Source organism: Watersipora subatra, chromosome 2 (genome assembly GCF_963576615.1).
Source record: "Watersipora subatra chromosome 2, tzWatSuba1.1, whole genome shotgun sequence".
NCBI classification, from domain to species: Eukaryota; Metazoa; Bryozoa; class Gymnolaemata; order Cheilostomatida; family Watersiporidae; genus Watersipora; species Watersipora subatra.
Genome location: NC_088709.1, coordinates 8,145,206 through 8,217,294, shown reverse-complemented (window position 1 = coordinate 8,217,294; position 72,089 = coordinate 8,145,206). Strand labels below are relative to the sequence as shown.

At 36.7% G+C, this 72,089-nt stretch overlaps 3 protein-coding genes across 3 annotated transcripts in view; all 3 read left to right on the top strand.

The window, feature by feature from the left end:
* The window catches only part of LOC137387916 (zinc finger protein OZF-like), a 4,859-nt gene extending 4,459 nt beyond the window's left edge, over positions 1-400 (top strand). The window contains exon 6 of the mRNA XM_068074429.1: positions 1-400. This exon is cut by the window's left edge and continues 541 nt beyond it. Coding sequence (XP_067930530.1) covers positions 1-400 — 400 coding nt within the window.
* Positions 401-26,859: 26,459 nt separating this feature from the next.
* LOC137387915 (zinc finger protein 271-like) lies at positions 26,860-55,881 on the top strand. Its single transcript, XM_068074428.1, has 12 exons — positions 26,860-27,203; positions 27,876-28,113; positions 32,798-32,893; positions 33,334-33,390; positions 33,497-33,556; positions 33,885-33,941; positions 35,096-35,727; positions 48,536-48,614; positions 49,944-50,000; positions 50,107-50,166; positions 52,121-52,177; positions 54,825-55,881. Exons 1-12 carry the CDS (start codon positions 26,892-26,894, stop codon positions 55,745-55,747), a joined length of 2,628 nt encoding a protein of 875 aa, XP_067930529.1. The 5' UTR covers positions 26,860-26,891; the 3' UTR covers positions 55,748-55,881.
* A 9,791-nt stretch (positions 55,882-65,672) lies between these two features.
* LOC137387914 (uncharacterized) lies at positions 65,673-68,830 on the top strand. Its single transcript, XM_068074427.1, has 3 exons — positions 65,673-67,098; positions 67,806-68,030; positions 68,427-68,830. The coding sequence occupies exons 1-3, from the start codon at positions 65,673-65,675 to the stop codon at positions 68,828-68,830; spliced, it is 2,055 nt and encodes a 684-aa protein (XP_067930528.1).
* The last annotated feature ends 3,259 nt before the right edge of the window (positions 68,831-72,089 follow it).

Sequence of the window (72,089 nt, the reverse complement as noted above, 5' to 3'; positions counted from 1 at the left end):
TGCTTGCCGCAGCAATCTAACTAAACACATGAGAACTCATACTAAGGAAAAACCGTTCCATTGTAAGATTTGCAGTAGTAAGTTTGCTTATCGAGGTAGTCTCGTGGACCACATGAGGAAACACAATGGAGAGAAGCCATATCAGTGTAAAATATGCAGTCGCAGTTTCACTCAGCGTGGTAATCTAACTAGACACACGAGAATTCATACTAAGGAAAAACCATTCCAATGCAATATTTGCTGTAGTAGCTTTGCTCAACAACACAATTTAACCAGACACATGAGGATTCATACCAGAGAGAAGCCACTTCAAAGTAAGATATGCAGTAGCAGTTTTTCATTTCAAACTTATCTAACAAGTCACCTAAAGAAGCACACTGGTGAAAAGTCATTTAATTGAGAGATTTGCAGTAGAAACTTTGCTCGACGGTCCAATTTAGATAGTCACATGAGTAGTCACACTTGGGAAACACCATACTAATCTAAGATTTGCAATATTAGCTTTGCAATATTAGTTTTGCTCAATGGTCACAAGACATAGACTCTTACCTTAGAGAATTCCTTTTATTGTAAGATGTTATGTTTCTGCATAGAAGCAATTAAATAGAGTATTAAATTAGAGAAATGGTTTATTGCACACTCCAGAGACAACTGATTTGATAACAGAAAACCCAAGTATTTATATGTTTGGTCATAGAAAAGCTTTGTAAAAAGCTACAAGCATTATTAATAGCTATAATGAGACAGTACTATATAATATTAGCTTGTATAAAGCTTTAGCTAAAAAGCATAATGTTTGTTGGCAAAGTACCAGTAATACTTGGCACTTGCATGACACCTCCTCACTAAGCTAAAGGTTCTTTCTGGTTCTCTTAGACCTTCGGGGTTTGTCTCTGCTATACTCATCTCCATCAGGTAGACGAGGGTTGCGTGGTCTTCTTCTAGACGGAGGTTGCTCTGTTACAGTTGTAGGGGCTGGTAGTTGCAGTTTTGTCTCCTCTGTTATATCAGGTTTATCTCCAGGGTCTTGATCTTCTTCTGTTGAGTATCTTGGTCTGAGTTGTTCAACATGTCTTCTCCAAGTAGGTCCCTTTGGTACCACTTTGACATTGAGACTACGAGTTCCATATATCTTAGTAACAATGGCTGGAACCCATCTAGGTTGTCTGTTGCGTCTAGGTCCATGATACAAGGCATAGCATGGTGCTCCAAGATTGTAGCTGTGTATCTTGCTAACTGTCTTTTCTGCCGATCGGTTGACTTCTCTGGATTGATGAAACTGTGCTATGTGTGCGGGTGATGGCAATAGGGTGTCAATCTTGCATCTCATCTGTCTTCCATTCAGCAGCTGACTGGGAGAGTATCCTGTAGGAAGTGGTGTCCTTCTATAGTGCATCAGGAACTGTTGTAGTGCAGATTTAGGTGAGAGTGACGATTTCTTCATGGCTTGTTTGAAGGATTGTACTAGTCTTTCAGCTGCGCCATTTGTAGCTGGATGGTAGGGTGCTCCAGTGAGGTGAACAATGCTTCTCTCTTGACACCACTGCTGAAACTCTCCTGAGGTGAAGCTGGTAGCATTGTCAGTGACTATGGTGTGAGGGTATCCAAAGTGTGCGAATATCTCCTCTAAGATGTCTGTGGTAGCTCTGGTAGAAGTAGATGACGTCCTGTGTATGCATGGATACTTTGAGTAGGCATCTATCATCACTAGCCATTGGCTGCCCATGAAGTTCACTGCATGATCTAAGTGAAGACGACTCCATGGCTTCTCAGGTAGCATCCAGGGATGTATAGGATACTTCTGTGGAAGCTTCTGGTGTTCAGCACAGGCAGTGCACTGTCGGCTTGTCTCCTCTATATCAGAGTCAATGCGAGGCCAATAGACAGCAGTTCGAGCTAGCTTCTTCATTCTTTCCATTCCAAAGTGTCCAAGGTGAAGGATCTTTAATACTTCCTGTTGTAACTTGACAGGAATGACTACTCTGTTGCCATATAGAAGACAACCTTCAGTGATAGAAAGTGAATCTGAGATCTTGTGGAAGAGTGACAGCTGAGTCTCCTTCATCTCTTTGTTACCAGGCCATCCTTCTGCTGTGTAGCGCATTACTGTGGCTAGTGTTGGGTCTTTCTTTGTCTCCTTTGCTAGAACATTGTAGTCTGTAGAGTTGAGCTGTTGTCCAATAGTGTGAATAGTGCATACTGTATCAACATCATCCTCATCTTCTCTTGCATCAAACTCTTTATCAGGTCCAACTGGCAGTCTTGAGAGGACATCTGCATTTTGATGCTGCTGGGTAGATCTGTATTCTATGGTGTAGTCATACTGATTTAGTACCAGTGCCCATCTTGCTAGTCTGTTGGCTGCTAGAGCTGGAACTCCTTTGGTAGGTCCTAGAAGTGTGAGAAGAGGTCTGTGGTCAGTTACCAAGATAAACCGTCGACCATACAGGTACTGGTGATACTTCTTTAGAGCAAATATGATTGAGAGAGCTTCTTTTTGTATTTGTCCATATTTCCTCTGTGTGCTGGTCAGTGTTTTTGAAACATTGGCTATTGGTCTCTCACTTCCATCAGGATAACGATGAAATAGTACAGCTCCCAGTCCAGTTTCTGAAGCATCACATGAGATTCCAATGTCAAGATCTGGGTTGAAGTGTGCTAAGACACTATCAGTTGATAGCATATCTTTCAGTTTGTTGAAGCTCTTTTCTTGTTCAGTGCCCCACTTCCAGGTCTCTCCTTTGCGTGTCAGTTTGTGCAATGGTCCTGTGAGTTGTGACAGATTGGGTATGAACTTGCTGTAGAATTGTGTAGCTCCTAAGAAAGATCTTAGCTGAGTTAAGTCTGTTGGGACTGGCATCTGTTGTACTGCATCTGCCTTCTTTCCTTTAGTGATTCCCTTTGAAGTGAGTTTGTGTCCCAGATACTCTACTGTAGGTTGAGCAAAGCAGCACTTGTCTTTTCTACATCTGAGCCCTCTTTCTTCTAATCTTTGAAGAAGTCGACGTAAGTTTTGTAGATGGCTCTCTGCATTGGCTCCGCTCACTAGTATATCATCTAGGTATACTGCTACTCCTGGGAGGTCTTGTGTCAGTTGCTCCATGATTTCTTGAAAATACCCTGGTGCTGAGCTTATGCCAAAGGGCAACCTCTTCTGTAGTAGTACTCCTCGGTGTGTTGATAGTGCTAGTCGTCGTTGACTTTCTGGTGCCAACAATATTTGATTGTAGGCATCTGCTAAATCAATCTTTGTGTAGCAATAGCCTCCACCTAGTTTTCTGATTAGATCTTCTGGTAGTGGGATAGGTTTCCTATGTGTTTCTAGCTGATTATTGATAGTCTTGGAGTAGTCTCCACATACTCTGATCTTCCCTGCAGCTTGACCTGTTGTAGATTTGCGTACAGGTACAACTGGTGTTCCATACTGGTTGAATTGAGTTGGTTCCCATATGCCTTTAGCTACACCTGCTTCGTATGCTTGGTTGAGCTCTTCTGTCAAGGCAATAGGAACTGGTCTGGGTCGGCAAAATACTGGCTTTGTTGAAGGTTTGAAGTTTATCTCTAGTTCAAAGTTCTTGAGACATCCTAGCTCGTCTTTGAATATTTCTGGAAATTCTTTGCACATCTCCTTACACTTGATTTGTAACCTCCCATCTGGCTGGTTCTCTGTGATTGTTGATACAAGGTTCTGTTGTAGCTTGTCATCAATAGAGATGCCTAGTTGCTGTATAGCAGTTCTTCCTAGTAGGTTGAGATCTTGTACAGCACTAATCACAAATGGTAGTCTGACTTCTTTCTGTGCATCCAATTGGGCAGTTAGCTCACATCTGCCAAGCGTCTCTATGAGATGTCCTGAGGCTGATTTGTAGTTAACTGTAGTAGGTTTTAGGTTTGGCTTTCCTAGCTTCTCCCATATTGATTTACAGATGAAGTTGTCACATGCTCCAGTGTCCAGTTCAAGTGTGAAGTTGTCTCCCTCCAGTTTGATGTTTTCAGCAAGTTTCACCATCTTGGTTGATGTGCATTCTATCATCTTTACTGGTTTTTCTGCTGCAGATGATTTCTTTTTCTTGCATGCTCTTTCTATGTGACCTTGTTTAGAACAAAAGTTGCAGGTGGCTGCTTTGAATCTGCAGTCATCCGCTGTATGGTTAGTTCGGTCACATCTGTAGCATAGCTTTCCTTCCTTCTGCTTGTCAGGTGTAGAGTTGTTTTTCTGGATTGGTTTGTATCTTGATTTCTGTTGAGCAACCTTGTTGACTTTAGACGAGTTTCCATAAACTGTCTCTTTGGCAACTTTAGCTGCTTCTTCTGTTTCCTGTGCTACCTGTATAGCTTTGTTGAAGTTGAGTTCATTGTCCTTGACCTTGAAGAGAGATTTGAGAACTGCTTCATTGTTTACAGAGCAGATAAATCTTGTTCTGAGAGCCTCATCTAATGGATCTGTAATGTCTATGAAGGCACATGTAGTTGCATCCTGACGAATTCTGGCAGCTAACTCTTGAATAGTTTCTCCAGGTTTCCTCTGCATGTCACTCCAATACTTGTAACGCTCTCTAATAATGAAGCGCTTAGGGTCATACTGGTCTTTGAGAAATTCCAGTATTTCATCCATGTTGAGGTCGCTGATCTGCTTGGGTGTTGAAAGCTGAGCTGCCATATTACTAAGCTGCTTGTAGAGTGTAGGCTGTTGGTTGGTGAGAAAAGTGCCAGCAATCTTGTCTTGATGAATAGAATTTGCTGCAATGAATGTGTTGAATCTGTCTATGTAATCTGTTAGTAGCTCTGCTGTTGGGTCAAAACCTGGGAAGGCTGGAACAGCGGTTGCAGCTGTTTCTTGTTTCCGTTGTAGGTTTTGTAGTAGTAGCTCCATCAGTTTCTTATTCTCCTCCATTCTTTCATCTTGCTGACGTCTGTATTCCTCTTGTTGCTGCTTGAACTCCTCATGCTGCTGTTGTCTATGCTCTTCTTGCTGCTTTCTCTGCTCTTCTTGCTGCTGTCTCTGGTCCTCCTGCTGCTTCTGCATTAGCTTGATCAGGTCTGCTACTTCTGCCATTGTAGTGGTGCAATTTTGAACCGTTACTCTTGTAATAAACTAGAACTCTTTGTATCGATTTTATCAATGATAAAATCTGAACAAAACTCTTTGTAACTGTTTAAAAGAGAAATCCTTGTCGCCAATTAGCTTCTGTTATGTTTCTGCACAGAAGCAATTAAATAGAGTATTAAATTAGAGAAATGGTTTATTGCACACTCCAGAGACAACTGATTTGATAACAGAAAACCCAAGTATTTATATGTTTGGTCATAGAAAAGCTTTGTAAAAAGCTACAAGCATTATTAATAGCTATAATGAGACAGTACTATATAATATTAGCTTGTATAAAGCTTTAGCTAAAAAGCATAATGTTTGTTGGCAAAGTACCAGTAATACTTGGCACTTGCATGACATAAGACATCTGACTGTACAAGTCGGTATGTATTTGAATAAACACATATACTCTATTTATATACTCCACATAATCACCTATTTGGTTGGTTGTGTACAAATTGTATGGTAATTGTATTTTTGTTGTTTGATCATATCTAATGCATATTTAATGATGGTTAAATTAATTATTTGAAAAATAAAGTGAGTATTTTCTTCAATAAAAGTGAGTTGTTCAATGAATGACAAGCTTTGCTACTCTCTGGTTGAACCAAATTGAACTGATTGATGACTGGTTATGGGTTCTTGGACTAGTTCTCTCGACCAAAGCTTCTGACACCAGAAACATTGGATAGATTATATCTGTAGTCAAATATCTTTTAGCAAAGCTTTAATCTTTAGACTGCATGAGTTTAAGATTTCCAACCTTTACAAGTCATCGACCAAAACACCTGCGGCGCCTTTTGAACTATATTGAACTATAATCGCCTATTATGTGAGCTACATTATTTAAAAACTTTTCAACCAAAATATTTATTCATGAAAGCAAAGCATGAGTGGATTAGTAAGTTTTAAACGCATGACTTCTGAGAAAAGCTAATTTTTATGGACAATCTTGAACTTTGTGTTTGCGTGAAAAACACTTTTCTAGCCAATGGACTCCATAAGACGTACACCCAAGCCAATTAGTGTAATTATGTAACCACTGCTTGACCGTTAACAAGGAGTGCATAAATGCAGGGCAGACTTTGGTATTTCTAAAAGCTCGACCTCTGCTGTAATTATTTATGTTGGGTAGCCATAACAACCTAACATTGTGACAAGATGGGACATGGGGTAAAATTGTTAAGAAAGGCCTCCAACTGAAGTGCTTTTTGTCTCGGGGTCATGCTGATCGCGGGCCTTGACATTGTAATTCTTGACTCTGCGTTTTGTAAAAAAATTTTGTCAAAAGTTACCCAACCTATTTCACAGTTTGGTGGCTGATCGTTTTTGTAACCAAAGCATGTCTCTTCTTTTTTTAACAACAAAACAAATAACGCTCACTCCGTGTTTTGCTCCTATGTTGTCAGACCTGTGGCTAGTGGAACAACTAGAAGATGGACCGGAACAAATGGAAGAGAACAACTCCCTTTCAGTGCAGCTGATGCATCAGGTGCAGTGCGTCTTGTGACAAGCTGTTGTTTTGCTCGCCCCGCTCACAGGGGGCAACTCCGCAAAAACAACAGTTTGTCAAGACAGGCTAGTGCAGAACCAACTAGTAGGTCGTTTATATCGAAGACCGGTGCGCCTTTGCGGGTATTTGCGATTTTGCATTGGCAGGGGAGATAATGAAGAATAGAAGAGTATAGATTGTATTGGAAAAAGCTTGTTTCCTGTTACAACAGTTTCTTAGTTGACTCGCTGATTGCCGTGAAATATAAGATATTAGCCTGAGTAGTAAACCTACGTGTAAGTTACTGTTAGAGTATCTGGAAACTATACAATATGAACCTGGTATAATCTTTCAACAGAATCAGATTGAGTGATGATGAAATAAATGAATAAATGATGATGGAGAGTCTGGCAAGCAAAGGAGAAAGCAATAAGAAGGGATGGTGAGCGAATAGTGTTGTAAATACTAAAAGTTTGTCTACGTCTGTAGGGGGTCTCCGGAGGGGTGGTTAGATTTTGTAGATAAAATGGTTCAATTTTAGAAAAATAGAAAAAAAAAGTTAAATTAGTTGTGAAACTTTGATTAAAAATAAGTTTTCTATTGTGTTAGTATTTATAGTATGCCATATGTTGTTGCGTCTAGTAAAATATTGAGAGTTGGTTTGTGTGAGCCGATGAATAGTAACTTTAAGATCTTGAGATTGGATTTTACTGAAGATGCACAATTCTTTCAGCTCTTATCTGTGTTCAAGGGATTGCCAGTTACTACTTATTATGTTAAAGGAAATATAATCAACTCTACTAAAGCCATATACATGTATGTTCATATAAATGCCTTATGATTAATTTTCTTTTATAATCTATGTAACTAAGTATTTTAGATCAGGTTACCATATCTCTGACGCACATCTATTATAGGCAAGCAAATACCAAATAAGCAGTTCACTTAGCTAGAGAGGAAGCGTCTTTGAAGGTCAAAAGAGGTGGCATTTAATTCCTGAACAAATTGTTATAAACTCAGTTAAGTCTAAAATGTAGTTTGATATGGTAGCTTAATATAACAATCAATCAGCTGATATTGTTATTGTTTAAAGATCTGGTTGCATCAAATTTGGGTGATGTGAGGAAATGCTTGACTTATTTGGGAACTACATTTATTATCATATATCCTAAAGAAAGTATGCAGCAAACCTGTAGACAACCAGTTTATCCTAAAGTTCTTTTCTATACTAGTTGAGCACATTTGTAAATGTTCAGAGACATTCTCAACAGTTTGAGGGATAAGTTTGTTGTGAGGTAAAAAAGAATGCAGCCTTCTGTTGAGGATATAATTTATAGTTATCCGTTTGGAATTTGCTTTCAGGGGTTCATAGGCCAAAGGTCAGACGGATTAAAGCCCACTCTATCAGTGAAAAGGTAAAACGTGTTGTATAAATCATAGTAAATAATCACAGCACGCTTTCGCTGACATAAGCACCGCCATTTGTCAAGGTAGCACATTTCATAAAACACAACTGGTGACGAGGACTGTCTATTTTGCAAGATTTTTCTTTACTACTTCTTTAATGTAAGAGGTGAGATTTCTGCTAACAAGTTTCCCTTGGCTTAGTTTCTACCATTGTGTGCGTGTCGTATACCTCACAATGACATCCATTTGGAAACACCTGGATGGAGAGATTAATGAGTGTGGTTTATAGATTGTATGCCTGGTTTGTTGTAGGTTTACTGTGTATCACTGGCCATACAACAAGCATCCACTTGAGAATGACTATCATAGAATGGCATATTTATGGTTCAGTGCAATACTTGCGACAAATGATACCACAGGAGATGTATAACTCTCAAGCTAACAGATTCCATCACCTTTTCACTAACCAATTAACTGATGATTATTACTGTAGCCCCCATATTGACAAGGACAGGTACTTGCAGTAGTTGTTTTCATTTCATATGCCAGATTTTTTGTCATTGTTTCTAATCTATACTTTTATGCCTGTCTTCTTGTTGAAACAGGTTACATCTACTCTGTCTTATATACCTACTGATAATAAGTTTCCATTGTGTTCTATATCTACTGTAAACGGTGATGACATACTCTGTGTTGTGCATGCACACCTATTGTGAACAGGTATCAGATGCCCTGTGTTGTAGACATACTGTCAATTGCTACAAGTATTACTTTGCGTTACACATACAGTGTTACTTTGCATTGTATATGGTCAATGAGCATATATCACATACTCTGTTTTGATCTACGCCTACTGTTATTAATGAGTAACACATTGTCTTTTTGCATTACAAAATGTTGCTTTTGCGCGTTGAAACAAAATTGTGAATAGTTATCACATACTTTGTATTGTTTTACACCTCCTCCTGTTTAGTAATATGTTACCAACTACTGCAGTAAGTACAACAAACATAGTAGTTTTGCGTTGCAAAATAAAGGGAGCTTCTTTACCTTCAGAATCCTGTTAAACTTATTGTTTAGCCCGGTAGATGGAGCCAGACACACATTTTCGGTTTAATTTTTGTGAAAGTTTTGCTCTGTTTCCACGTATGTGTGCATGTGTAAGTCTGTTATAAAAGGGTAGAAGAGGAGAGCTGTATGCTGTATGTATAATGTATTGAACTTTAATGTAGAAGTGTAATAAAGAACTGCCATAACCAGAAACCTTGCTTATATAGTAGAAAAGAAGATTATTCTAGAATATGCCAATATAATAGAAAACATGACTTGAGCAATTATTGTCATGCAGACAAGTGTATAACAGTATAACATATAAACAAGACTAGAAGATGATGCAATAATGTAGGCATGAGTAATAGTCGAGAATGTTCTGGATTATACTATACTATGACAATTTTCAAACATCTTTCTTAACATTAGAAGTTGTAACAAGAATAGTGTTGGCTATAAAAAACTAACAATCGATTAACACCATAAGACATTGTTAGTAACAGTCAATTTCAATTCAGCTCGCGTTTTTGCGGTGATGGCGTTTACGCGTATCTAATGTATAACAACTAGGATGACCAGCGAGTCAACTAAGGAACCGTTGTAACAATGAAATTAGCTGTTACCTGAGTAGAACATAGAAAAGTTTAGACAATCATGTAAACATCGTTTTATATAAAGCCTCACTTCCGATGGCGGCGTACGCTCAAAAAATTTGCAAACACTTGCAATGAGCTGAATTTTTCTAACACTTTCTGAAGCTTAGAACCAGTGCTTAAAAATAAATATTGAATAGAAGACTTTTATATTGGTCTAAACTAACAAAGTTTAAACTCTAATAATTATTAAGAAACTAATTGTTGAGAGACAAGCTTACGAACTTGTTACTACATGTATGTCTGTTTTACATTAGTTTACATTTACATGATAGAGTTGTATTCTTTCATATTGGTGCAGACAACTCCAATTTACATATGCTATGTTGGTTACGTGCTCACGTATACAAATGCTGCTAATTGGTTAATAGTTCAACTAATCAATGTCTATTGGTTCGTTTATTTTTCTGTGCATACCTTTACTTGTAAAAGCAACTTCCTGTTCTGTTCTAATTACAAAGCATGGCAGCAGCACATTCTCTCCTTATCTCTTAATTATGGCTAGTAACACACAATCATCAACTAGCTCAACAGGTTATGGGCCCAGCAGGAGCCGACTTTATTTTGATGGGAACCAGGCATCATATCAAATATGGAAAACCAGGTTCATAAACTATTTATACATAGTAAATAAAGGGCTCCACAAGGCAATACTTCCCAAAGTGTTAACAGTTGAAGACGATACAGATTATGATGAAAAGACTAGATGGGCCTATGCAGAATTAGTCCAAGCTCTTGACGAACGGTCTCTTCAACTGATAATGAATGACAGTAAAGATGATGGTAGGAAGGCTCTACAAGTGTTGAGAAACCACTACGCGAGTATAGAGAAACCGCGTGTACTTACACTTTATGAAGAGCTAACCACACTAAACATGACAACTACAGAAGACATCACAGAGTTCATCATAAAAGTGGAAAGAGCAGCTACAGGACTTAGTTCCCCTGGTGAAACTATCTCAGACAATTTGATAATAGCAATGATACTAAAAGGTTTACCAGATGCGTTTCAGCCATTCGTGGTAATACATATGCAGCTTGACAAGGCTAAATCTCTTACAGAGTTCAAAGCAGTGGTACACAACTTTGCTAATGCAGAATCCGTACGTACGGCAGCGCAGTCATTTGCTCTAGCTACAAGTAGTAGACCTAACACTGCATTCACACTACGACAACCAAAGGCATCAGGAAAACCTGCACAACAAAAATGTATGGTATGTGGAAAAATGAATCACAAATCGTCGCAGTGCCGATCGAAAGCCAAACTCCAATGTGGATACTGTCACACCCCAGGACGTATTGAAAAAGTATGTTTGAAAAAGCAGCGTGACAAATCATCCGACACACGTGGGAATGTCACTGAAGAAACTACAACACAATTCTCGTTCACTACCTTAATCGACAGTGAAGATGTAAACCATGCTATGACATCACGCTATGACAATAGCAACAGATTATTAGTGGACTGTGGAGCAACCTGCCATATAGTAAACAATCCCAACTACTTTACATCATATGATTATAGCTTCAATCCAAAGCAACACTTCATTCAGTTAGCTGATGGACATAGGAGTAATGAACTGGCTACTGCTCGAGGTAACGCTCAATTCACTATTGCTGACTCTGAAGGTAGGATGCATAAAATATCTCTTCATGATGCATTGCTAGCTCCAGACTTCCCGGTGAGTCTCTTCTCAGTACAGTCAGCCGTTCAGTCAGGTGCTGAATTAACATTTGCTAGGCAACACACCACGCTTACAGCTAATGGCACTGACTTTAGCATTGCTAAACTTAGCAAACTATATTATTTGCAAGCTGACAGCTGTAATGACTCAATAAATGTCACTAGGAGTATTGAGGATTGGCATGTGTCTTTAGGTCATACTAACTATGATGACATTATTAGCTTACAGTCAGTTACCCGTGGAATGACAGTACAAGGCAAACCGACTAAGACTGGTACCACATGCACCACGGACAAAATGACTAAACTACCAAAGTCATGGGATGACCATCCCACGTACGCTACCAAGCCACTTGAACGTGTACACTCTGATGTATGCGGTCCAATCGACCCGACCTTCAGAGAAGGTCATAGGTACATCATAAACTTTGTTGACGAATATTCCGGCATGTTGTTTGTGTACTCTTTGCGTTGTAAGAGTGAAGCACACACCGCTCTAAGCAAGTTCTTGTCAGATGTTGCACCCATAGGTAGCCTTAAAGAATTCCACTCAGACAACAGGGGAGAGTACATGGGTCACGCTTTTCAAAAGGTGTTAATGGACAACAAAATCAAACATACAACAACTGCCCCATATACACCATACCAGAACGGTAAATCCGAGAGGGCATGGCGTTCCCTAATGAAAATGTCTAGATGCCTCATATCAGAAGCGAAAATAGCCAAAATGTACTGGACTTATGCAGTCAAACATGCTCAATACCTACGTAACCGGAGTTATCAATGCCGTACAAACTCCACAGCATACGAGCTATTAACTAACACTAAACCTGACATGAGCAAAGTACACAAGTTTGGTTCAACATGCACATATTACGTCGACGGACACAAACAGAAACTAGATGCTCGAGGATAGATCGGTATTTACCTAGGTATTGATACTCAAAGTAAAGGGTATTACGTGCTGCATGACAACAAGGTTACTACTACACGCAATGTAACTATACGTGTCAATATGGAGGGCAAACAATGTCATGAAGATATTGGAACAGAACCCTATGATTCACCTCACAGTGCTACCAGCCAACGCACTGTAAGACCTACTGGTTCAGGACTTCCTAACAGAGTTTCAGAACTTGTAATACAGCCTGTAGACCTAAATCAAGAGCAAGCTAACCATTAAAGGCCAGAGCAAGAGCAACTAGCACCAAACCTAGAGCCTGAAACTTATGAAAGGCCTAGCAGGGAGAAGAAAACTCCAAAACATCTGTCAGACTACTATCTGTATCTCACAGACCCACACACTGACCATGCTTATAACACAAACACATTACCTTTCATACCTAACACATATGAGGAGGCTATTACTTCAGCAGATGCCAAACAATGGAAATTAGCAAATGGATACCGAGATATCCACACTTGAGGCGAATAACTCATGGACTCTCAAGCAACTACCTGCTGGACATGAGGAGACAAAAGGACGTTGGGTATTCACTGTAAAACAAGGCAAACAACTAAATGATATCCAGTATAAAGCTAGATATGTAGCGCGAGGTTACTCACAGAAGCATGGGATTGATTACGAGGAGACTTATTCCCCTACAACCAAGTTTACATCCATACGCACATTGCTACAAAAAGCGGTGAATGAAAACTTGAAGTTACACCAACTAGATGTCAAGGGAGCATACCTTAACGCACCCATTGACAAATATATCTACATACAGCAACCACCCGGGTATGAGAAAACCCAAGCTGGAGATGTCCCACTCACGTGTCATCTAAACAAGTCTTTATATGAACTTAAGCAAAGTAGGCGAAACTGGCACACCACTTTCACAGACGAGCTCAAATCCATGAGATATACTGCTAATAGTGTTGATCCCTGCTTGTACAACAAATACATAAGCTCAGATCAAATCATCATACTCTTCTGGGTTGATGACATCATCATCGGCAGTAACAAACAAGAACTCATTGACAATATTATACACACACTTCACAAGAGATTCAAAATGGACAATAGAGGAGAATTGCAATGGTTTCTGGGAATAGATTTCCGTCGCCTGAGCAATGGCCATTATCAAATGAGCCAAGAGCGTTATATTGAAGCTATTCTCAGACGCTACAATATGACAGAATGCAAATCTGCCGATACACCAGCTGACAAAACTATTGATTTGAGGAAAGCCACCGATGGAGACGAAGTAGATACCAATTATCCATACAGACAGGTGATTGGGAGCCTCATCTACTTGATGACAGGCACTCGCCCGGACATAAGTTGGATAGTCTCAAAGCTATCACAATTTCTAGAGAAGCTAACTCATGTTCATATTACAGCAGCTAAGAGAGTTTTGCGCTATCTAAAGAGTACCAAGTCTTATATGCTGACATTTAAGCCCTCAGATCCTACACTAGTCGGGTACTCTGACTCAGATTGGGGTGGAGATTTAGATGAAAGGCGATCAACCACAGGCTATGTGTTTACTCTAGGTAGTTCCGCACCTATCAGCTGGAAATCGCACAAGCAAACAGCTGTAGCTCTATCATCAACCGAAGCCGAGTACATTGCAATGGTCGAAGCTACTAAGGAAGCCATACATCTACGACAATTGCTAAACTCACTCAACATGCAACAAGATAACTCGACAACTGTTTACGTTGCCAATCAAAGTGCAATTGCCCTCGCTAAGAACACTGACAAGCATCACAATCGCAGCAAACATGTAGACATACGATATCACTTTATTAGACTACAAACCGATGTTGTATATACCTACATTAACACTAACAATAATATGGCTGACATATTCACTAAGCCACTCGACAGAGTCGCTCATATGCGTCAACGAAAGATGTTGCTCCAGCTTGAGGGGGCGTGTTGAGAGACAAGCTTACGCACTTGTTACCATGTATGTTTTACATTAGTTTACATTTACATATTAGAGTCGTATTCTTTCATATTGGTGCAAACAACTCCAATTTACATATGCTATGTTGGTTACGCGCTCATGTATACAAATGCTGCTAATTGGTTAATAGGTCAATTAATCAATGTCTATTGGTTCGTTTATTTTTCTGTGCATACCTTTACTTGTAAAAGCAACTTCCTGTTCTGTTCTAATTACAAAGCATGACAGCAGCACATTCTCTCCTTATCTCTTAATTATGGCTAGTAACACACAATCATCAACTAGCTCAGCACTAATTACCATTCAAAAATTGATTTTACTAATTACTTGATGTACAATTTTGGAGTTTTTTTTAAACATTCAGGAAACGAAAACTTTGAATATATGGTAATCACCAACCAAGTAAAAAATGGATGAATAGAATTGTTGTAGATAAGTAACCCTAGTGTGATATTGCTCAAGGGGAGCAATTAATCACTCACTGTCAACTCAAAATCACAAGAGACCTTCAGCTTCGTCTCCAGCCACTATATATCCAAAGAGATCACGTGTCTCCTAGTCGTCTAAGCCGAAGTCATTTAGCCTGTGGTTCTTTATACCTAACGTGTTACATTATGAATATATAACATGCCCTTTTTTCAAAACCACAACGCTTAATCCAAAACAAATTCAATAATTCAAATAATTCAAAAAATTTCAATACTCTCAAGGTTCATCTGAGCGCAACCACTATTAGCGGAATAAATGATCTTTTACAAAACAAGCGTTAAATCCAATCAAGCAGGGTTATTAAGCCAAGCTGGTTAGATAATCCCAAGAGCCTTAAATCATAATTAATCATAATCATAGCTACCGAGTTTCCAAGATCAGATATGTGTATCAGATGTGTAAAATTGTTAAGAAAGGCCTCCAAATGAAGTGCTTTTAGTCTCGGGTTCATGCTGATCATCGGCCTTGACATTGAAAATCACAACTCTGCGTTTTGTCAAAAAATTAACCAACCTATATCACAGTTTGGTTGTTGAGCATTTTTGTCACCAAAATTGGTCCTTTCCTCTTTTAACAACAAAACCATAGCTGAACAACGAAATATCATGACTATGTTAGTATAAATATATAAATAGATGCTATTTTAACTTGCTGTCAGCTAGACTTAACATGGTACAGTTTTACTGGATCTCACTCATTCTGTGCCATCCCCTCTGCTTGCACTGATAGGCTGGAACAGGATTACAAGCTTTATTTTTTACCGGTGTCAGCCAAGGTCTAACACTCACTCTGTTTTTTGCACTTATGTTGTCAAGCCTGGTGCTAGTAGACTTGTGTTATGTGTACTCATACTCACTGATAAACTACAATTCTATATGACAGTATATAAGAAGACCAAGCTCTCCTTAGTAGGATAAGATACTATATTGGCTGCAGTGGCAGGACAACTACTCTGATAGTTGCAGCAAATATTAACCTTTGAAGTTTTTTTGAACATACTACTGAATGTCCGGCGTTATTCGCGTAATAAAAAAGTTTTTCCACAGAAAATCTTTTTTATTCAAAAGTTGACTTGCAACAAAATTCCCATTACAGTTATTTGGTATCAAAGGACTCACCACGTCTTACGCTGCTGTGTTGTAGATGCAAAATATGTGGAAATGTAATTACAAGCTCTTAAAAGCTCAAAAACAAACAGTTAATCACAGCCATTACAAAAATGCCGCAGGTTGGAATCCTTTTCTTTTGATGACGTACTCAACCATTGTGGTTATCGTTTTGACATGTGATGTTATCACATGAAATGAAAGGCCTATAAACGGCTCAATATAAAAGATCTCGTAGCACTAGTTTATAACAAACACTTTGGGTTTTACCAAAAACCCTTTATCAAACACTAGTCTTACATGCTAGGAATTTTTGAGCTTCGAAGTTGTGGTTTTGATCGTAGGAATTAGGAGGACGAATTTACATGATACGCAGGAGTGGTCGCACAAAATCGCAATTATTCGTAGCTGACGAGTTAACATGGATGCGAATAAATTGTCGCACAACTTGGCGTTTTCTACATTAGTCTGGTGCGCTTTTATTTATAGCTATTTTATAGCTTTTATTTTATTTGACGCTATTTGCCAACCCCACGTATATTACGGTGGTCATAATTATTCACATAACTCAAGTTGCTATGATGCACCACCATCTCCTGACTTGAGTTGGTCACCTCTCAAGTACTGTAGGCCATCTTCAGATCATAGCTATGCTGAGACAAGAACTGAAAAATATGCTCCTCTAGCAGATAATGATGACAACGATGTAGAAGATGATTATGGTGATACTGGTGAGTAGTAACTGAATACGTAATATTATAATGTATTACTAGTTGAAGTAATTGCACTGTTTCTGAAGAATAAGTCGCTATAAAGATCATTTTTTGCAAACCGTAGACATAAGATATGGCCTCAATGACGGACTCTTGACTCAATGATGACTCTTGACCCAATATGTGAATGTATATATATATATATATATATATATATATATATATATATATATATATATATATATATAATAGGAGATGTAGATGGAGATGTCAGGAGATGTCAGGAGATGTATTATAATTATGGTTTCTTTATGTCATTTGTTCTTGAATACATACACTATATATATACAAAAGCCGAAACAATACTGTCTGTAGCATGAGTATATATATATATATATATATATATATATATATATATATATATATATATATATATATATATATATATAAATAGAAACAATACTGTCTGTAGCATGAGTATATATATATCTATATATATATATACTCATGCTACAGACAGTATTGTTTCGGCTTTTGTATATATATAGTGTATGTATTCAAGAACAAATGACATAAAGAAACCATAATTATAATACATGCAGAAAGAAAAATTAACATTTTCAAAACAAAAATATTGTCATCATATGCTCGGCAAGCTGCTGGTTGAGTGTTGCTTTTGTATGCAACCATTTCATCACCTAGCCGTTCCATACCTTCCTCAGTGTCCGCCAATTTAAACTTTTTTTCTGTTCTGCTGAACTAATAAATATAAGCATCCAAACAATTTTTTTATCGGAGCAAAACTTTTCCGCGCTGCCATCTGGAAAACTTTTTGCAAAAATAATAATAAACTTTTAGCCAGCCAGTCATCCGTTTGGATGACTTTGGCTTAGCACAAGTCATCCAAAGCAACGTAATTGCTAAAATGTTTTTTACCTACATGTAACTATCAAGACTGTTAAACAATAAACTACTTTTACAGTTATATTTTTGCGCCTGATACTGTTATCAATGATTTCTGTGGTGTTGAAATCAAAATTTAACCATAAAAGATAAAGTTGGAAAACGGATTTGGATACAAACAGAAACAAAGCACGAATTGTTATTGATGTAATCAAGCCATTATTAGCACATTTGTGTCAGATTTTTTTGCTGATCATTTGCTATTATGGATCTGTAAAGATTAAGAATGCCAAATAGTATCGATTAAATAGAAGTGGCATTCAATTAAAGGGTGATGCTCTATTTTTCAACCCTTCACCCATTGTGGCACTCAAATAGGGGTGACATTCCAATACAGTAAAGGTGGCATTCAAATACAGGTTTTACGGTTTTTACTATGTAAGAGGCTGTTTTTTGTAATAATATATTTTTACTTTGCTGTTTGCTATCATCTGGTCGAATACAAGTTAAATAGTTCTCTTGATTTACAAGTGGATTCTATTTATTAAAGCCATGATAAATGTAGTGCGAGAACATGGTTTTTACCTAATCTAGTTGTATGCTTTTTGCTTATTTAATGTAGATAAACCGATCTTCCACTCAACTTCTGTCATGGAAGGTTTGGGGGTAACTTCACTCCCAATAACAGATGGTTTGAGTGACAGTCTTTATCCAACTGGTAAGTAGAGATTTTTACCAAATTATGTATATGATGACCGCTCTTAAGGATTTTAGTATTATGTATTCATGTCTATAACCATGTTCTGTGTACCCAGTTGCTATTTATCAATCTAATCTGTAGCCATGTTTATTATTGTTATCTTCTCTATTTTTTATTTCTTCTTCAGCCATGTTCTCTATAAACTTGCCTACTATTATTATTATTTCCTTTATAGCCATGTCTGCTATAGCTATGTTCCCAGTAAACATGTTTTATATTCCCATGTCTGCCATGTCTAGTATAACCGTACCCGCTATAGCCATGGTTATTATAACTTCATACTATTCTATTATGATGCTTTAACCAGCAAGTTTAGAGCAAACATTTCTATTTAGGGCTTTTCTTCATACATATAGATTTATTATAACTCTGTTTGTAGGTAATAAATTATCATTACATTGTATTGTAGATATTGAGGTTAAGGTAGAACCTGGTGATTCATCAGTCAACATGGACAGTGATCAAGGTAATTATGTTGGTAGGATTTTACATAGTAACCATGGTAACTTATTGCACATACCAAAATCATGTTATTATCATTCTCTTTAGATGAGAATGAATGCAGAATTTTGTGCTCTATACAATGGTATTTAATAAATTTAAGTATTAAACCATTAATCTTAATCTAATTAGTGGATTAGTGGCACTAGATTAAAGTAAGACAAATCTAATCAAAGCAAAGTGTGATTAATTAAATTTAAAATATTAATTAATTTCCCATCACATTTAATTAAAATTTTTATGATATTACAATATAATCATGAAATATTAATTTACCAACCATTTAATTTAATGTTGATATGGGTAAAAAAGTTCCATTTGAAAAATACAAAAAGTGATAAGTTGATTAGCTAAAAATACTTGCGTCTATTTATTATGCGCATAGTTGCACCTTATACCATTGTCTTCGGCACAAAATTTTTAGTCAGTTGATATGTATATTATAAGGGCTAAATGCAAATTTGAGGGTATAACAGTGATCAAAATAGAGACATTATATTACTTTTGAAAACATTGAGGGCGGTCTCATAATTTTGCACAGCACTGTACCAAATATATAAAATTTTGAAATTGTACATAAGAAGAAGCCTAGAAGAATACATATTTGAATTGATCACTTGAAATCAAAAGTTCCCTTACTGATGTTTGAACAATATCAACTTTGATAGCTGCTTCCTTATTTTGGGTCCACCAAGTTTTTCATTACAGCCTTTGGCAAGATGATGCATGCGAATTTTCACATAACATGATGCTATGCACTTAAAGGTTGACTTGCAACAAAATTCACATTACAGTTATTTGGTATCAAAAGATTCACCATGTCTTACTCTGTTGTGTTGTAGGTGTCAAATACGTGGAAATGTGATTACCAGCTCTTAAAAGCTCAAAAACGAAAAGCCGCCGTAGATTGGAATCTGTTTATTTATCTGACGTAGTCATTCCAGTTCGGTTATCGTCTTGTCACGTATGTTCTCACGTGAATTAAAAGGCCAATAAAAAGCTTAATGTAAAACTTATCATAGCACTAGTTTATGACAAACACTTCGGGTTATACCGAAGACCCCGTATCAAATATAGATGCTCGCTACTTTACAGTTTTCTTTCGGCATTATTCAATCGTCAAGTCGAAATCTGATCACGTGACCCAATACTTCGCAAATAATTTTTGCAGCTTTTTTATTATCACAGGTAACCAATAGTATTTCATGATTATCAGACAATGATATATACTCCTTCGAGGTAAGGTTAAAAAGTTTAACGATTTTTTACGGTAAGTTATAATATATCAGTGCTAAAAGTGACATCATTACAATGACGATAAAACAGACGCGTAAAAACAATAGACATGGTTTTATTGAATGCGTGAAGTATATTTGTGAAAATATTTCGTCGAATGAGGTTGCATGAAAGTGTAAACAGAAACCATCCTGTAACAACTATGTCCCATTCGCGCCGTTTTGGAAAGCGAATCCAAAATACGGCGGTCTCGTGTGGCTGCGATTAACTGTTCGTTTTTTAGCTTTTAAGAGCTTGTAATCACATTTCCATATAGTTTGCACCTACAACACAACAGAGTAAGACATAGTGAATCTTATGATACCAAATAACTGTAATGTGAATTTTGTTGCAAGTCAACCTTTAATCAAGACAAAGACATGATTATAATCAGGCAGACAATCAAACATATGGTCATTCAGCTCCACAAATATGGTGCAGGTTAGTCAGCAGTATCTGGGAGGTTGTTTGCTGAACCATCGCACCTTTCTTTTGGGGGTTTCCTTGGTTTGCGTAAATTCACAAGGGATAAATTAAAAAGAAAACCAACATAAAAACATAATTATGTTATATATGTTATAATTATGAACGGAGTTTAGTTTAAAGCCTATTTTAGCTTAAAATGGACACAGAGAGCTGAGATTTTGTACACAGTTTAGAAGATAAGTACTTACTTACCACACAAAAATCATTGGGCAGTTTTTGAGATATGGCCATCATTAAAGTTGTTAGTTTTTTATCTTTCGATTTTGTGAATCAGTTGCTACACCAAAATGCTTGTTGTTGGTGTCAAATTGAAGCTCATAATGTGCTTTTAGCAGTGATAGAAACATAATTTAGATACAGATTACAAAACAAATTTTTAAGCAAAAAATTGATAACGATCGATATGACAAGACTGCAACCTATAATTTACGGAATAACAAGACAGGTACTGGCTTTAGCCAAAATCTGTTACTGTCACTATTCTACACAACATTCTGAATATACAAGTAAAATCTCATGACAATATCGTATCTTCTTCTTTCTATAGTTTTCGGTAGCACCTCGAGTCCCTGAAAAAGCAGATTTGAGAAAAATGACTGAAAACAAAAACTCTTTATGCCGCTGTCTCTGTTGCTCAAAAGTTCTGCGACGTGCTGATGACTTATTCTGGCAGTTGTATGAAGACATTTTCAACTCTTCCAAGAGAACGCCTACCAAATGCAAGAGAAATTCAACCTTACTAACGTTTTCTTCAACTTCTGCTCTTCTTTATGCCACTATCCTTGTTGCTCAGTAGTTCTGCGACGTGCGGTCGACTTACTGCTACAGACAATTGGCCTCTTTTCTCAATCTTTCAAAAGAAAATAGCCAATGGTCTACAAGAGGAAGTAAACCTGACCATGATGTTGACTTATTCTGTTTGATACTGATGCTCCTTCTCTTCAATCTCTTGTGATGTAGAAACTTGAATGTTTTGAACAACATGCTATCAAAACAGAGGTGGATAAAAATACAGAGAATACATATTCTTTCTTACATATAATGTACCTTCTGAGGATGAGGCGGAAAATCAAATATGGTTGGGAAAGCATCCTGAGTAAGACGAATTGTTTGCCCTGTCTGTGATATCATCGACTCGGCTCGCTATAACTCCGGCTTTACCGGAAGTAAGAAAGACGTGAGACTGCTAGGGGAAACCTCTCATCGCTCTCTTAGAAGCTAGGTGAGTGTAGGCGTGTTTGTTTTGTCTCCTGCTAAGTAGCTACTTGTTAAGGACCCACTGACCTAGAGTAGCTTTAGTTCACACTGTCCTGTCAAAGCAAGCCTCTTTAAAATGATCAGAGCAGAGTACATAGCTCTTGGTGGGAGTCCACAAATCTCGCTTCATATTAACCATCCAAAATGCAGGTACAGACCGGCAGCTGAGTGGGAATCTGCAGCAAATGTACGAGAAGTACGTGAATACAAGAAGTCAATTTAATTTTAGACATAGCAAGGCAAAATCTACTTTGCAGACTAATAGTACAGCTACAGTTAACATCAGCCTGATGTTGAGGATAGACTGCAGAGTAGATTTTGATGATCAGGTGTATTTCCAGGAAGGGTTGAATACACGGGTAGTCCGAGCGTTGCGATAGGCGACGGTGAGAAGAAAGAGAGATCTCTCTTTCTTTTCACCTTCGCCTATCGCAACGCTCGGAGTACCCATGGTTGAATACAAAAATAAAAACAAGTTACTATCACGAAAAACTCTAAAAAGTATTTGTTGTTGTTCAACTGAAAATATTTTACAAAATGGTGAGCTAAACGATACATAACCGTACATAAAATATAATACGTGGGACTACACTAAGGGTTACAATTAAGGTGAACTTAGACTTCACTTTTGTGAACTGAGTGAACAAGTGAACTAACTTCACTTTTTGAATACATGGAAAACATAAATTGCATAATTGAAGTTCTGAATGAAATGTCCGTCCATATCCTTTATAGCATCTATTGGAACAGTTGATTGCAGCGCATGTAGGCGTGTTTAATAGTGGAAATTAATCACAACAAAGTACAGATGGTAAGATTGTATACAAAATTTGTATATAATCTTACCATTTGTACTTTGTTGTGATTAATTTGTTGTGATTACAAATCGCCATTCTAGCTCTCCCATGCGTAGATTTTTGGAAGTGCAATATGGCGGCCAAACGGCGTCACTTCTCTGAGCCAATGGCCCGTCCAGGTAATAAAGGTCAGCGCTCCATGCTCAGTTACCTATAGGTAATTATGTGGGTGCACGAGAATTTTGTATTTTAAAAAATTATTTTGACTATTTATTTGTTGTAAGAAATAGTTTATATTTTGTTAAACGTAGTAGATTGCACAAAACAAATAGGGTAAAGGATGGCCTTCATCAGTAAATTCTGATTGGTTTCCCTTTACCTCGGGACGAATTATGGACAGTTGGGCGACAGTCAATAGGGCGACACTTTTGGTTTGAAAGGCGACAACTTCAGACGGAAGGGCGACACAGCGGGCAAACAGGCGACAGTTCTGGACATTGAGGCGACCATTCTGAGGTCAGGATTAATTCAAAATAGTAAAGTCCTGTTATGTTGTTGTGAATTAGTAGTGAACACTAACAAGACGCCAACTTGATTGATGCCCAGATCGGAAATCTTGCATTAGTATATTTTTCACGCATTGCTCCACCTTATTTCCTTGGCATCTATTACCTGCTTATATCCTCATTAATCTGATTACATTATTCTTTTACACATAGTATAATTTCATATTGTATCAATGAATGTACCCAATATTTATTTAATTGAGATGGTTATTATTAAATAAACTACTGAGATTAATCTGTCTTTAATCGCCCAACTATTCTTCTGTTCATCCTTTTCCACAAATTTAACTCTAGAGTCTGTCAACTCTACACACTCAGAAGCCATTTAACCCCTTTGAAGCGATGCATTCTTGAGTCACTAGCATACCGCTGTTGATGAGTCATTATACTATCTTTGGCTCATGTATCATGTATTAGGACCCTCAGTAGTAGCTCTCAAATTATTAATGTATATTCTTGTTCTGATTGCAGTATGGAAATAAATACATACATATGAGTTTAGCTTGATACATTTCAATAAATTTGCTTTTTGGTATATTATACAAATAGTAAAGCTAATTTTTATCATATATAACTTTCAAAAATACGTATATCAATAGTTTGCAGCATTAATTTTTTTACAATGACTTTATTCTGATTGATACTATGTAGATAAACCCATCTAGCGATAGAACTTCTCTTTCCTATCTAAAATGAAGAGATCAGGTTCGCGGTTATAAATTGACAACTGAATATTATTTTCTGTTAATTCTAAAACTTAAATGAAAAGATAATTTGAATTACAGGAGTATAATTATACACAGTGACTCGCACGTACTCGAATGCACTTGCACTTCTAATCATACACAAAAATAATAGCAGGAAATTCCCTACACCACCATTTAATAAAGTTGTCGTTAAAGTTCAAGCCGATGGCTGTCTATGTAATATCTTCCCATCTTTTCTGAAGTCTGTCCTTTGTTAAAATAGTCGTGTATAAAAAAGATTCACAGTGCATGTTAAAATGCAAAATATAGTATATGATGTGGCACGTGGCAGCATTAACCTGCAACTGAGCATATATCACAAAGGTCTTTGAGGTGTTGATCACTCCTCATTGTCTCAAACTACAGGTTGTGTGTGCCATCGCGATCTGTGACAAGGGTAATTCAGTCAAATATCTCAAGTGACTCTAAAGGTAACATGGTATCAGGACCGGTTGATTTCTATGCTTTGGAATGGATCATTTCTGCATAAGCTTTCTGTGATGCTGTTTAGTCTTCTTGCAGCAAGCTGCAGAAGTTAGTAAAATATGGATATATCTTAGACACCTGTCAGAAAAAGCCTTCATTCTTCATACTCAAATAAAATCTCGACAAACATAGATCAGAGTGAACCGCCTATAGAATCTGCATTATAATAACATTGAATTATTATCATTTATCATAATTGTAAAGAAACAAGGGTAAGGAAATCATTATTTCCACAAGTAAATGAGAAATCACAATAATAGGGAATTGTCTTTTCGTCTCACACAAATAGCAAATACTTCTCCCAGCTACCGTGAATTTCGACGATCGAAACCATAAAACTCTTCTCGAGGTAAGATAACTCATAAGTTTCAACAATCAGAGACAAGATTGTCGACATTTCAGCCGATAACGTTGTTGTTGTTGTTGTTGTGAATATTATTTATTGAGGTTTTCATGAGAAAATACTGTTCTGTTGACCTCATAATTAAAAATTAAAGCTAATATAATGTGGTATAATATGATAATTGAGAATAAAATTGATAGTGGCTGCAATAATATACGTGACTTTTCGAACAGTTTTGAACAAACACGCTGACACAAAAACAAGTTTTGGTGTTTTAATTGAATAAGCTAGATGCATTTTTAGAAAAAAAAACTTAATATTTTGTTAATTGTCTGGGCTAGCATGATCAGAGAAATCCCACCAATGGCGTTTAAAAATACATGTTGCTATTTCGATTTATAAAAAACGTTTGTAGAAAAAAAACAATAATACCGTCAAAGTTACATTTCAAAAAATATACGTAAGCTTTGCACAAGACGACAGCTTCTCATAGCTCGTCAGTACAGGGGGTCCTACCACACAAAGCTGTCGTCAGAATAGTCACTTTTAAAATCACTGTCGTCACTTTTAAAATCATTGTCGTCACTTTTAAAATCACTGTCACCTTTTCAAATTGGTAACCAAAACAACCTCTTTCTTCACATTCGTTATTTTAATACAAATATCTACACTGGTGGCACTGGGTTGCGTTAAAAATCTGAAACTCACTAGGTTTGAACTTTTGCTAACCAAAAGCATGGCTCAACCAGCGACCTTTACAAATATATTAGTGATGTTTGGGAGCGTTGCTGATTACTCCGCGAAGAGTGACAGCCGTCTTATGTTTTTAGAGCTATATTTCTTGTACTGAAAATAGACCGAGATTGCCTTTAATAATCACTGTCAGTCACTGACTTGGAAGCAGATTTGCTGTCAATGTCGTGGCATTTCATTGATTTAATTATTTGGCAGTCTATAAATGCTGGGCCAGATCCTTCAAACCAAAACTAGTGAAGTTTCGGTTGACCGTGGTGATTTATGAACAAATAATAAGTTAGAAACGGTACGGCAACACGTAACAAAATTTCCGTTGGTTCTAACTAAAATCACGAAATGATTGAAACACAGAATTATTCTGCTAGAATCGTGCTAGCGAGCACGATCTCAGCAGCTTTTGCAATTAGTATAGTCCAAGAGACGTATAATGACACACAATAGTAAAAGTATAAGTGCCAATCAACATAGTACACACGATGCAACTGCTTAGATTGCGTTATTGAATGTATTTATTGTTTGGACGCTATAGCTACAATTTGTTTTTTTTTTGTAATTATATTTCCTTTTTAGCAGCGAAAGTTTTGTGGTAGAGAATGCCGACATCTCTAGCGCAAACAAGTCAGTTGCATCGTATTTACTATGATAACTTTCTGTAATAATTCTTTGTGTATCGCATTATGTTTTCGGACTACATATATCTTAAAATTTGCTAAAGTCGTGTTCGCTAACTAATAATAGCGCGACTTAGACAGTTACTTCGTGTGTTCTATGTCGAAATGCTTTAGTATTTTTATTGTGTGTCACGGTACATGTCTTGGACTATACTAATTGCTAAAGCTGCTAGAATCGTGCTCGCTAATAATTTGTTTAATCTGTTAAAAGCGTTCGTCGACGAACTCGGTGGGCATGCACAGCTCAAATAATAGTTCTGTGAATTTTGACCGATGAATTCTGCGTTTTTCGTGATTTCGGCCAGAACTCCGAACCAACGAAAAATTCGTTACGTGCAGCCGTACCTTTAGTAATCCTATTTACGCAATCCTTGTCACCTACATTGGTAAATGGTCGTCTCGTCTGTCACTTTTTAAATATCCCTGTCGTCGGGTCGTCAGAATCGTCACAAAACATGGGAGGACCCCCAGTACATCACCTTGCCTTCAACCAAACAGCAAACCAATTTGTCGCTTTTTAGTCTTGAATTGTCGCTGGTTTATCTGCCATGTCGCCTTTCCGTCTGAAGTTGTCGCCTTTTGAACCGAAAGTGTCGCCTAAGGGTCTGTCGCCCAAAAGTCCAGTTACCCCTCGGGACATCACTGATTCTCAATGCGGCCGTTTTCGGTAACAAGTTCTTTGCTTATTCCTTAGTAATTCAACGCATTTTATTTTTTTTAACCAGAATCAATTAGTTACAATGGGTAGATGTCTTTTTACTAACTGCAAATCTGACACAAAAAGTCGTGGTATAGCCTTTTTTAGAGTTCCTTTTTCTCAGTCGCCAAATGTAGCGAAATTATGGGTGTCTAATGCACTGCGTGCCGACTCCACTTTTCGCAGACTACCTGTTTGTGCGGTCGTGTGCATTAGGCACTTCCATGAGAGCCAGCTCTACTCAGAGCAATTTGGGACAACTACAAGATTAAGAGTGAAAACGGGAGAGGTTCCATTCCCTAATGGTGTTGTACCATACAGCAAGACAGCATCATCAAACAGGAAAACCGCACCTGTAAGTAATATATGAATAATTTTAAATAAATATTAATAACAAATATAGTTATTTTATAATATAAATTAATAAATATAGTAAGTCGAAATATGTAGCGCTGTACGTTAGTGCAAAGAAATGATTTAGTATGACTGGGTGACAACGAGACTCAGGCTGAGTTGCATAGGCTACGTCTGATGTTAACCTGATTCACTTAAATTAACTTGGCTAACTGAGTAAAAGTTAGTAAGGGAATTTAAGTTTTCTGTTCGGTCTGAATTGTCAGAAACGCCCTAATTGTTCATAAAATATATGACTATTATAATCATAAAATTTGGATTGCATTATTATTGTTATATTCATGCTACCATTACTAATATAGGCTTTACAGATCACTTGAAGCGGTTAGCCTACAGGATTATGTTTGTAGTAGTTTCGTTGTTTTGTAACGTTGTTTCATCAAAAGGAAACCTAATCTTATTTCTAATATAATAATAATAATATCATCAAACTTATTATGAAAGATTTTGTAAGTATTTTAATTAAAACAATTTTTCCATGCATCAATCAATATCATTCTTGCTTATTATATTTTCATGAAAGCATGTTGCATTTATAATATAGCTCCATTGTTTCTTATTATGAATTGTCATTAAAAACCAAGAAAGTATACTAATTTTGTGACTATTTTAGATCTGTCAAACTCCAGATTTTGACGCTATTTGCCAACCCCACGTATATTATGGTGATCATAATTATTCACATAACTCAAGTTGCTATGATGCACCACCATCTCCTGACTTGAGTTGGTCACCTATCAAGTACTGTAGGTCATCTTCAGATCATAGCTATGCTGAGACAATAACTGAAGAATATGCTCCCCTAGCAGATAATAATGACAACGATGTAGAAGATGATTATGGTGATACTGGTGAGTAGTAATTGAATACATAATATTATAATGTATTACTAGTTGAAGTAATTGCACTGTTTCTGAAGAATAAGTCGCTATAAAGATCATTTTTTGCAAACCGTAGACATAAGATATGGCCTCAATGTTGGCGTGAATGATGACTCTTGACCCAATATGTGAACGTACAATAAAAGCATTTCCGGTAGCTGTCATTCTAATGAATTTTCCAATGTTGTTTCCATACTACATACTTTTTGCAAAACTTTAGGCTTAATGATAATGTATGGTCAAAGCAGATTCTACAAACACTGAAAAACTTTTCGTCGTATTTGTATACGAATGTTCCGTATTAATTTTACGAGGATTTACACTGACTGGCTCACCGACTTGTTTGCTTTCGGGGAGAAAAATGATATTTATTTAGTAATTAAAAAGGACATTATAAATATTAGCTGCTACAAATACTAACGGTGTGCACAGAGTCTCAAGGTTTTGGGTTAACTCAGTTGCCTCAGTTGATAGTTAATGAGCTAATAATGATATGATACGCATTTGGGATTGGACAGCACTAGTGTTTACGCAAAAGTGCTTATTGAGGTACGGCAAACATGAATGAATTACTCCAAATTAGAACTATTTTATTTTTACAAGGCTCTTTATAAAACTCATTTCCTCGATTGCTATTATACCTCAGTTTAGACAAGCTTTCTAGTAGCCTAACTACAAAAATTAGCTATAAAAATTGGCATTGTGTTTAGAAATCAAGTTTTGTGATAAGCCAGCAGGCCTATTGTTAGTGGGAAATAGAAACCTAAAAGATCTGCTTGAAAAATTTTTTCCAAGATCAAAGTGGCTAAAAATGCAGCTAATGTTAAATTCTGTAAATTTAAAATAAACTAACAAAAACTAATCAGTTTTTTTGCATTTTTAAACAAAAGAATTATGCATACATTAAAACTAGGTAATATTTGGAGGCTGACTGTAAAAAGTATCAACAATACATCAAATGTCGAAAATAATGCACCAAATAAAAACTAGTGGATTTGAAAGAAACTGTAGAAACAGCAAATTTTCTATGCTCTGTTTCAAGTTCCTGCTCACTATGAGAATATTCATGGAACTCACTTGCTGTTTTACTAAAATAGTAATTTATCAAATGCTACACACACATATATATATATATATATGTATATATACTAGCTGCATTACCCGTGTTCGGGAACAGATTTACGTAAAGCACTAGTTTTATTGAGAGTTGTCTTTCATACTGTAAAACAACTCCAAATATGCAATCTACTGAAATTTTTGTGCTGATCTGACTGCATGCACCTATGCAGTTGTACATGTCAATAATGTTGGAGAGACCAATGGCAATATGCAATGTGTTTTACAGCTAGTCTACAATGCATCAGTCTCGAACCACTCAAATCAGAATTGTCCTAATTTTGTACACAGAACTGATAATGAAATTGACATTGCTAGGCAAACTGATGTTCTTCAAACTGGCAGTATTGAAAAGTTTTACATATTTTAAGAAATTCTAGAAAATATTTTGCTATTGCACTGCTAAGCTATTGCCAGCATTTATTGAATTGAGACTTTTGCATGCTTGAAACACTAATCATGACTCACCAGTTCTTCGTCTGTAGCCTGTGTTTTGACATGGTATATACAAACTGTGCAGCAGTAATGTGGTCGTGTTGATAAATTTATTATCAATAAAATCTACTGTATAAACTACATATATAGCCTCTCGCCTTTTCAACGTAAGGCGTTACATCTGGAGCATTCTTGGACATTCGTCCCATAGAAAAATTTGGCCCTATGCTATGTTGCAGGACTGTAGTCAAGTGCAAAGTTCTCTGTCCATACACGGCGCCTGGTAGCAGCTGCTGTAGTTGGTGCATCTTGCTGTTGTCGCCGTTTCATCTGAAAATTCAGCTCACCGAGCAGCTGTTGTAGCTAGTGCATCATGTTCTTGTCGCCGCTGCATCTGCTTGGAGGTTTCTGCACGTCTGGCCGATGTAGCGGCTGCTCTGAGCCGTTTGAGTCGCTGCTGGGTCGATTCAGTAGTCTCTGCACTTCTAGCGGCTGCAGCATCTATTCTGGCCTGCTCTCGATGTACCTGTGTTTGTTCAGCGATTTCTGCTCTTTTAGCAGCTGCTATTCTGTTTCGTTGTAGGCGTAGCTGTGTTTGCTCTGCAGGTTCTGCACTTCTAGCAGATGCAGTAGCAGTTCTGCTTCGTTGTGGGCGTAGCTGCGTTTGCTCTGCAGTTTCTGCTCGTCTAGCTGCTGCTTTGCGAATTCGGTCCCTTTCTCTACGGGAATCACTCTGTTCTTGCGTTTGAGCAATAGGCTTTTTGGAAGGATTTGCACTGCTTCAAGCATTTCTAAAATTGAATGAGATTGTGTGCTTGTTTGTAATATACACTGCTCGCTTTCTTCTCACCGTCGCCTATCGCAACACTCGGAGTGCCCGTGCAAGTTCTGTAGTAGCTGTAGATCTGTAGTACTTGTAGCTGGAAAAAAAGTAAAAGTAACTCAGCTGCGGAAGGAAATGAACATGTTTACTATCACAAACAGTGGCAAATCCAACGTTTTCAACCCTTTCACTGAAGTAGGCTCATTCATGCGCTTTCCATGGTCGACCGCTGTAAACACATTTTTGCCACATTCCCAGCAATTGCTAGCAACTGAATTTTATTATTCGTTGATAACATAACCAATGATCTTTAAGACTTTTATAGTAGTGACAGTGTTGTCCAAGGATTTCTCTATAAAATTAGCCTAAAATTTAATTTTAAATCTTCGTTTGAGAATTTCCAACTTAAAAACGAAGATTTTTTGTGCGAGTTCATTAAATGCGTCCGAGTTAAAAAACAAATAACTACTTATGTTGATGGCACTATAGCCATTTCAGATTTTTGTGATTACACGGATAATTAAAATGCACAAAGTATAGATACAACGAAATTTTTGTATAACAGTGCTTGTTAACATGTTGGCAAAATGAAGTATATAACCAAAACAAACGTTCTAGATCGAGATTGAAATTGAAAAAATAATGTATACATATTAAGCAATATCAGCAAAATGGCTGGCAGTAGGCCGATAGCTAAATTTGTACATGGACGCGAGTGAAAGGGTTATGTAGTGGAAGTGTGGCATTTCATATACAATACAACATTGATTAAGAAATACTTACCTTTTTTATGTAGAAATTTAGTAGGAGAGAACTGCGTTTTCCAGTGACCGCAAAAAACCAATGTTCGCGTGACCTTCTCAGTACACGTTGGCAGTAAAAATTAATCGCATGTAAATTACTACTCATTAATTTATTTTATTTAATGATTAGTACATTTTTATAGCTGTATAGGCAGCCGAACCCAGGACGGTGCTTTATAACATGGCAGCAAATGTACTGTTTCAAACGCGCCAGTGTCGTTGGGCGCCGTAAAGAGGCACGCGCTAACCGAAGGTGACGTGATTTCGTGTAAAACCGATGAATAGGTAGGTTATGTATAGATGCGTGTATTAACCGTCGATTCCCGTTAACGCGCCCTAGATACCTAGTAGCGGGTATAATAGTCTCTATAATAGTACTCTATAAGGCGGACAATCAATCACACACACACACACAACGATTGCCGTTTATATAGTAGATATATATATACTCATGCTAGAGACAGTATTGTTTCGGCTTTTGTATATATATATATATATAGTGTATGTATTCAAGAACAAATGACATAAAGAAACCATAATTATAAATACATGCAGAAAGAAAAATTAACATTTTCAAAACAAAAATATTTGCATCATATGCTCGGCAAGCTGCTGGTTGAGTGTTGCTTTCGTATGCAACCATTTCATCACCTAGCCGTTCCATACCTTCCTCGGTGTCCGCTAATTCGAACTCTTTTTCTGTCCTGCTCAACTAATAAATATAGGCATCCAAATAATTTTTTTATCGGAGCAAAACTTTTCCACGCTGCCATTTGGAAAACTTTTTGCGAAAATAATAATAAACTTTTAGCCAGCCAGTCACCCTTTAGGATGACTTTGGCTTAGCACAAGTCATCCAAAGCGACGTAATTGCTAAAACGTTTTTCACGTACATGTAACTATCAAGACTGTGTTAAACAATAAACTACTTTTACAGTTATATTTTTGTGCCTGATACTGTTATCAATGATTTCTGTGGTGTTGAAATCAAAATTTAACCATAAGAGCTAAAGTTGGAAAACGGATTTGGATACAAACAGAAACAGAGCACGAATTGTTATTGATGTAATCAAGCCATTATTAGCACATTTTTGTGAGATTGTTTTTGCTGATCATTTGCTATCATGGATCTGTGAAGATTAGGAATGCCAAATAGTATCGATCAAATAGAAGTGGCGTTCAATTAAAGGGTGCTGCTCTATTTTTCAACCCTTCACCCATAGTGGCACTCAAATAGGGTGACATTCAAATACAGTAAAGGTAGCATTCAAATACAGGTTTTACGGTTTTTACTATGTAAGAGGCTGTTTTTTGTAATATTATATTTTTACTTTGCTGTTTACTATCATCTGGTCAAATACAAGTTAAATAGTTATCTCTTGATTTACAAGTGGATTCTATTCATTAAAGCCATGATAAATGTAGTGCGAGAACATGGTTTTTACCTAATCTAGTTTTATGCTTTTTGCTTATTTAGATAAACCGATCTTCCACTCAACTTCTGTCATGGAAGGTTTGGGGGTAACTTCACTCCCAATAACATATGGTTTGAGTGACAGTCTTTATCCAACTGGTAAGTAGAGATTTTTATCAAATTATGTATATTATTACCGCTCTTAAGGATTTTAGTATTATGTATTCATGTCTATAACCATGTTCTGTGTACCCAGTTGCTATTTATCAATCTATTCTGTAGCCATGTTTATTATTGTTATCTTCTCTATTTTTTATTTCTTCTTCAGCCATGTTCTCTATAAACTTGCCTACTATTATTATTATTTCCTTTATAGCCATGTCTGCTATAGCTATGTTCCCAGTAAACATGTTTTATATTCCCATATCTGGTATAACCGTTCCTGCTATAGCCATGGTTAATTATAACTGCATACTATTCTTTATTATGCTTTAACTAGCAAGTTTAGAGCAAACATTCCTTTTTAGGACTTTTCTTCATACATGGATTTATTATAACTCTGTTTGTAGGTAATAAATTATCATTACATTGTATTGTAGATATTGAGGTTAAACTAGAACCTGGTGATTTACCATTCAGCACGGACAGTGATCAAGGTAATTATGTTAGAAGGCTTTTACATAGTAATCATGGTAACTTATTGTACATGCCAAAAGCTTGTTATTATTATTCGCTTTAGATGAGCTCTCATATTTATTGTAGGAGTCACAGAAGTGAAAACAGAACCAGGATCTGATGGTGCTGATAATCTCTACCCCACTGGTTGGTTTAAGATTTATTAAGGAATAGTGATAACTGCTGTTGACCAGCTCTGATATCAGGTTCTGGTATGATAATTATCGTTGTTTGGACAGTTGAAAGTCTGGGGAAGGGAAGTCTGAAGAAGTGCGGGTTGACTGTATTAAGTTACAAGGTTATAAATAAGCACAAACAAAGAATTAGGAAAAAATCTGAAGTTGAAGAGTTTGAGGATTTTCAAAAAAATGGTTATCTTTAACTGCAAGATGCACTCAGAGTTTTTGGTCACATATATATATATTCTATAGCAAATTTGACTTTTGTTTATGTACACAAGCTGTTTATATTGTAGACATTGAAGTTTATGCAGGCCCAGAAATCCCTTCGGTCAACGCACACAGTGATGGAGGTGATTATGACATTGGTTTAATTGATATAATAACAGATACCTGTAGCAACGCTGATACATATTCTAACCCTGCAACTTTTTTCCTTTTTCTGATTAATCTCACTGGTTTTATAGACCATGATTGCGATAGTTTTACAATAAGTTGATGGGGAGCACACATATTTGACATTCATTTTCAACGATTTTTTTATTTTTTCCAAACAGCGAAGTCTATTCTGCAAAGTAAAACTAATAACAAACATTTTATGCGTCATCAATAAAGCAAAACAACAAAATATTTTTGCTATTATAAATTGGTACTACCTATTCATCGTCAATTCGTACCCAAGGGGTCATGGTCAGGATAAAAGAAAACTTTTGACGATACTCCAACTCCGTGACATTGAGATTGGTGGACCGACGATGGAACACCTGTACCAATCGATCGCCTTTAAATGTTTATGAACGATTGAGCAGATATCCTATTTTCCATTTTGTCGACATATCTGGTGATCTATCACAACGAACTAGAATGTCATCGAAGTTTTATATACAATAGATAAAATGCTATATGCACATCGTTTTTGTAATCGCAAGTGTGATGAGATAGATTAGCATTCAAATCGAGCTTGAAAACTCGCCTGACTTGACACTACATTATATGGAACCTTTTATGTAATACGAAGCAAAAACTTAACAATTTTTTTATGTTATCTAAAAATTTACATTATAGGAACTACTGTACTTATAAACCTCCTACGTTTACTTAACTTTAGTAAACTTATGCAAGTTGAGTGCAAGTACATCCCTGATGAAACAGCGCTGCTTATATCAACTTATTCATCAAGGATGGGTAGACTTGAGCAGTACTTAGAAAATAATTTGCACCAAAACACATCTAGAGGGTGCTATCGTTACTGGACTATATCAAGACTGTAGCTACATAAGATGACTACATGACAATACTTTGGTGTGTGGCACTTCCGAGTCTGTGTGCCAAAAACCCATCCAAAAAGTTCCACAATATTCGTGTTGTAGTTTTCCTGTCCTGAAGTGTAAAGAAAAGTTTGTCACATTTATCAATCCTCTGTTTTAGAGTAGAAGTCATAATCTTCTTTTCGTCTTCATTATGGGTCTTACATTTTATGGTGAATAAGCATTTTCTCGCATTATAGGTGAATATCGTGAACTGAGATCCTTTCAAAGACAACAAAACTGGACACCCAGTGTGAAGACAAAGGTAAAAGTCCCAATTGCAAAGACACCTTTTCAGTGTAAGATGTGCAGTCATAGTTTTACTCAGCGAAGTCATCTAACATCGCACATGAGAACTCATACTCAAGAGAAGTCATTTCAATGTACGATATGCGGTAAAAGCTTTGCTCAACGAAGTAATCTAACAGTACACATGAGGACTCATACAGGAGAAAAACCATTCCAATGTGAGACATGCAGTAGCAGCTTTACTTGTCGCAGCAATCTAACCACTCACATGAGAACTCATACTAAGGAAAAACCATTCCATTGTAAGATTTGCAGTAGTAAGTTTGCTTATCAAGTTAATCTATTGGACCACATGAGAACACATCCTGGAGAGAAGCCATATCAGTGTGAAATATGCAGTCATAGCTTTACTTGGCGAGGTAATCTATCTAGACACATGAGAATTCATACTGAGGGCAAACCATTCCAATGCGAGATTTGCTGTAGTAGCTATACTCAACAATACAATTTAACCAGGCACATGAAGATTCATTCCGGAGAGAAGCCATTTCAACGTAAGGTATGCACTAGCAGTTTTTCATTTTAAAGTCATCTAACAAGTCACCTAAAGAAGCACACTGGAGAAAAGTCATTTAATTGAGAGATTTGCAGTAGGAACTTTGCTCGACGGTCCAATTTAGATGGTCACATGAGGACTCATACTTGAGAAACATCGTACTAATCTAAGATTTGCATTATTAGGTTTGCTCAATGGTCACAAAACATAAACTCATACCTTAGAGAATTCATTTCGTTGTAAGACGTGTGACTGTACAAGTCGGTATGTATTTGAATAAGCGCATATACTCTGTTTATATACTCTTCATAATCACCCATTTGGTTGTATACAAATTGTATGGTGAATTATATGTTTGTTGTGGGATTATATCTATTGCATATTTAATGGTGGTTAAATTTGAATTTTGAAAAATAAAGTGAGTGTTATGTTCAATAAAAATAAGTTGTTCAATGAATGACAAGTTTTGGTTTGTGTGGTTGAACCAAATTGAACTGATTGATGACTGGTTATGGGTTCTTGGACTAGTTCTCTCGACCAAAGATTCTGACACCGGAAACATTGGATAGATTATATCTGTAGTCAAATCTTTTTTAGCAAAGCTTTAATCTTTAGACTGCATGAGTTTAAGATTTCTGACCTTTACAAGTCATCGACCAAAACACTTGCGGCGCCTTTTGAACTATATTGAACTATAATCGCCTATTATGTGGGCTACATTATCTTAAAACTTTTCAATCAAAATATTAATTCATGAAAGCAGAGCATGAGTGGATTAGTAAGTTTTAAACGCATGACTTCTGAGAAAAGCTAATTTTTATGAACAATTTTTTTTGTTTGTGTAAAGAACACATTTCTAGCTAATTGACTCCATAAGATGTACACACAAGCCCATTAGTGTAATTATGTAACCGCTGCTTGACTGTTAACAAGGAGTGCATAAATACAGGGCAGCCTGGTATTTTTAAAAGCTCGACCTGTGCTATCATTATTTATGTTGGGTAACCATAACAACCTAGCATTGTGACAAGATGGGGTAAAATTGTTAAGTAAGGCCTCCAACTGAAGTGCTTTTTGTCTCGGGTTCATGCTGATCGTTGGCCTTGACATGGTGATTCTTAATTCTGTGTTTGACCAAAAAATTAACCAAACTATATCACAGTTTGGCGGCTAATCGTTTTTGTTACCAAAACTGGTCTTTTCTTCTTTTAACAACAAAACAATTGTTGAAAAACGAATTATCATGACTATGTTAGTATAAATATATAGATAGATGTAATTCTAAAATGCTCTTAGTTAGACTTACCATTGTACAGTTTTACGGCATCTAACTCGTTCTGTGCCATCCGCTCTAATAAGCTGGAACGGGATTAAAAGCTTTATTTTTTTACCGCTATCAGCCAAGGTCTAACACTCACTTCGTTTTTTGCACTTATGTTGTCAGGCCTGTGGCTAGTAGACTTGTGTTATACGTACTCATACTCACTGATAAACTACAATTCTATATGACGGTATAGGAAGACCAAGCTCTCCTTAATAGGATAAGATACTATTTTGGCTGCAGCGGCAGGACAACAACTCTGATAGTTGCAACGGATATTAACCTTGGAAGTTGTTTTTATAAACATACTATTGAATGCCCGCGCTATCCGGGTAATAAAAAAGTTTTCTACCGAAAATTTATTTTCATTTAAATATTGGCTTGCAAAAAAAATCACATTACAGTCATTTGGTATCAAAATATTCACCATGTCGTACTCTGTTGTGTTGTAGTTGCAAAATAAGTGGAAATGTGATTACAAGCTCTTGAAAGCTCAAAAACGAACAGTTAATCGCAGCCATCACGAAAACGCCGTAGGAATCTTTTTTTATGACGTACCCAACCATTGTTGTTATCGTTTTGACATGCGATGTTATCACATGAATTGAAAGGCCAATAAAAGGCTCAATATAAAAGATCTCGTAGCGCTAGTTTATGACAAACACTGGGTTTCACCTAAAACCCTTTATCAAACACTAGTGTTACATGCTACGAGTTTTTGAGCTTCGAAGTTGTGGTTTTGATCGTAGGAATTAGGAGGATGAATTTACATGATACGCAGGAGTAGTCGCACAAAATCGCAATTATTCGTAGCTGACGAGTTTACGTGCTTCGAAGAAATTGTCGCACAACTCGGCGTTTTCTATATTAGTCTGTTGCGCTTTCATTTACAATGGAGCACATAATTGAAATCGCGACTGACACCCCTAAAATGCGTCTAAAGTCAAATGTCAAATATGTATTTAATGGTTATTGCAGATCATAACCATTAAATAAACTAAACTTACTGTAGGTAACCATATAGTTTCCAATGTTAATATACTGTTTTGTTACTAACTTTCGTTATGTAGAGAATGTATATAAAATTTTGTTGGTTTTCATCAGGGTTGTGTTTGCATTAGATAATTACTATGGGTTTCTATACACCTTTATACAACATTCTCGCATTATGATGCCAATACCGAAAGGAATTAATGTCATATGGCGGGCCCACTAATTTTCTGAGTGGGCGCATGCTAGCGAGGGCCGTATCTTCCTATACTGCAGCTACTGCTGTGGCAGTACCAGTTTTTGATGCTCAAAATCCCAGAATTCACGTCATTTTTGGTTGATTTTAATAATTCTTTAAAAAGCTGATGAAACACAACATTTTCACTTATGGGCGCCGCCATATTGAATCAGTATCTGTTGCATCAACACTAATTCACACGCCTCGCAAGAAGTATCATTGATGTCTAAATTATCCCACTCATCACCAAGTGCGTTTTTGAAAGTTCAACTGCAACCCAAAGAGTTCATTGATGGAGCACACTGTTGGACTACAGTGTTTAAGTTGTGTGTGGGTTATTTGAGCAATGTATTAAAGGAGTTGATTGAGAATTGATTTAAGAATCAGCACCACCATCTCCATAATGTCAGAAGCAGGTGCATTACTTTTAACATGGTGCTCTTTTAATTTTACTTCAACTCTACAATAATATTTAATCAAATTATTTCATAAGAGGCTATTTGTCTGCTACACTATTCAGCATTGTACCCGGTGATAATTCTACCTCATGCTAGCTGGGGCCAACCCCTTTAGCAGCTTTCATTCACATTATATTTTTAATAAGCATTGTTAAAGACAATCTCAATAAACAGTTTTATATTTAGAAAACTGGATTATAATGCCAAATTTTCTGCTAGAACATGTGCCCCATCAGGAGCCAAGTGTGTTAGATTTGCACCATTTTGACTAGTTCTACTAAAAAATATACCAGGGGGAGAACCCTGGAGAGCCCACCGAGAGGGCGCTCGGCACTCTTCTCAGACTCTCCCCGCAGTATCATTTTTAAACAGGTAGATACAGCCCTGATGCTAGCCTGTATTTATTACAGCTAGCGTCTTAGTCTCAGCCATTGATCCACATTATAATTTGAATCACTTGGTTGTGTATATAAGTCATATATAATATGTTGGGTATATTATATTATATTGATTCGTCAGTATAGTTTTAGCCTGTGATCCCATCTTCTTTTCAGCCTGTTTCAGGACCACCATAAACAGGCCCAGGAGAATAGTAAGGAGGTGTACCTTCGCACTAGTGATGGAAATTATGTTTATAATTATATACAAGTTTACTACACATGATGAAACTGTATGTTTTTGTTGTGGCACAACCTTTATAAATTCAATTACCCCTTCACACATGTAGTTTAATAGTTTATTAGGTTTATTAAAGTGAAAGCAAACTCATAATTTTAAAGGTTGGCTTGCAATAAAATTCACATTACAGTTATTTGGTATCAAAAGATTCACCATGTCTTACTCTGTTGCGTTGTAGGTGCCAACTATGTGGAAATGTGATTACAAGCTCTTAAAAGCTCAAAAATGAAAAGCCGCCGTAGATTGGAATCTCTTTATTGCGATGACGTAGCCATAAAATTTAGTTATCGTCTTGTCACGTGATGTTCTCACGTGAATTAAAAGGCTAATAAAAAGCTCAATATAAACTTATCGTAGCACTAGTTTATGACAAACACTTCGGGTTTTACTGAAGACCCCGTATCAAATATAGATGCTCACTACTTCACAGTTTTGTTTCGGTTTGGTCTAATCGGCATGTCATAATCTGCTCATGTGACCCAATACTTCGCAAATAATTTTTGCAGCACTTTTCGATTATCACAAGTGACCAACAGGCTCGTCATGATTATCAGACAATGATATGTACTCCTTCAAGTTAAGGCTAAAAAATTAAATGATTTTTTTACGGTAAGTTATAAGATTTCAATGCTAAAAGTGACAGCATTACAATGACGATAAAACAGACGCGTAAGAACAATATACATGGTTTTATTGAATGCGTGAAGTATATTTGTGAAAATATTTCAACGAATAAGGTTGGGTGAACGTGTAAACAGAAACCATCTACCACAACTACGCCACATTTGAGCCGTTTTGGAAAGAGATTACAAACTACGGCGGTCTTTGTGGCTGCGATTAACTGTTCGTATTTTAGCTTTTAAGAGCTTGTAATCACATTCCCACATATTTTGCACCTACAACACAACAGAGTAAAACATGGTGAATCTTTTGATATCAAATAACTGTAATGTGAATTTTGCTGCAAATCAACCTTTGAGAATGTTTTATATGATTGGTAATGCATGATACTACGTTTATTGAACGAGAAAACAAATTTTAGCAGATATTTCTACTAGTTTAGCAAGTTCAAAGTCGAACATATATTTTGGTGCATTTACCTCGGAACATCACTGATTCTTAACACAGCCGTTTCCGGTAAGTTTATTTACTAATTCCTTATTAAAATAACGTCTAACGCATTTGATATATTTTGTTAGCCACAATCAGTTAATTACAGGGGATAGATGCCTCTTTGCTAGTTGCGAATCTGACACTAGAAGTCGTGGCATAACTTTTTTTTAGATTTCATATGTCTCAGTCACCAAAATTAGCAAAATTATGGCTGCTTTAAGAAAAGCGTGCCAGTTTAACTTTTCGCAGACTGTCTGTTAGTGTGGTCATGTGAATTAGGCACTTCTATGAGAGCCAGCTTTATTCCGATGAATTTGGGACAACTACAAGATTAATGGTGAAAGAGGGAGAATTTCCATTCCCTAATGGTGTTGTACTATACAGCAAGAGGGCATCCTCAAACAGAAAAACCTTAACTGTAAGTAGTTTATAAAAAATTTTAAATGTATATTAGTAACAAATATAATTGTTTTATAATATAAATTAATAAATACAATAATTAGAAATTAGATCATGTCGCTAATATTCATAGCTTTCCAGGACACGACAAGTTCATCCAGTGCTCTCATTAACCAATTGATCTGTGAGTGATAAAAACATATATCATTTGCACCCAATGTTGGCATAAAAGTGGTATGTTGAATCTAATAATATATTCAGAGATATCAAAGCACGAGCAGATGTGTAATATAATATTTTTATATATGTATATCACTTACAATGCCTTTGGTTTGTGATATAAGAAGATGCTGTCATTTATTGTATATTATTAAACAGAAATTGTAATAATGGCAAATATTCTGCAGCTGGTTGACATTTGAATAAGCAAAAACTCTGCAGGTTCATAATAATTATATTAAAAAATAACAACAAATAATTTGATATGTTTACAGAGAAATGGAAAGAAAGGTGAAATGGTTAATTCCAAAAAGTGTAGGGCATAAAGTCCTTTGTGATGCGTTAGGGCAAGCGAGACTGCTAAACACATTGCGTCTGTTGAACCACGGTCACCGCACGGGTGCTTTAGAAAACCTCCACAGCCTCGCATTAAAGGTCGACTTGCAACAAAATTTACATTACAGTTATTTGATATGAAAAGATTCATCATGTCTTACTCTGTTGTGTTGTATGTATGTGCAAAGTATGTGGAAAGGTGATTACAAGCTCTTAAAAGCTCAAAAATGAACAGAAAATCGCAGCCACACAAGACCGCCCCAGTTTGGATTCGCTTTCCAAAACGGCTCAAATGCGTTGTAGTTGTGAGAGATGGTTTCTGTTTACACTTTCATGCAATCTTATTCGTCGAAATATTTTCACAAATATACTTCACGCATTCAATAAAACTATGTCTATTGTTCTTACGCATCTGTTTTATCGTCATCGTAATGCTGTCACTTTTAGCAGTGATATCCTATAACTTACCATAAAAATTCGTTTAATTTTTTAGCCGTAGTTTGAAGGAGTACATATCATTGTCTGATAATCATGACGAGCCTGTTGGTCCCTTGTGATAATCGAAAAGTGCTGCAGAAATTATTTGCGTAGTATTGTGTCACATGATCAGATTACGACTTGCCAATTAGACCAAACCGAAACAAAACTGGAACGTAGCGAGCATCTATATTTGATACGTTGTCTTCGGTAAAACCCGAAGTGTTTGTCATAAACTAGTTCTACGATAAGTTTTATATTGAACTTTTTATTAGCCTTTCAATTCACGCGAGAACATGACAAGACATTAACCAAATTTCGCGGTTACGTCATCGAAATAAAGAGATTCCAATCTACGGCGGCTTTTCGTTTTTGAGCTTTTAAGATCTTTTAATTACATTTCCACATATTTGGCACCATTAACACAACAGAGTAAGACATGGTGAATCTTTTGAAACCAAATAACTGTAATGCGAATTTTGTTGCAAGTCAACCTTTAAGTTATGCACCAAAGCGAATAGACTCTGATCCCCCAGGAGATTTTTGCGAGAATCAAACTTGCAGCGATAGATCACAGCACGAATGTGAAAAGAGAAGTTCTGACTGGTAAGCTGTATCTACAATAAAATTATACATGGATTATATTACTCGCCATCATGGATACAAATTTTACAGCTTGAACAACATTAAAGATAAATTTATGCAGAGATTGTAATAACACAATTAATAACTGGCTTTAAATTTTAACTATTATAAAATTATATATTAAAGATAGTGATGGGGAACTGAGGATGACAGTCTAGTGCTCTAAAGAAGCTAAAAGTTTTGGCACAAGAAATGTATATGCTGGAAAGACATTTGAATTTCGAAGAGAGCTTTTGAAGAATATCTGTAAAAAATCTATTGGATCAACTCCAAAAGTACATGCAGTAAGTCATACCTGAACTGCAATGTAAAAAAACACTTGTTTGTACCAAGATGTTGGTTCAATTAGTCACTGTCACACAGTCTGCAAAATAATGCATGAACATACAGTCAACATGTAGTCTTAAATTACTCTAACAATGTACTGTGCGAAATTCTGAAATCATTATGATGGTGTAATATACAAAAAAATTTCAACTAGTTTGTTATAATTTAAATTGCTCTAATTTATCTACATGTAGATAATAGTTATATTGTCACGTTATATTAAATATGTGCACATAAATATATGAATTGCAGGACAGAGCAGCTCCACTTTCGAAACATCCTACAAAACCAGATGGTAGAACAGCGAAAGAAATGCACAGGTCAAGTTTACATAAAAGTTAAACTAAATTCCTAGTTTTATGTGAGGCATCGTTTTAATAAAATTAATATAACAGGCTATTCAAATTATAAATATTATGCTGTTCTTTGTATAAGATGATTTAGATTTATGTAACGTAGCTCTGTTAAATGTGGTGTTTTTATGTCATGGCGCAAGTAAAATGATTGAAATATAACTATTTATCAAACCATACATTATGATTGTATTATTCATTTTGTTAAAATCACCTATTCACTGTACAAGACATGAACATCAGCCAAGTAATGGTGCTGCCAGATTCAGTTAAAACATTTATTATAAAAACTATATTTTGCTCAACTCACAACTGAACTTACATTAATTTCCTTCATCCATAATGAAAAGCTCCACTTCATCTGCGTCATTCCGATCATCATCTTCTGATTCTACATTTTTGAAGCCTGCATAACTCCCATTTGGATCAGGCCACATTGTGCGTATGTGGGAAACAACGCAGAGAGTTAAACTTTTCTGTTTTTTCTTCCAATGTACCCGTAGACAAGTAATGAGTAGTGGTTTTAGCTGTGAGTCTTTTAGCCATTGTATTGTGAACGTAATAGAACAACGTATAACGATAGAAATAAATTATCAATGGAATATTTTTGGCGATTTTAGCAATGATGATGATAGACATGTGTTCTAAATGTGCACTTGTTTCCGAGTTGTCACAATTGCGGGGGTCATGCAGACGCATGTCCCCCGCAATTGTGACAACCCTCCCTCAGCCTGGGCATGCCTCTTTTGAGGGTGTGGAGAGAAAGAGAGCCATGCCCAAGCCTCATCCTCTTTCTCCCCCACCCTCCAAGAAAGCCATGCCCAGACTGCGTCTCCCTCACATTAGATAATCATGAATCAAGTCGAAAGCTACGTGTCTCGTGATTGGATGATTGATTGAGACTCAGTGTTTCCAGTGGCGAGTCCGTTTCACACTCATTTTAACAATGGTGTCATTCATACTCATATCTGCAGACTCTCACGCATTGGGTGTGAGACTCACGCAATCACCCCAAAGAAAAAATGAAAATGCGTGAGATTTCTGCCCCAATTTTCCCAATTTTATATATACTATCATTGATACATCAATTGCCCCAAAACTAAAACTCACGCATTGCCCCACTCTTGTGTTGGCAGGTCTGCTCATACGATTTTTGTAAAATATGCAGTTAAAAAGAGCTCCATGCTCAGTTACATGTGAATACACGAAGAATTTCCATTTTTAAAAAATATTTTGTCTATTAATCTGTCATACAAAATGATCTCTCTTTTGTTACATGTAGTAAATTGCACAGAAAAATAGGGTAAAGGACTAAAGGTTGACCTTTTACAATAAAATTGGTTCATTATCGATGCTGTATGAGAGGAGCTGTCCGCTTTGTCAAATGTTGAGTTGTCCTCTCTGTCTGTTTAAACTTATTAGCTCCTCCTTCGTGTCGTAACGGCTCAAACAATCGCATATGTTATTTGTTATTAACACGTTTTGAACGGCTCGTATGCGAAAGTTGTACGCACATTTATTTTACATGAAAAGTAAAGGTAAGCAAGCTGTTGCATTGCAAATTTTATAACTAAATTAACTTAAAATTTTACCATATTAATAAGTCTACTTATATTCCATTAGCATCTAGTCTGCGGCATCGTTTTTACACCACTCATAAGGAGTACATAACTGTACATCACATCAACAATAAACAATTATTTGCTAATATGGCAATAAATTACAATATTATCTAGTGTTAACAACTGCCCAACATATGAGGCGTGCCGCTTGCTGCAACCGGCTCTAGTACGTTCTATGAAGAAGATGTAAGATGTAAGGATTACCGGTGGTACAAAGATTGTGCCAAAAAGTCAATGAGTTTTGTTTGTTCGCTTTCGGTGAGAGCAATGACATTCATTTATTAATTGAGAAGGGCATTGGATTAGCTGCTACAACTACTAACGCTATGCACAGAAGGTCAAGGTTTTGGGTTAACTCAATTGATAGTTAATGAGCTAATAATGACATGATACGCATTTGGGATTGGACAGCACTAGTGTTTACGCAAAAAGTGCTTATTGAGGTACGGCAAACATGAATGAACTACTCCAAATTAGAACTATTTTGTTTTTACAAGGGTTTTTATGAAACTCATCTCTTCGTTTGCTATTCTACCTCAGTTTAGACAAGGTTTCTAGTAGCCTAACTACAAAAATTAGCTATAAAAATTGGCATTGCGTTTAGCAATCAAACTTTGTGATAAGCCAGCAGACCTATTTTTAATAGAAAATAGAAACCTAAAATATGTGCTTGACATTTTTTTACCAAGATCAAAATGGCTAAAAGTGCAGCTAATGTTAAATTCTGTAAATTTAAAATAAACTAACAAAAACTAAGCAGGTTTTTTGCCTTTTGAAAAAAAAAATTTATGCATAATTTAAAACTAGGTAATATTTGGGGGCTGACTGTGAAAGTATCAACAATACATCAAATGTCGAAAATAATGCACCAAATAAAAACTAGTGGATTTGGAGAAAACTGAAGAAACAGCAGACTTTCTATGTTCTGTTTCAAGTTCCTTCTCACTATGAGAATATTCATGGAACTCACTTGCTATTGATAGTGTTTAAAAGTGGCTCGTAATGACCTAGCCATGTATTCATTAAATTCAAGCATTATACACTTATCGATAAAACTAAAACTTCTTCATTAAATTATATACTCAGATAGCCAACAGCTTCTGAAGACAAGTATTATCAAGGCCTGTATAACAATAACAAAATATACATTGAATGTTATTAAACCCAAGCTAGTTATATTTAGATGATGCTTCTACTCCTTACCTATTTAACTGGCAGTCCTCTACAACATTTTACCAACAACACTGCATCCCTATATAGTCATACGTCGACATACGAGCCTAATGTGTTCCAGGACTGAGCTCCTAGGTGAATGTTATCATATCTAAAAGCAATAGTTTGGTTACCCTTATAAAGGTTAAGTCTCACCAGTTACCAATTTGGTATAGATCTACAAATTTCTAACTTTTACTAAAATAATAATAATCTATCAAATGCTACATATGTATATATAAACATGTATAAATAATATATATATATATATATATATGATAGCAATGCCAAGAACCAAGTCATGGCAATAAATACCTACGCACTGCCAGTAATAAGATATCCAGCAGGCATAATAAAGTGGACTGAGGAAGCCATCAAAGAAACAGATATAGCAACTCGTAAACTGCTGACCATGCATGGAGCACTCCACCCAAAATCTGATACTACTAGATTGTATCTTGGTAGGAAAGATGGCGGTAGGGGACTCAAAAGTGTACAGCAGACAGTGAAAGAGGAGGAGCAAAGCATCAAAGCATATGCAGCCTCCATGGCCATCTCAAATAAGTTGCTAGCTGAATTTCAGTCGGCTGCTCTTACAACGGACCTACGCCCTGATGATGAAGAAATTGACTGGCACACGAAACCTCTTCATGGTGCTTACCACCAACAAATATCTAAGGTTGGCGATCTTCACCAGACATATATGTGGCTGAACAAAGGAAACCTAATGGCCAATACAGAGTCGCTAATCATGGCAGCCCAGGAGCAAGTGCTCCCAACAAGGCAACTCCAAACGAAAATCTATCACACTAGAGACGATCCTAGATGCAGACTGTGCAAAGATGCACCTGAGACCATCCAACACATCATCAGTGGATGCAAGCAGCTAGCAGGGAACGCATACACTGAGCGGCATAATCATGTCGCAGGTGTTGTGTATAGAAGTCTATACACAACACCTGCGATGAGTATGGCCTGTGATGAGTATGGCCTTAATAAACCACAACACTGGTGGGAAGCTCCTGGTAAGGTCAATGAAAATGACCGCGCTAAGATCCTCTGGGACTTCTACATCCGAACTGACAAGCATGTCCTAGCAAACCAACCAGATATAGTGGTGGTAGACAAGGAGAACAAGAGGGCTACTATAATAGATATAGCAGTACCCAATGACTACAATATAGCCAGCAAAGAAAAAGAAAAGGTAGAGAAATATCTCCCTCTTGGAGAAGAGATTGAAAAATGCTGGAATGTAAGAACAACTGTAATCCCAGTAGTCATTGGGGCACTAGGCGCAATAACACCGGCGCATAAAATGTGACTTGCCCAAATACCAACAACAATCAACTCCGGTGAGTTGCAGAAAAGTGCGCTATTGGGAACAGCTAAGAGCTTGAGGCGAGTGCTCAAACTCGCAGGTCTCTGGTAGGAGACCCGAGTTAGAACAGAATTTACCACCCATACGGGGTATCCGGGGTGAGGAAACAATTTTTTATACATATATATATTCAAGAACAAGTGACATAAATAAGCCATAATTATAATACATGCAGAAAGAAAAACTAACATTTTTGAAACAAATGTTTTCATCATTTGATCAGCAAGTTTCCGGTTGAGTGTTGCGTTCGTATGGAATCTATCAAAACCTAGTTGTTCCATACCTTCCACAGTGTCTGCTAATTCGAACTCTTTTTGTACTGCTGAGCTAATAGATATTAGCGTCCAAACGATTTTTAGCAGAGCAAAACTTTTCCGCGTTATGATCTGAAAGCTTAGTACGAAAATAATAATAAACTTTTAGCCAGATGCGCACTTTGCACAAGTCATTCAAAGCATCGTTATTGCTAAAACGTTTTTCACATACTTGGAACTATCAAGACTGTGTTAAACAATGAACTACTTTTACAGTTATATTTTTGCGCCTGATACTATTATTAACGATTTCCATGGTGTTGCAATCAGAGTTTAACCATAACAGTTTGGAAAACAGACTTGAATACATACGGAAACAAAGAACGAATTAATTATTATTGATGTAATCAAGCCGTTATTAGCACTTTTTTGTGAAAACTTTTCTGCTGATCATTTGCTGTTATAGATCTGTAAAGATTAAGAATGTCAAATAGTATCGATCAAATAGAAGTGGCATTCAATTAAAAGGTGTTGCTTTATTTTGCAACCTTTCTCCCATAGTGGCGCTCAATTATGGGTGGCGTTGAAATAAAGGTGGCATTCAAATACAGGTTTTGCAGTATTTACTAAGGCTGTTTTTTGTAATAATATGTTTTTATTTTGATGTTTGTTATCATCTGGTTGAATACAAATTAAATAGTTATCTCTTGATTTACAAGTGGATTCTTAAAGCCATGATTAATGTAGTGTGAGAACATGGTTTTTACCCAATCTGGTTTTATGCTTTTTGCTTATTTAGATAAACCGATCTTCATTCAACTTCTGTCATGGAAGCTTTGGGGGTAACTTCAGTCCCAATAACAGATGCTTTCAGTGACAGTCTCTATCCAACTGGTAAGTAGAGAGTTTTACTAAATTATGTATATGATTGCCGTTCTTAAAGGTTGACTTGCAACAAAATTCACATTACCGTTATTTGATAAGAAAAGATTCACCATGTCTTACTCTGTTGTGTTGTTAGTGCAAATTATGAGGAAAGGTGATTACAAGCTTTTAAATCTCCAAAACGAACAGAAAATCGCAGCCACACGAGACCGCCGTAGTTTGGATTCCCAATCCAAAACGGCTCAAATGTGATGTAGTTGGGAGAGATGGTTTCTGTTTACACTTTCTTGCAACCTTATTCGTCGAAATAATTTTACAAATATACTTCACGCATTCAATAAAACTATGTCTATTGTTCTTACGCATCTGTTTTATCGTCATCGTAATGCTGTCACTTTTAGCAGTGATATCTTATAACTTACCGTAAAAATTCGTTTAATTTTTTAGCTTTAGCTTGAAGGAGTACATATCATTGTCTGATAATTGTGACGAGCCTGTTGGTCACTTGTGATAATCGAAAAGTGGTGCAGAAATTATTTGCAAATTATTGGGTCACATGATCAGATTACGACTTGCCGATTAGACCAGGCTGAAACAAAACTGTGAAGTAGCGAGCATCTGTATTTGATACGGGGTCTTCGGTAAAAACCCGAAGTGTTTGTCATAAACTAGTACTACGATAAGTTTTATATTGAGCATTGTATTGGCCTTTCAATTCGCGTGAGAACATCGCGTGACAAAACGATAACCAAATTTCGTGGTTATGTCATCGAAATAAAGAGATTCCAATCTATGGCGGCTTTTAGTTTTTGAGCTTTTAAGAGCTTGTAATCACATTTCCACATATTTGGCACTTATAACACAACAGAGTAAGACATGGTGAATCTTTTGATACCAACTAACTGTTATGTGAATTTTGTTGCAAGTCAACCTTTAAGGATTTTAGTATTATGTATTCATGTCTATAACCATGTTCTGTGTACCCAGTTCCTATTCATCAATCTACTCTGTAGCCATTTTCATTTTTGTTATCATCTCTATTTTTATTTCTTCTTTAGCCATGTCCTCTTTAAACTTGCCCACTCTTATTATTATTATTTCCTTTATAGCCATGTTTACTATAGCTATGTTTCCTGTAAACATGTTTTATATTCCCATGTCTCGTATAACCGTACCTGCTATAGCCATGGTTAGGCCTATTATAACTTCATACCATTCTATTATGATGCTTTAACTAGCAAGTTTAGAGCAAACATTCCTCTTTAGGACTTTTCTTCATACATGGATTTATTATAACTCTGTTTGGAGGTAATAAATTATCATTACATTGTATTGTAGATATTGAGGTTAAGGTAGAACCTGGTGATTCATCATTCAACACGGACAGTGATCAAGGTAATTATGTTGGAAGACTTTTACATAGTAACCATGTTAACTTATTGCTTATACAAAAAGTTCTTTATTATCATTCCCTTTAGATAAATTCTCATATTTATTGTAGTAATTACAGAAGTGAAAACAGAACCAGGGTCTGATGGTGCTGATAATCTCTACCCAACTGGTTAGTTTAAGACTTATTAAAGGTTGACTTGCAACAAAATTCACATTACAGTTATTTGGTATCAAAAGATTCGCCATGTCTTACTTTGTTGTGTGGTAGGTGCCAAATATGTGGAAATGTGATTAAAAGCTCTTAAAAGCTCAAAAACAAAAAGCCACCGTATATTGGAATTTCTTGATTTCGATGACGTATCCGCGGATTTTGGTTATTGTCTTGTCACGTGATGTTCTCGCGTGAATTGAAAGGCCAATACAAAGCTCAATATCAAACTTATCGTAGCAATAGTTTATGACAAACACTTCGGGTTTTACCTAAGACCCCGTATCAAATATAGATGCTCGCTACTTTACAGTTTCAGCTTGGCCATTCCGTCCGACATTCGACATACGCGTACATGTCCGAGTTGCGATCATAAAAAATGTCAAATTTTGAAGAGTTAAGACCCTGGCGTTTCGAGCCTGACGCTCTATCTGAAGAAGATCCTCAACAGAATCAAACCTTCCAGCAAGTAAGCATCGCCACTAGCCAGCTCTTATGTGCCAAGCTAGCTAGTAGTAATAGTTTTAGCTTGAGAGTGATAGAACGAATATTATTATTATATACATGTATATGATTTTAATGATTATAATTATCGCTTCATATTGCGAAAAAATAATTACAGATTTTTCTCGAATGACCACATTAACAATTTTAATATTTAAATCTAGTGCTGCACTGATATACTGTTGGATAACATCGATCTGATGTATTAGCTATGGTTGCATAGACATATCTGTTCATTTGTTTAGGAGCTAATACCATCGGCTACAGAGTGGTGTGTCTGCAAGCTCTGTCAAGACATGCCATCTCTTCCTGAATGTTTGTGCTGCCATGATGCTGAGTTTGCGCATCGTCTCCATGACCGCGGGGAGCGTGAATGCCTGTGTATGCATCCTGGTGTGGACGAACTTGTGGCGCCTGCACCCCTTGAGTTGGGGTGGAATAATTACCTGCGATATCATAGTGAGTTGGATTTTCATTTAATGCCAACAACATCAAAGCTATGCTAATGTGTCAAGCATTATCTACAATTCTTGTGTTACACATTTAATGCATCGGTTGAACACACATATTCTGAACTCGTGGAACACAAGGAGAACTGTTATATTTGGCTTGTACACTTACTACAGTATAGAGTGTATTAGTTTTATGATTTTATTATATAAAGATCGAGATTATTTTGATGATCAGCAATTATTGTTTTTCAATAATTGTTTTGGTAGATAATCTATTCCCATTTGGAGAGCCATCGCCAAATGCTCGGAAAAGGTTGTGTGCATACCGCAATCTTGTGTTTTGGCTTATGCCGCAAATTCGAATTTGATAAAACGATATCATCGATAAAACGGTAATTAACGATATTACGATAAAACAGACGCGTAAGAACAATAGACATGGTTTTTATCGCAAGCGTGAAGTATATTTGTGAAAATAGTTCGACGAATAAGGATGCATGAAAGTGTAAACATAAACCATCTGGCGCACATACGTCACATTTGAGCCGTTTTGGAAAACGAATCCAAACTAGGGTGGTCTCGTGTCGCTGTGATTTTCTGTTCGTTTTTGAGTTTTTAAGAGCTTTTAATCACATTCCCACATATTTGGCACCTACTACACAACAGAGTAAGACATGGCGAATCTTTTGATACCAAATAACTGTAATGTGAATTTTGTTGCAAGTCAACCTTTAAGGAATAGTGATAATTGCTGTTGACCAGCTCTGATATCAGGTTCTGATATGATAATTATCGTTGTTATTAGAATTAGGAAAAATTCTGAAGCTGAAGAGTTTGAGGATTTTCAAAAAAATTGTTATCTTCAACTGCAAGATGCACTCAGAGTTCTTGGTCACGTATACATATATTCTATAGCAAAATTGACTTTTATTTATGTACACAAGCTGTTTATATTGTAGACATTGAAGTTTATGCAGGCCCAGTAAGCCCTTCGGTCAACCCACACAATGATGGAGGTAAGTATGACATTGGTTTAATTGATATAATAACAGATACCTGTAGCAACGCTGATGCATATTCTAACCCTGCAACTTTTTTCCTTTTTCTGATTACTCTCACTGGTTTTATAGACCATGAGTGCGATAGTTTTACAATAAGTTGATGGGGAGCACACATATTTGACGTTCATTTTCAACGATTTTCTTATTCTTTCCAAACAGCGAAGTCTATTCTGCAAAGTAAAACTTATAACTTTCAACGATACTCTAACTCCGTGACATTGAGATTGATAGACCGACGATGGAACACCTGTACCAATCGATCGCCTTTAAATGTTTATGAACATTTGAGCAGATATCCTATTCTCCGTTTTGTCAACATATCTGATGATCAAGCACAACGAACTAGAATGTCATGGAAGTTTCATATATACCCTAGGACACTTATATTTCGCTAGTATTTAGTTTCGTGAGTAGCACACAGAGTAAAATTTCGCTGCAACTTAATTTCGCAGATCTGATGAGTGCGAAAATATAGTGATGTGAAAATAAATGCAATAGAACAAACATAAATGTATTCCTCAGGTTCAGTTCACTAGTAAAAAAAATTTTCAATTTGGGACTAGTTTGTATTTGTGAACCGCGGGTAGAAATGTGTAGGCGAGAGCGACAATGCAACTTGATCGTTTGCTGCTATTTGTTTCTTGGACTATCAATGACGTCTAGATCCTTGTCCTTGCCGCCGTGACTGATGTGGCACCAATATTATATCTCAAGTATTTATAGCACGAGGTGGCCATGGCGCAAGGTTGTTATTGTTTTTGGTTGGTAATAAAATTAATCGCTACAATAATTATCATTCAATTTTATGACTTTCCCTACTAGACTTTCATCCTCATCAGTTACAAATTCAGTGACTAAACTAATATCATCATCTTCCTCGTCTGTCTTGACTTTTCCACAGGCCTGTATTCCCTGGGGCGCCTGGCCGGCTGAGCCACCCTAACTTTTTAGGAATTTTTGGCGGCTGAGTATAGTCAAACTCGAAGAACTTGCCCTCAGATAAAATGTAAAATTTTATCACGAACACTTGGTTAACTCGAACGCATTCATTTGGTCCGTTCCCACGTAATGATAAATTGCTTTAGATAACTCGATCTCAACATCATTAACTCGAACAGTTATTTGCCCAACGGCTACGGGAACGGTTGTTATCTCTGTAGAATATCACTTTATTCCAAGCCATAGAGATAAACGTTAACTTTTAATAGTTCTTGGGCGTCATTATTATCATCATTATTATCATCATTGGCAAAATAGTTTTGTTAACGACTTTTATAAAGGTTTGCAAAAGGTCAAATTTTACCAAACATCCGTTTGGCAATGGCCCAACGAAAGCGTAAAAGCTTTCGGATGAACTAAAAATAAAATTGGCAAAATTGATCTTTGTTGAAACGCTCAAAAGAAAAAAGATGTCTTTTTTCTGTGCGTTTCAACTGCGGTCAAGTTTAGCCTATTTTAATCTGAAAACGTCCTAGCAGTCACATCGCCTAAAACAAACAAATATCAAATAATAGAAAAAATGTTTATACTTTTCAATAAAATCTTTTAAAACTTTACGTGAGATGCCCGGTTGAGGCCCTACATGAAAGAAACTGGTTGAAGGGGTTGATACCGCCCCTTCAAACCCCCAGATGCTCATAACTAGTCGCCTAACATTAGCTGCCCCAATTTGCAACCAGGGAATACAGGCCTGCTTTTCTTAAAGAACTTGTTATCTCGATTTGCTTTGCAACGCTGCTCAGTCGGCGTATTAGCTATAATGAGTTTAGCAGAAATTGCCCAGTGAGCCCAACCACACACAAAGGCTACCTGCATTTCTAATAGGACGATTTTATTGTGGATATCAATGAACAAAACTATTTAATTTCACGTTTTAGCTTGTTCGTATTGATAGTTTAGTTTCGCTCATGAAATTTTCGCGAGATGAATGGCTCCGCGAAAATGCGAAAGTTAGATGGCGCGAATACATAAGTGTCCTAGGGTAATAGATAAAATGCTATACGCACATCGTTTTTTTAATCGCAAGTGTGGCGAAATAGATTAACATTCAAATCGAGCTTGAAAAGTCGCTCGACTTGACACTACATTATATGGAACTTTTTATGTAATACGAAGCAAAAACTTCACAGTTTTCTATGTTATCTGGAATTTACGTTAAAGGAGCTACTGTACTTATAAACCTCCTACATTTACTTAACTTTAGTAAACCTATGCAAATTGAGTGCAAGTACATCCCTGATGAAGCAACGCTGCTTATATCAACTTATTCATCAAGGATAGATAGACTTGAGTAGTACATAAAAAATATTTTGTACCAAAACACATCTAGAGGGTGCTATCGTTACTGGACTGTATCAAGACTGTAGCTACATAAGATGACTACATGACAATACTTTGGTGTGTGGCACTTCAGAGTCTGTGTGCCAAAAAACCGTCCAAAAGGTTCTACAATATTCGTGTTGTAGCTTTCCTGTCCTGAAGTGTAAAGGAAAGTTTGTCATATTTATCAATCCTCTGTTTTAGAATAGAAGTCATAATCTTCCTTTCGTCTTCATTATGGGTCTTACATTTTGTGGTGAATAAGAATTTTCTCGCATTATAGGTGAATATCGGGGACTGAGATCCTTTCAAAGGCAACAAAACTGGACACCCAGTCTAAAGACAAAGATAAAAGTCCCTATTGCAAAGACACCTTTCCAGTGTAAGATGTGCAGTCATAGCTTTACTCAGCGAAGTCGTCTAACATCGCACATGAGAACTCATACTCAAGAGAAGTCATTTCAATGTACGATATGTAATAGGAGGTTTTCTTGTTCCAGTCATCTGACAATTCACATGAGAACTCATATTGGAGAAAAACCATTTCAATGTATGATATGCAGTAGAAGCTTTACTCGTCGCAGTAATCTAACCACGCACATGAGAACTCATACTCAAGAGAATTCATTTCAATGTACGATATGTAATAGGAGGTTTACTTGTTCCAGTCATCTGACAATTCACATGAGAACTCATACTGGAGAAAAACCATTTCAATGTGCGACATGCAGTAGGAGCTTTGCTTGCCGCAGCAATCTAACCTCACACATGAGAACTCATACTAAGGAAAAACCGTTCCATTGTAAGATTTGCAGTAGTAAGTTTGCTTATCGAGGTAGTCTCGTGGACCACATGAGGAAACACAATGGAGAGAAGCCATATCAGTGTAAAATATGCAGTCACAGCTTTACTCAGCGCGGTAATCTAACTACACACATGAGAATTCATACTAAGAATAAACCATTCCAATGCAATATTTGCTGTAGTAGCTTTGCTCAACAACACAATTTAACCAGACACATGAGGATTCATACCAGAAAGAAGCCATTTCAATGTAAGATATGCAGTAGCAGTTTTTCATTTCAAACTTATCTAACAAGTCACCTAAAGAAGCACACTGGAGAAAAGTCATTTAATTGTGAGATTTGCAGTAGAAACTTTGCTCGACGATCCAATTTAGATAGTCATATGAGGGCTCATACTTGAGAAACACCATATCAATCTAAGATTTGCCATTTTAGCTTTGCTCAATGGTCACAAGACATAAACTCATACCTTAGAGAATTCATTTCATTGTAAAACGTGTGACTGTACAAGTTAGTATGTATCAGTATAAACACATATACAGTCAAACATGGATAACTCGAACTTCAAGGGACCGAGCAAAAGTGTTCGAATTATCAGAGCATTCAAGTTATCAAAGCACTGTCACAAGTCCATATATTTACTTATTTATTAGTAGATACATGTACATATACAAACTATAATATAAATCAAAAGCACAAATGGATTGTTTCAAATTAAATGCTTCTAATGTAAAGTTTAAAACGTTTTCTTGAAAAAGTATAGAGATTTTTCTATTACTTGAGATTGGTTTGTTGTTTGAGGTGATGTTATTGCCAGGACGTTTTTCAGATTGACATTGGCAAAACTTGATCGTTGTTGAAATGCTCAAAAGAAAAGACATTTTTTTCTTTTGGGGTTTTACCCACGATCAATTTTGCCGTTTTTTCTTGAAGTTTATGCAGATTACCTTACTTTACCTGGGATTCGTTAAGAGCAACACTCCGAGGCAGTTCAATTAGAAGTTTTACGAGGTTTTACGGTACATTCTATATCACTCACGCTTTTTTAATAGATACTTATTGAATGTACACACGTATTCTGTGTGTAGGTCAAACGATGAATAGTTTTTTGTAGCTCAGACAACGTATACGTTTAATTACAACATTTTTTAAGACGTTTTAAACATTCAACATTCCGACGTTGATTCAACACGGAATCAACGTCGGAAAACTATTCATCACGGGCTAGCCGAGTCACGCACTCAAGGATCTTCGCCACGCACATACAAAACAACATGCGATTTTTGTTTTGTATGTTCGTGGCGAAAATTCTTGCGCGCGTGACCCGGCTAGCCCGTGCTATTCATCGTATCGCAGTATAAATCAAATTTCACCAAACTTTTAGAAAAGTCGTTGACAAAAATATTTTGCCGATGGTGGTAATAACGACGCTTATGAATTACGAAAAGATGAAGTTTACCTCTATGGCTTTGAATAAAGTGATTTTCTAAAGCGAAAACAACCGTTTCGGTAGCTGTTGGGCAAAAAAACAGTTCGAATTAACAGTGTTGAGTTCGAGTTATCTATAGCAATTTATCATTACGTGGGAACGGACCAAAGGAAATGTTCGAATTAACCATGTGTTCGAGCTATCCGTGGACGAGTTATCCATGTTTGACTGTACTCTGTTTATATACTCTACATAATCACCTATTTGCTTGTGTACAAATTGTATGGTGAATTGTATTTTTGTTGTGTGATTATATCTATGGCATATTTAATGATGAGTACATTTGAATTTTGATAAATAAAGTGAGTATTATGTTCAATAAAAGTGAGTTGTTGAACAACGCAGTTGCCAACGCAACTTCTATTACACAGGCAACGCAGGGTGGCACAGCTAGTATTCAATAAAAATATGTTGTTCAATGAATGACAAGCTTTGGTCTGTGTGTTGAACTACTCTCTGGTTGAACCAAATTGAACATGATTGATGACTGGTTATGGGTTCTTGGACTAGTTCTTTTGACCAAAGCTTCTAACACCAGAAACATTAGATAGGCTATAACTGTTACTAGTCAAATCTTTTTTAGCAAAGCTTTAATCTCTAGACTGCATGAGTTTGAGATTTCCGACCTTTACAAGTCATCGACCAAAACACCTGCGACGCCTTTTGAACTATATTGAACTATAATCGCCTATTATGTAAGCTACATTATCTAAAAACTTTTCAATCAAAATATGTATTCATGAAAACAGAGCATGAGTGGATTAGTAAGTTTTAAACGCATGACTTCTGAGAAAAGCTAATTTTTCTAACAATCTTTCAAATTTTTTGTTTGTGTAAAGAACAATTTTCTAGCTAATGGATTCCATAAGATGTTCACCCAAGCCGATTAGTGTAATTATGTAACCACTGCTTGAACGTTAACAAGGAGTGCATAAATACAGGGCAGATTTTGGTATTTCTAAAAGCTTGACCTCTGCTATAGTTATTTATGTTGGGTAACCATGACAAGCTAACATTGTGACAAGATGGGGCAAAATTGTTAAGAAAGGCCTCGAACTAAAGTGCTTTTTGTCTCGAGTTCATGTTGATCGTCGGCCTTGACATTGTAATTCTTAACTCTGTGTTTGACCAAAAAATTAACCAACCTATTTCGCAGTTTGGTTGCTGATTGTTTTTGTCACCAAAACTGGTCTTTTCTTCTTTTAACAACACAACAATATTTGAAAAACGAAATATCATGACTACGTTAGTATAAATATATAGATAGATGTAATTTTAAAATGCGGTCAGCTAGACTTACTATTGTACAGTTTACCGCATCTCATTCATTCTGTGTCATCCGCTCTGCTTGCACTGATAGGCTGTAAGGGATTATAAGCATTAATTTTCACCGGTATCGGCCAAGGTCTAACGCTCACTCCGATTTTTGCCCTTATGTTGTCAAGGCTGTGGCTAGTAGACTTGTGTTATGTGTACTCATACTCACTGATAAACTACAATTTTATATGATCGTATAGGAAGACCAAGCTTTCCTTAGTAGGAGGAGATACTATGATTATTGGCTGCAGTGGCAGGACAACTACTCTGACAGTTGCAGCAGATATTAACCTTTGAAGGTATTTTTATAAACATACTACTGAATGCCCCACGCTATCAGGGTAATAAAAAAGTTTTTCCACAGAAAATGTATTTTTGTATAAAGGTTGACTTGCAACAAGATTCACATTATAGTCATTTGGTAGCAAAAGATTCCCCATGTCTCACTCTGCTGTGTTGTAGGTGCAAATATGTGGAAATGTGATTACAAGCTCTTGAAAGCTCAAAAACGAACAGTTTATCGCAGCCATCGCGAACACGCCGTAGGTTGGATTTTTTTTTTTCGATGGCGTACTCGACTATTGTTGTTATCATTTTGACGATTAAAGGCTCAATATAAAAGGTCTCGTAGCACTAGTTTATAACAAACACATCGGTTTTTACCGAAACCCTTTATCAAACACTAGTGTTACATGCTACAAATTTTTTAACTTTCGAAGTTGTGGTTTTGATCATAAGAATGAGGAGGATGAATTTACATATGTAGGAGTGGTCGGACAACTCCCAATTATTTTTTATTAGTTATTATTTACTGTGGCAACAACACTAAGTCACTCGCTTCGCGGGAAATATCATTGATGTCTAAATTATCCCACTCATCACCAAGTGCGTTTTTTGAAAATTCAACTGCAGCCCAAAGAGATCATTGATGGAGCACACTGTTGGACTACAGTGTTAGGCTGCGTGTGGGTTATTTGAGCAATGTACTTAAAAAGTTGATTGAGATTTAATTTGAGAATCAACACTACCATCTCCATAATGGCAGAAGCAGGTGCATTACTCTTAACATGGTGCTCTATTAATTTTACTTTCTAACTCTACAATATCATTTAATCAAATTATTTCATAGGAGGCTACTTGTCTGCTACACTATTCAGCATTGTACCTGGTGATAATTCTACCTCATGCTAGCTGTGGCCAACCCCTTTAGCAGCTTTCATTCACATTATATTTTTAATAAGCGTTGTTAAAGACAATCTCAATAAACAGTTTTATATTTAGAAAACTGGTTTATAATGTCAAATTTTCTGTTAGAACATGTGCCCCATCAGGAGCCAAGTGTGCTAGATTTGCACCATTTTGACTAGTTCTACTGAAAAATTTCCCAGAGGGAGAGCCCACCGAGAGGGTGCTCGGCACCCTTCTCAGACTCTCCCCGCAGTATCATTTTCAAACAGGTAGATACAGCCCTGATGCTAGCCTGTATTTATTACAGCTAGCGTCTTAGTCTCATTTAGCCATTGATCCACATCATAATTTGAATCACTTGGTTGTGTATATAAGTCATATATAATATGTTGGGTATATAATATATTGAATCGCTAGAACAGTTTTAGCCTGTGATCCCATCTTCTTTTCAGCCTGTTTCAGGACCACCATAAACAGGCCCAGGAGAATAGTAAGGAGGTGTACCTTCGCACTAGTGATGGAAATTATGTTTATAATTATATACAAGTTTACTACACATGATAAAACTGTACGTTTTTGTTGTGGCACAACCTTTATATTTTCAGAAAATTTTTAAAATTCAATTACCCATTCACACGTGTAGTTTAATAGTTTAATCTTTAAAACTTTGGCGTTTTGCAAGAAAAATTTGTGCAGAACCAACTAGTAGGTTGTTTATTAAAGGGAAAGCAAACACTTAAAGGAAAAGTGAACACAATTTACTGATGAAGGCCAACTTTTATCCTATTTTTCGTGTAATTTACTACGTTTAGCAAAACATAAATTATCTCTTACAACAGATAAATACTCAGAATAATATTCAAAAAACAAATGCCCATGCAGTCACATTAACTGAGTACAGAGTCTTTTCAACTGCATATTATGCAAAGATCGGATAAATACGTCATTGCAAAAATGTGCGTGAAACGGACTCGCCACTGGGAATGCTGATTCTTAATCAATCATCTAATCACGCGACATGTAGCATTTGACTTGATTCGTTATTATTTAATGTGATGGAGATCACACGTTCCTGCATTGTGACAAGTCGGAAACAAGTGCACATATAGAACACAATCTATGATTGTCTTTGCTAAAACGTATCGCTAAAAAATTTCAATTATAATTTATTTCTATCATTCTTTTTTTACGTTCACAATACGAAGGATAAAAGACTCACTGCTAAAACAACTACTTTTTGCTCGTCTACGGGTACATTGGAAAAAAAACTAAAAAATTATTCCTTCATGCGTTGTTTCCTACATAATGTTGCCTGATCCAAATGGTAGTTATGTAGGCTTCAAAATGTAGAATCAGAAGATGATCAGAATGACGCAGATGAAGTTGAACTTTTTATTATGGATGAAGGAAATTAATGTAAGTTCAGTTGTGAGTTGAGCAAAATATGGTTTTTAGAAATGTTTTAACTGAATCTGACAACATCTTTACTTAGCTGATGTTCATGTCTTGTACAGTGAATAAGTGATTTTAACAAAATAATACAATCATAATGTGTGGTTTGATGAATAATTATATTTCAATCATTTGACTTGCGCCATGACATAAAGCCACCACATTTAACAGCTTATGTTACATAAATATAAATCATGTTATACAAAGAACAGCATAATATTTATAATTTGAATAGCCTGTTATATTAATTTCATCAAAACGGTACCTCATCTAAAACTAAGGATTGGGTATAACTTTCATGTGAATCTTGACCTGTGCATTTCTATTGCTGTTCTACCATCTGGCTTTGTATAAGATGTTTTGAAAATGGAGCTGCTTTGTCCTGCAGTTCATATATTTATATTTATTCACAATGTAACTACTATCTACATGTAGAGCATTAAAAGTATAACAGACAGGTTAAACTTTTTTGTGTGTTACACCATCATCATACTAATTTCAGAATGTTGCACAGTACAGTGTTAGGGTAATTTAAGACTGCATGGTGACTGTATGTTCATGCATTATTCTGCAGACTGTGTGACAGTGACTAATTGAACCAACATGTTGGCGCAAAAATGTGCTCTCTTCGAAACTCAAACGTCTTTCCAGCATATACATTTCTTGCGCGAAAGCCTTTAGCTTCTTTAGAGTAATAGACTGTCATCTTCAGTTCCCCATTGCTATCTTTAATAAATAATTTATAATAATCAAAATTTAATGTCAGTTATCAATTGTTTTAATACAATTTCTGCATAAATTTATCTTTAATGTTGTTTAAACTGTAAAAGTGGTATCCCTGCTGAAGAGTAGTATTATAATAAATTCATATACATGTATAGTTTTATTGTAGATACAGCTTACTAGTCAGAACTTCTCATCCCACATTCGTGTTGTGATTTATCACTGTTAGTTTGATTCTTGTAAAATATCCTGGGGGGATCAAAGTCTATTCGCTTTGGTGCATAACTTAATATGAGGCTGTGGAGGTTTTTTATAGCACCCGTGTGTTGACCATAGTTCAACAGACGCAATGTGTTTAGCAGTCTCGCTTGCCCTAACGCATCATTAAGGACTTTGTGCCCTGCACTTCCTGGAATTTCACCTTTCTTTCCATTTCTCTGTAAACATCAAATTATTCGTTGTTATTTTTCAATTTATTATAAACCTGCAAAGTTTCTGTTTATTCAAATGTCAACCAACAGCAGAATATTTAGCATTTGTACAATCTCTGTTTAGTATTATGCAATGAGTCACTACATCTTCTTATATCACAAACCAAAGGCATTGTAAGCGATATATAAAATATTATATTACGCATTTGCCTGTGCTTTGTTATTTCTGAATATATGATTAGATTCAACATACAGCTTTCATGCCAACATTGGGTGCAAATAATATATTTTTTTATCACTCACGGATAAATTGGCTCATGACAGCAGTGGATGAACTTGTCGTGTCCTGGAAAGCTCCTATTAATATTAGCGACACGGTATCTGATGGTAAGTACCATCTCAACCAATAGCTCAGAATCGCCTTCACATTGAACCGCAGAATACCACACAAGGTTCTTTATTTCTTTTACCCAAGGGAGCAACTCTTTTTGATCTTTGCGAACATTCGCTCTAGTCAGATTTTTGGCGAGATTCTTGGTCAGATACCATACATCCTATCAAAAAATTACAAATAAATACCACTAAAGTTAATACGTTTGAATTGCTTTTAAACAATTACTTTCAGTGTCACTACCACAAATACTTTCACCATAACCGCTATATACCATCATCACCAACACACACTAACACTACACATAGTTAAATAGTTATACCTGACTGTAAGTATAGGCCAATTACTTCAAGCGATCTGTAAAGCCTATATTAGTAATGGTAGCATGAATATAAAAATAGTATCGCAATCCCAATTTTATGATTATATTAGTCATGTATTTTATGAACACTTAGGGCATTTCTGACAATCTAGACCGAACAGAAAATTTAACTTCCCTGACTAACATTTGCTCAGTTAGCCAAGTTAATTCAAGTGAATCAAGTTAAAATCAAACGTATGAAACTCAGCCTGAGTCTCATCGTCACCCAGTCATATTAAATCATTGATTTAATATGTACTCTAAGTACTCATGTACAGTACTGAGTATTTCTAATTCTTATATTTATTAATTTATATTATGGAACTACTATATTGGTTATTAATATTTATTTAAAATTATTTATAAATTACTTACAGTTGAGGTTTTCCTGTTCGATGATGCCCTCGTGCTGTGAATGAACTTCTCCCTTTTTCATCCTTAATCTTGTGGTTGTCCCAAATTTTTCAGAATAAAGCTGGCTCTCATGGAAGTGCCTAATGCACACGATCGCACCAGCAGGTAGCTTGCGAAAAGTTAAATTGGCTGATACTAAATGAATTAAAGACAGCTACAATTTTGCTAAATTTGGCGACTGAGACACAGGCACTATAAAAGAAGTTATGCCACAACTTTTAGTGTCAGATTAGAGACTAGCAAAGAAACATCTACGCATTGTAACTAACTGATTGTGGCTAAGCAAAAAATTCAAATGCATTAGACGTTATCTCACTAAGGAATAAGTTACCGGAAACGGCTGAATTACGACTCAGTGATGGTCCGAGGTAAATGCGCCAAAATATATTTTCAACTTTGAACTTGCTAAACTAGTAAAAATATCTGCTAAAATTTTGTTTTCTCGTTCAACTAACGTTGTATGATGCATTCATAATCATATAAAACAATGTTAAAATGATGTGTTTACTTTCACTTTAATTTTAAGAATGTTTTATATGATTTGTAATGCATGATATACTACATTAAATGAAAAAACCAATTTTAGCAGATATTTTTACTAGTTTAGCAAGTTGAAAGTTGAAAATATATTTTGGTGCATTTACCTCGGACCATCACTGAGTCTTAACACTGCCGTTTCCGGTAACAGTTTATTTACTACTTCCTTAGTAAAATATTGTCTAACGCATTTGATATATTTTTTTAGCCACAATCAAGTTATTACAGTAGATTGATGCTCTTTTGCTAGTCGCGAATCTGACGATAGAATCGAATAGAAGTCGTGGTATAACCTTTTTAAGATTCATGTGTCTCAGTCGCCAAATTTAGCAAAATTATGGCTGTCTTAAGAAAAGTGTGCCAGACAACTACAAGCTTAATGGTGAAAGAGGGAGAATTTCCATACCCTAATGGTGTTGTACTATACAGCAAGAGGGCATTCTCAAACAGAAAAACCTTAACTGTAAGTAATTTATAACAAATGATTAAAGATTATATCATGTCGCTAATATTCATAGCTTTCCAGGACACGACAAGTTCATCCAGTGCTCTCATTAACCAATTGATCCATGAGTGATGAAAACATATATCATTTGCACCCAATGTTGGCATGAGAGCGGTATGTTGAATCTAATAATATATTCAGAGATATCTAAGCACGGGCAGATGTATAATATAGTATTCTATATATGTATATCACTTACAATGTCTTTGGTTTGTGATATAAGAAGATGCAGTCATTTATTGCATATTATTAAACAGAAATTGTACCAATGGCAAATATTCTGCAGCTGGTTGACATTTGAATAAGCAAAAACTCTGCAGATTCATGATAATTATATTTAAAAATAACAACGAATAATTTGATATGTTTACAGAGAAATGGAAAGAGAGGTGAAATGGTTAATTCCAGGAAGTGCAGGGCGCAAAGTCCTTTGTGATGCTTCAGGTCAAGCGAGACTGCTAAACACATTGCGTCTGTTGAACCGCGGTCAACACACGGGTGCTTTAGAAAACCTCCACAGCCTCATATTAAGTTATGCACCAAAGCGAATAGACTCTGATCCCCCAGGATATTTTACAAGAATCAAACTAGCAATGATGGATCACAGCACAAATGTGGGAAAAGAAGTTCTGACTGGTAAGCTGTATCTACAATGAAATTATATATGGATTATATTACTCGCCATCATGGATACAAATTTTACAGCTTGTACATCATTAAAATTAAATTTATGCAGAAATCGTAATTTAACACAATTAATAACTGGCTTTAAATTTTAATTATTATAAAGTTGTATATATATATTAAAGATAGTGATGAGGAACTGAAGATGACAGTCTAGTACTCTAAAGAAGCTAAAAGTTTTTGCCCAAGAAATGTATATGCTGGAAAGACATTTGAGTTTCGAAGAGAGCTTTTAAAGATTATCTGTAAGAAATCTCTTGGATCAACTCCAAAGGTACATGCAGTAAGTCATACCTGAACTGCAATGTAGAAAAAAACACATGTTTGCACCAAGATGTTGGTTCAATTAGTCACTGTCACACAGTCTGCAAAATAATGCATGAACATACAGTCAACATCTAGTCTTAAATTACCCTAACAATGTACTGTGTGACATTCTGAAATCAGTATGATGGTGTAATATACAAAACAATTTCAACTAGTTTGTTATACTTTAAATTGCTCTAATTTATCTACATGTAGATAATAGTTATATTTGTTGAGGAAATCAATCATACACCCTTCATAGCTATTGCTCTTCACATTTCTACATTTATAGTTTAACATACATGTATTTTAACCAAGTAATACACGTTGTGTGTGAGTTGTCTGCTCCTGTTTTATGTATGCCGAGATTTCATAATTAGTGACACCATAGACATCCAATACGTGATTAGCAATTGACTATTAATATTATATGTGTTGTGTCCATGCCGTTCTTCTTCCTGTTTTTTACGCGCTTCTTACATATAACAGCAAATATATATATATATATATATATCTAACTTTCATCCATGGCATCCATCAACACTTCAACAGGTTATGGGCCCAGGAATCATTTATTTTACTCCAGTAACCCAACTGACTATCAAATGTGGGAAACCAGATTCACAAATTATCTGTATACGCTGGATATTAAGCTTTACAAAGCAGCTTTACCGAAAGAGGATTCTGTCCAAGATGAAGAGGATTTTCATATCAGCAATAGAAGGACATACGCCGAACTCGTTCAGGTTCTCGATGAAAGGTCGCTCCAACTTATCATGGCAAATGCTGCTAATGATGGTAGAAAAGCACTTAGAGTGCTCCGACAATATTACGCTAGTACTGAAAAACCAAGAGTACTCTCTTTATACGAAGAACTCACCACACTCCGGCTCAATGACACAGAAGATATAACAGGTTACCTGATAAGAGCTGAACGCGCTGCTACTGGTTTAAGAACATCTGGTGAGCAAACAAGCGATAACCTTGCAATAGCTATGATATTGAAAGATTTACCCGAAACCTACAAACCACTCGTAGTTGTGCACACGCAACTTGACAAAATAAAAACATTATCTGAATTTAAATCTGCGCTCAACACGTATGCTAACACCGAAGCAATGAGGTCACCTTCAAACACTGCGCTCGCTACGCATAGTAATAGCAAATGGAGCTCCACAAATCGTAACCCAAGGACTGCACCACCAACAAGCGATACTCGCATACAATGTCTAGCTTGTGGAAATACGGGACATAAAGCCCGTAATTGCTCTCAAGACCGGTCGTCTTTATTTTGTGACCACTGCCAGATCATTGGACACGTAGAAGCCATATGTCAGAAAAGAAAGAGGTTATTCAATCAGAATAAATCTAACGTGAATGTAGTTACAACTACCCCAAATACTGCTCATCCATCAACCTCCTTTCATTTTGTCGTAAATGCGAGTGAAGCTCATAACGGCGCACCGGGTAACACTCCTTCACGCAAGTTGCTCGTAGATACTGGAGCCACGACACATATAGTGAACTCGCCCGACCGCTTCATTGCATACGACAGCACATTCGCTCCAAAAGAGCATACGATTGAAGTAGCGGATGGCCGTCGCAGTAACCAACTTGTAACCGCTTGTGGTGATGCTGAATTCATGATAACAGACGCAACTGGCAAATCACAAACGGTGATACTACATAACGCCTTGCTAGCCCAAAGTTTTCCGGTAAGCTTGTTCTCTGTTCAGGCAGATACAGAGGCTGGCGCTGTTGCTATATTTTCTAAAGGCAACAACACAATCCAATCTGGTGACACTGTATTCAGCCTTGTACAACACGGCAAACTATACTTCTTGGAGGATAGACACGATGGCGCATACACAACAGGAACTATACAGGAATGGCACAGATGTTTGGGACATATGAACCATGAGGACATAAATCAACTGCAAGCATGCACACAAGGTATGTCAATTGCTAAGCCACAAAGTGTAACCCAAACTTGTATTACTTGTAATGAAAACAAGGCTACTAGACTTCCAAAAGCTACTGATGATGTGCCTGTACATGCTACAAAACCGCTTCAACGGGTACATACAGATATTACCGGGCCAATCATGCCAATATTACAAGAAGGCTTCAAGTATATTATCAATTTTGTTGATGAATACTCTAGCATTTTATTTGTGTACTTCCTTCGTTCAAACGACGAAGCAACTACCGCTCTAAACAGTTCCTCGCAGATGTAGCGCCAGTCGGTCAACCACAGGAAGTTCTCAGTGACAATGGGGGGGAATACGTGAGTAAATTGTTCCAAACCGTACTAGTGGAAAATCAAATCAAATACACATCAACAGCCCCATATACGCCGTATCAAAATGGCAAGTCAGAGAGAGCATGGCGCAGTCTGCTAGAAATGGCCCGGTGTTCACTCTCTGAGTCGGGTATAGCTAAACCCTATTGGACATATGCTGTGCGACATGCCCAATACCTTCGTAACCGTAGCTTTCAAAGATGTACAAAATCAACTGCATATGAACTGTTCACGAGAGCCAAGCCTGATATGCGGAAGATATATGAATTCGGCTGTGCGTGCACATATTACAACGAATCCCACAAACAAAAACTCGATGTTTGGGGATATCCAGGTTATTACTTGGGTGTAAATACAGCAAACCACAGTTATTATATACTTGACTCTCAATGCTCAAGGATTATAACGACGCGAAATATAAGGATACACAAGTCCGAATATGCCGACGAAAAGGCAGTTGAAGAACACGAGGAACTCTGGTCTCCTTGCAGTGTTAATACTGGGCAAAATGCCGATACACCCGTTGACATCACCGTGCCGCAAGTACCTGTGAGTCCTCAGCCTACTGCCGGTAATGATGAAGGTAGGCCGCGCAGGGAGCACAAAACTCCAGCTCGTTTTAGTGATTACGTACTCTCAGCAAATGTTGATTATGCTTACACTGCTTTTCCACTGATACCTAACACTTATGACGAGGCGACAAATAGCAAGCAGGCACACGTGTAGAAAGCTGCAATGGATAAAGAGGTGACAACCCTCTGCGATAACAACACCTGGGAAGTGACCCCTCTACCAAAGGGATGTACGGAAACTAAAGGGCGTTGGGTATACACACTTAAGCAGGGCAAAATGCTGGATCAAGTTCAGTACAAGGCTCGTTATGTCGCAAGAGGTTTCACTCAAGTATAAGGGGTTGACTATGATGAAACTTTTTCACCAACTACACGGTTCACTTCTATACGTGCTTTGCTACAAAAAGCAACTAATGAAGACCTCGTTTTACATCAGTTAGACGTCAAGGGGGCATATCTGAATGCACCAATCGATAAAGAACTATACATACAACAGCCACCTGGCTATGAAATGACAGCCAACTGCAGCACACGTCTTACATGCCGACTAAACAAATCCATATATGGTTTAAAGCAAAGTGGCCGCATGTGGTATGAAACACTGACTGATTATCTCAAAGCGAATAGATTTGCAGCTAATGTTCAAGACCCATGTCTGTACACTCGCGGTAGAGTGGATAAGGATGATTATGCTATCCTAGTGTTTTGGGTCGATGATATCATTGTTGGCGGAAAAACTGATACAAGCATAAACTCAGTAAAAACTCTTTTGCAGGAGAAATTCAACATGGACGACAGGGGACAACTCTAGTGGTTTCTAGGTATAGACTTTAAAAGGCTGAACAATGGACGCTATCAGATCAACCAACAACGTTATGCTGAGCAAATACTCAAACGTTATGGCATGGCTGAATGCAAGCCGGCTTCTACTCCAAGTGGTAGTGACACACATCTCCAAAAGGCTACAGATGACGAGCATGAACAAGTACACATATCAAAGTTCCCATATCGTGAGATCGTTAGCAGCCTTATATACTTGATGACAGCCACCAGACCAGATATCTCTTGGTCTGTCTCCAAACTTTCACAATATCTGGATAAGCCAGAACCTGCGCATGTTACAGCAGTGAAACGTCTACTTCGCTATATTAAGGCCACGCTTTCACACACACTGATATATATAGCCCAAGTGACGGTGTTCTCAGAGGCTATTCCGACTAGGACTGGGCCGGTGACACGGATGATAGACGTTCCACCACCGGTTTTGTAACTACCATGGGCTCATGTCCGATCAGCTGGAAAACTAGAAAGCAGCCTAGCGTAGCGCTTTCCAGCTGTGAGGCCGAGTACATGGCTCTATCAGATACCACAAGAGAGATGCTCTAACTGCGTACGTTCTGCCTCTCACTCGATCTTAAACAATCAGAGCAGAACATAGTTCTATCCGACAACCAGGGCGCAATAGCACTATCCAAAGGACATGGCGTTAAACATTCTCGCTCCAAAATATATTGACATTAGATATCATTTTGTCAGAGAACAGACGACAATGCTCTACAAATATGTGTAGTGACAATAACCTCGCCGACATCATGACCAAACCGCTCGATTGAATCAAACATGACTGTGCACTCAAACAGTTCGGTTTTATGATTGAGGGGGCGTGTTGAGGAAATCAATCATACACCCTTCATAGCTATTACTCTTCACATTTCTACATTTATAGTTTAACATATTTTAGCCAAGTAATACCCGTTGTGTGTGAGTTGTCTGCTCCTGTTTTATGTATGCCGAGATTTCATAATTAGTGACACCATAGACATCCAATACGTGATTAGCAATTGACTATTAATATTATATGTGTTGTGTCCATGCCGTTCTTCTTCCTGTTTTCTTTATGCGCTTCTTACATATAACAACAAATATATATATCTAACTTTTATCCACGGCATCCATCAACACTTCAACAATATTGTCACGCTATATTAAATATGTGCACATGAATATATGAATTGCAGGACAGAGCAGCTCCACTTTCGAAACATCCTACAAAACCAGATGGTAGAACAGCGAAAGAAATGCACAGGTCAAGTTTACATAAAAGTTAAACTCAATTCCTAGTTTTATGTGAGGCATCGTTTTGATAAAATTAATATAACAGGCTATTCAAATTATAAATATTATGCTGTTCTTTGTATAAGATGATTTAGATTTATGTAACGTAGCTCTGTTAAATGTGGTGTTTTTATGTCATGGCGCAAGTAAAATGATTGAAATATAACTATTTATCAAACCATACATTATGATTGTGTTATTTATTTTGTTAAAATCACTTATTCACTGTACAAGACATGAACATCAGCCAAGTAACGGTGTTGCCAGATTCAGTTAAAACATTTATTATAAAAACTATATTTTGCTCAACTCACAACTGAACTTACATTAATTTCCTTCATCCATAATGAAAAGCTCCACTTCATCTGCGTCATTCCGATCATCATCTTCTGATTCTACATTTTTGAAGCCTTCATAACTCCCATTTGGATCAGGCCACATTGTGCGTATGTGGACATATTAGGGATAAAACGACCTAAATAGTTTACAAGGCCTAAAAAGCTTCGTACCTCGGAGACATCGCTTGGCTGACTTGCATTAAAAATGTCTGAAACTTTGCCAGCACCAGGGTCCACACCTTCACTGGATAACTTGTGGCCCAGAAATTCAATTTCAGTGGCTTTAAACACACATTTTTCTTGGTTTAATGTCAGCCCTGCCTCTGACAACCGGTTTAGGACCTGTTCTAGTCTGTTGTCATGCTCGTTCTTTGTAGAGCCATGCACAACCAGGTCGTCACTCATATTTGAAACTCCTGGTATACCAGACACAACTTTGTGTATTTCATATTGGTATAACTCAGGTGCGGCATTTATGCCGAACATAAGACGTTTGTACCTATATAGGCCAGTGTGTGTGTTGAAAGTTGTTATACCTCGGCAGCTTTCATGAAGTTTTATTTGGTGAAAGCCCCATTTGAGGTCTAGTTTACTGAAAAACTTGGAGCCATTCATATCCAGCAACATTTCTTCAATTGTTGGGATGGGGTGTCTTTGCCTTTTGATTGCCTGATTAGCCTGTCGCATGTCTATGCACAAGCGGATGTCACCATTAGGTTTGGGGGTTATGACCACTGGGCGTACCCAATCAGTAGGCTCATGAACCTTTTCAATCACGTCAGCCTGAACCAACTCTTGGAGTTTTTCCTCAACTTTACTTCTCAGCCCAAAGGGTATTCGACGGTAGGGCTGGATCACTGGTTTTACCGACCGATCGATGTACAATTTGATTTCACGATCTTTCAAGAGACCTACACCACTAAAAACTCGTTCGTACTTGTTGCACAAACTTGCATACCCATCGCCTGCACATCTATTTACGTTCGCACCAATCCTGAGGACACCCAGTGACTTAGCCGTTTCTCTACCTAATAGAGCCTCAACGTCATGATCTACCACTACAAACTCGGTGTGTGTTTCAGTTTGACTATGCCTAGCAAGAGTATCAAAAACACCTATTACCTTCAAAGGCTTGTCAGCACCATATGCGTAGATTTCTCGATTTTCACCTTTACTTTTACATGAGATGTTTTCACTTTTTGCTCTTTCCCACAAGCTGCGGCTAAGGATATTACAGTCACTGCCGGAATCAACAATAAAAGTCATGTTAACACCACCGACATTCACAACGACTTTGTCGGACTCCATAACACTTTACTTTACTGCAAAAGCATATTGGCTCGCCTGTTGGTCATCACCATTGGCATTTTTCTTGTCAGTGACCTGGTGAACTTGAGTTTTACGTTTCTGTGAATTTCCAGCTGATTTTGGGTGGCTACTAGCTTGTGGCTTGGTTTTTTGTTCGGCATTTAACTGCAAAATGGTCTTTGCCACCACATTTTTTACAAGTTTTTCCTTTAGCAGGACACTTGGGATCTGAACCTATATGTCCCTGCTTGCCACACCTATAGCATTCAAGGTTGTGAACCGGTTTAGAAGCTGCCTGTTGATGACTGG

Bases quoted from the DNA above. Each gene is read 5' to 3' on its own strand.
- LOC137387915 (XM_068074428.1), top strand. From the start codon at position 26,892: ATGGGTAGATGTCTTTTTACTAACTGCAAATCTGACACAAAAAGTCGT. The intron at 28,114-32,797 runs GTGAGTAGTAAT...TTGCTTATTTAG, and splicing joins AGATGATTATGGTGATACTG to ATAAACCGATCTTCCACTCA. The intron at 33,942-35,095 runs GTGATTATGACA...CTCGCATTATAG, and splicing joins CAACGCACACAGTGATGGAG to GTGAATATCGTGAACTGAGA.
- LOC137387914 (XM_068074427.1), top strand. From the start codon at position 65,673: ATGGCATCCATCAACACTTCAACAGGTTATGGGCCCAGGAATCATTTA. The intron at 67,099-67,805 runs GTATGTCAATTG...GTGTAAATACAG, and splicing joins ACTGCAAGCATGCACACAAG to CAAACCACAGTTATTATATA. The intron at 68,031-68,426 runs GTAGGCCGCGCA...TGCTACAAAAAG, and splicing joins TACTGCCGGTAATGATGAAG to CAACTAATGAAGACCTCGTT.